At 50.5% G+C, this 60,948-nt stretch overlaps 3 protein-coding genes across 4 annotated transcripts; 1 reads left to right on the top strand and 2 right to left on the bottom strand.

The window, feature by feature from the left end:
• Nucleotides 1–270: 270 nt before the first annotated feature.
• FHL3 (four and a half LIM domains 3) lies at nt 271–24,900 on the bottom strand. 2 transcript variants are annotated; one of them, XM_072355625.1, is made up of 6 exons: nt 24,761–24,900; nt 3,251–3,435; nt 3,003–3,177; nt 2,239–2,408; nt 1,776–1,962; nt 271–1,639 (listed from the first exon to the last, which is right to left on the bottom strand). In XM_072355625.1, the coding sequence occupies exons 2-6, from the start codon at nt 3,404–3,406 to the stop codon at nt 1,488–1,490; spliced, it is 840 nt and encodes a 279-aa protein (XP_072211726.1). In that variant the 5' UTR covers nt 3,407–3,435; nt 24,761–24,900; the 3' UTR covers nt 271–1,487. The 2 variants fall into 2 exon arrangements, with proteins under 2 accessions (XP_072211726.1, XP_072211727.1); XM_072355626.1 differs by having other exon boundaries at nt 3,251–3,432; nt 24,761–24,860.
• A 334-nt stretch (nt 24,901–25,234) lies between these two features.
• Nucleotides 25,235–30,005, top strand: UTP11 (UTP11 small subunit processome component). The gene is made up of 8 exons (XM_072355627.1): nt 25,235–25,398; nt 25,503–25,564; nt 26,171–26,273; nt 26,520–26,633; nt 27,060–27,153; nt 27,467–27,597; nt 28,943–29,053; nt 29,630–30,005. The coding sequence occupies exons 1-8, from the start codon at nt 25,336–25,338 to the stop codon at nt 29,711–29,713; spliced, it is 762 nt and encodes a 253-aa protein (XP_072211728.1). The 5' UTR covers nt 25,235–25,335; the 3' UTR covers nt 29,714–30,005.
• Nucleotides 30,006–48,220: 18,215 nt separating this feature from the next.
• On the bottom strand, nt 48,221–49,821 carry POU3F1 (POU class 3 homeobox 1). Its single transcript, XM_072355598.1, has one exon. It carries the CDS (start codon nt 49,799–49,801, stop codon nt 48,677–48,679), a length of 1,125 nt encoding a protein of 374 aa, XP_072211699.1. The 5' UTR covers nt 49,802–49,821; the 3' UTR covers nt 48,221–48,676.
• Between the last annotated feature and the right edge of the window lie 11,127 nt (nt 49,822–60,948).

The raw sequence follows: 60,948 nt of genomic DNA, 5'->3' as shown, positions 1-60,948 counted from the left end.
GGTAGGGATGTGATCAGCCACAAAGCATCACTGCTCTGGAGCTGCAGACTGACAGTGGGCACAGACAGGCAGCTGCTGTAGAGAGAAGGAGCTGCCATTCCTCTGCCCTCAGCCAGAGGGTCTGATGCAGCTGGTGGGGTTGGGTAAGAGGATGTAGGAGTGTGGTGGGGGATCAGCTCCACCCCCATATGGGGATAGGAATAGGGACAGGGCTGAGCATGGAGCTGTAGTACTGCTCTGTGCCTTCTGCTTTAAGAAACACACGGGAACGAGTGTCACTAAAATGTTTTATTATATAAAGCCTTAGGAAACATACACGAGGCTGACATTCAGGACACTTCCTTCTAGAGACTGCCCCAAGCACCTCAGAATAGCAAACACACAAACTCTGATTTGCCTGCGCCAAAGCTTTCAAACGAGGGCTCAACCAGGATCTGAACACAGAGTTAATAACACTTCAACATGCATAACTTTTTCTGCTCCTACTGAATCCTGGGCAGGGGGGAGAGTCCCTTCATCCCACAGCTGGTTACAGAATAACAGATAATCATGACAAAAGAATACAAAAGGAGGGGAAAAAAAACAACCCCAAAAACGAATAAACATCACAAGAAGATGACTTCAAGAGAAGTAAGGGTTAAAGCAGGAAAGCAGGGCTGGGGGAAGTGCCCCATGCAGGGCAGAGCAATGGGGATGCAGACTAAGCAGACAGCACAAGGTCCCCCTGCAGAGGAGCTCGGGGGGGGGAGGGCAGGGCCAGCCAAGCCACTGGGCAAGGCTGGATCAAACCCACGTGTGAGCCTTGAGACACCTCGTTTTGAACAGTTAAGGATAGTCAGGGGTTTGGTGCTCCAGCTCTACGAGTGCCTGAGCTCTGCTGCAGAGCCACGCTGAGCAAAGGGTGCAGCACATAGGTGGCAGAGTGGCTACAGGAATCCCATAGTGGTGACATGTGCTCATACTCCAGCCGGGTGTCCCCAAGCCTCCCAAATAGGGCAGAGAGCCCCGCATGCGCAGGTTGTGCAAGTCTAGGCTGCAACACCATCCACTGTGCACACCGCCAAGACCGGAGTGGGAGTTGCTGCCCTGCAGCACACAGGGCAGGGGAAAAAGAAGAATGAGTGCCGTGCTTAGGGGAGCAAATGCATGCTGCCAGCGTGCAGATCCAGCAGCCCTACACTGAAGCTGCTGCTGCTGCCCTTTGCTCAGCTCATGCCCAGTCAGACAGGAAGCAAAAAGAAAGAGTAAATAATGGGGATCTTGAAGCTCCTTTTCAATTTGATTTAGCTTTGGCTCTGCACAGAGCCACAGTGTAGCATACTCTAGCCTTCAAGGAGGGGCACAGGAACCTCCTGAACACACCATGGTTCGGGGTCAGCCCTCATCTCCTATGCTTTGCGCCTTACCCCTGCATTGCTGTCAAGGGTAACTGGCACAAAGACTCTGAAGAATAGAGAAAGCCCCTGCCCCACGGTGTTCTCCAAGGCTCATAGGTCGTTGCTGCAGTCGCGGCACAGGATCTCATCATTGTCAGGGATAAAGCCTTTCCCGACCAGCGAGGTGTCACAGCGGGCACAGTTAAAGCAGTTATGGTGCCAGTGACGATCCTCAAAGGAGATATATTTACCACCACCGAAGCCTGTGGGAGGGACAGAGCACAGCATTAAGACCCTCAGGGAGCAATTTGGACAAGCTGTCTGCACAGCTGGAGGTCTTGGTTCATCTCCATGGCCAGCCAGGAGGAAGTGCACTGTCCCTAAGGCCATCCTGCTCACCTGTGATGGGCTTTGTGCAGGCAGTGCACTTCTTGGCATAGAGGTTCCCAAAGCACTTGATGCAGTAGGGGTTGTCATCCTGGGAGGTGAACTGCTGGCCAGCCAGGGGGGTCATGCAGCCTGTGCAGACAAAACACTCCTTGTGCCACGGCTCGTCCCTGTAGGTCACTCCTCCCTTGGTCAGGGTCTGTGGGAAGAAAGCACATGTGTGACTCAGGGGCACTACCACACCTGAGCAGCCATCAGCCAGGGTGCTGGCACCTGAACCATTCTCTGATAGGGTGTGGAGAGAGCTGGTACACAGTCTGCCCATCCCTGGCACTGCTAGCATGGAGCAGCCTCTGACTGTGGCAGGGCTGGGTTGTGCAAGGGCACCCTGTCCTCTCAACCAGCAGATCCCCCTGCTTTGGGATCACGACCCCCCAGAGCAGGACCGTGGCTCAGCCTGCCATGCCAGACATACCTTTTTGCAGCGAGTGCAGCGAGGAGCGAACTTGCTCTCATAACAGGGGACACAGTAATAATCCTTCTTGTCTGGGATGAAGGATCGTGACCCGATGGGCTGCTGGCAGCTGCTGCATATGAAGCAGTGCTCATGCCAGGTTTGTCCGTTGTATTCCAGCTTGCGGGATCCTGCAAGAAGAGCTGTGCTCAGAGAGGCACTGGGGGACACTTATGCTCACACAGGACACAGAGGCTTTGCAGGACAATGCAGGGTCCTGCCCACCACGACAGAGTGGTGTGGGTGAGTGGGGCCATGCAGGCAGATAGGGGAGAAGCCCAGGAGCAGCAGCAGCCCCAAGTGGGGGCTGTAGCAACATTGCCCTGGCACCAATATGGCCACAGCAGAGCAGCCTGTTGTAACCCATATCTGCAGAATGCCAGAATGGCCAAGCAAAGGCACACCTTTGCCTCAGGCTATCTCCAGAGTCACTCACACGCCTTCAACCATTCCTTCCCTTTTTGTCAGCACATACCAGAAAATGCCCAGGAAACCCTTTGTTATCTCCTCCTCAGCTCACTTCCCCACAAGAAAGGGAAACAGACACAGTCAGGGCTGTGCTGATCACAGCCTGTTGTCCCACCAGACCGTGCCCAGCCCACGTTGTGCAGTGAAGGAGCAGTGGGAGGGCAGAAATTCAGCTCTCCACTCACTCCCCTGGCATCGGACCCTGCAGCCCCATGCAATGGGACTGGGAGCAAACCACAGTGCCTGCCCATTCCTACCTGGCATGACTGTCTTCTCACAGGCGATGCACTTGGAGGAGAACTCATTGCAGTAGCAGTCATTGCACAGCAGCTCCTCATCCTGGCAGGTGAAGGGTTCATCAGCCAGCGAGCGGTCACAGCGGAAGCAGCGGAAGCAGTGCTCGTGGTAATGGCGATCCTCATAGTACAGCTCCTGGAGAGGACAGTAGGATGAGATGGGGATGGGCACCTACAGACTGCACTGCCTGGTTTGTTCCTGTACTCACCCTGCAGTCGTGACCGATCAGCTCCTTGCACTCATCACAGGTATTGGCGAAGTGGGCATCGTAGCAGGGGATGCAGTATGGGCCATTGTCCATCTGGATGTACTTGCGCCCATACAAGGACTCCTTGCAGTTGTCGCAGTCAAAGCACTCGGTCATGGTGCCGGTCTGAGGGCTGCCTTCACCTGCTAAGAGAGCAGCAGAGTGCTTGCTCAGAGTTGCTTTGCACTGCCTGGGATGCGCCTGAAGTGCCCCATGTCCCCGAGACACAAGAACAGGACAGAAAACTGAGCTCTTGCAGCTCAACGTTCTCCCCAAATCTGCTCGTGGACAGCTGGGATGGATCTAACTACATGAGCACACAGAGAGATCCAGATGCGTGCACACAGGGAGCTCTGCACTGTTTGGCTCCTTGTTAGGAAACAAAGGGTAAATAAGGATCAAAAAAGAAAGATTTTTTTTCCACATGGGACAAGCCACCATGAGCCTCCTTCAGAGACCCCCACTGAGCCCCCCAAAGGCAGGACCCCTGCGGATGGCCCCAGGCTGCCGCGTCCCGATTGAGCTGCAGCATTCAGATCTGGAACAACTCCAGGACTTTAAAGCAGCTGCTCAGCAGGGGAGCTGGAATTGGGCACCTCACACTGCACCCGGCTGCAGTCATATCCCACCAAACCTCTTTGCATGTGTTGCTCCATGCATATGTTGCTCCAGCTACAAATTCTTTTCAGGGAGCAAGCAGAGGGGAGGGCATGTACTTCACAAGCAAGAGAGGTGTTTGGGATTTGCATGCCGATCTGAATCTGACATTGTTCCTTGCCCCGTCTTCTTGCAGGGAGGCAGGGTGCAGAATTCAGGTGCTTTCTTTGGATCATTAATTCCAGAACAAGAGCATCTTCCTGCTGTTTGGTTGAACCTGGTTATTCCTAAATATGGAATTCTCCGCTTGCAAATTCACACCCTTCTGTAATACCAGCTTGCTGTCAAGTGCAGACAAGCCCATGGAATTACATCTGAGCAGTCATGGCACAGCCACACACTGCAGCTCCCTCCAGGATCCCACTTGCTCCAGGAGAAGCCTTGCAGCTCCATCCCCAGCCCAGTGCCCAGGGGCTGGGAGCCCCCCACTTCATGCGTGCTGCCCTGAAGTTCCCCCCTGGGGCAGCAGCAATCCATTGGCGCAAGGCAGGATCTGCTCCAGACAGCTCTGAGTCAGGCAATGAGTTCCCCAGAGCTATTCTTGGTCAAGCTTCATGGCTCCCAGCTGTTGTGAAGCCTGGTATGTGCTGATAGCACTACTGGGGAATAAATCCAGCGTTCCCACATGGCTACGTGACCAGCAGACAGGGAAAAAAAGTCCCCATTCAGATGCTCATTACCCAGCTGCTGCCTGCCCCAGGGGACAGCTTCATCCCCACTGGCAGCACAGGGCTACAGCTCTGCCTCACAGCTCCCAGCCCAGCACTGGGATGGGGCTTTGTTCAAAAGAGCCAGGTAGGTGCTTGTGCCAGTGCTCCCCTTGTTGCCACAGCTCTGTCCCCAAGCACCCTCTCCCTTTGTGACACCCACACCCTTCAGTGCTCCCCCCTGCCACCCTGCTTGCCTTTCACTGCCGCAGCTACCTGGGACCTTTCTCTCTGGTGAAGAAAGGGAATGAAATTACCACTCTTCTCCTCCCAGCCCTGCTGAAGAGAAGAACTTTCCAAGGTGTGTCTGTAATAAAAGGGCCTCTAATAAGCACTCCTGCCCTGGGAACCATGATACCGCCAGGGCTTGGAGCTACTGTGTTTGCTTAATAGGCTGTGCTATCTCTGAGGTCCTAAAATATGGGGTCAGAGAACATCAGGAAACACGAGGCAAGGGAAAAAAAGGCTTGATGGGAGAAGCCTTGGCTTCTGTTGGTGATACTGTGGGGTTCAGGGTTGGCAGAGCCAAGCATCACATGGCTGAGGCTGCTGCGAGAGCACACAGGACCAGGCCCTGTGCTGCCTTTTGTAGAGAATAAAACCCAGGCCCAGGAAGTTTACTCAGAGTTATTTGACTTAGATAAGCTGCAAGGAAATGATCTGTTTGCTCTCTTTGTTCTGGTCATGCATGCAGCGTTGTGCAGCAGTGACAAATCCTGCACAACACCACAGCAGACTCCACATCTTCACCCACGGATGTGGTCACCAAGGCACAGAGAAAGGTGAGATAAAAGAAACACAACAAAGGAATAGGTCGAAAGTCCCCAGTTTCTTACTGTGATTGTAATGAGGACCCGAGAAATTGCTTCAATTTGTAAAGACAAGAAGTGGAGTTTTAAAATGCATTAAAAATCTGTCCTGGCTTTGGGACCCTTTAAATTGATGCTGAGACTTTTGGGCTGTCATCGTGCGTGCTAATCAGCATGTGCTGATACTCTGCAGTCTGCACCACCCTGTAAACACCAGTTGTGAGATAGGCTGGTGTCAGCAACGCCTCCAGACACCAACCAAGGTGTTGCCCCAACCTGATAGGATTCCAAAGAGCGTTCACCAACTCACCCATCCCAGGACAAGGGCTGCCAGACCTGGGGCACTCCTGCAGCTGTCCGAGGGCAGAAATAACAGCAGCTCTCTGCCTGCCAGCTGCCCACCCCATCCTTCTGCCTGACAGAGTTGTGCTCATAGAGGAAAGGAAGCTCAGTTTCTCGCCTGTGCCCAAGAACAAACAGCTTTGGCAACAAGAGCTCCCCTCGCAAACAATATTTAAAGTGTTCCGGGATGCAAACCTGATCAGCCTGGAACAGAGCTCAGAATAGCTGCACGTATGGGAAAGGTCAGCAGTTCGCCAAGGACGCACAGCAGAGGCTGCTTTCTAATTAGAGAGTACCAGGCACGTAACACCACGCCGGTGTCATTGTGCACAGCAACACCTCAGAGGGCTTAGCAACGGCCCCAGGAGATCGTTACATTCATTTTAGTGTCTTGGACTATTATGCAAAGAATAGGTCCGGGGCCAGACTTTCTGCTGCATGCAATCACTTTAGAGTTTAAGCCCTTTTGGAGTGAATTCAGGCTACCATGAGGTCTCACACACAACGTGAACCTACAGTCCTGTGTAACTCCATATGCCTTTGTTGCTCGTTGGCAGGTCACAACCAGCTGCTCCACCAGGCGACCCCAGAGCAACCCAACAAGGCTGTTCCCAGGGAAGCACTTAATCTTCCCAGGACACAGGAATAGAGCGGCCTTTATGTGTCAGGTTCCTGCCTCTCTCCTCACCCTGCCTGCTGCCCTGGTGCTTGCACTTCACACCTACAGGCACGTGGTGGGCACAGTGCAGTGCTGCAGGACAGGCTCCCATGTAAGGATGAAACCTCCTGGCGAGGCAGCTTTGGAAGATGGTCCTCAGCGTGCTTCGAGGTCAACAGAGGAGAACGCTCTTTGTTCCCCTTGGCTTTCCAGAACCATTATGGGTGCTGGAATCCGCGTGACATTGTTTCTGCCTCTCGTCCAACCCTAAAAGGGAAACCAGCTGCTCACTCATGGGAGCAGCGCCGGCCCTTGCATGAAGCTGTGGATTGAAAGGCGTCCCCCTTCCCACCTCTGGGAGCCACATGGGGATGGCTTTAGCCCCTCTGCTCCCAAACCTGTGAGCTGTAGGCCTGGGCCAGCAGTCCAGCATCCATGCTGCTGCTGGATGCTGCCTCCAGGTGAGAGCTGGGGGAGGCAAGAAGCTGCCAGGCATTTCACCAGCTAGATCTTGCCTGCACAGAGCCCCGCCTGCTCCAAGCATCCCTGAGTCACATCCTGCTCACAGCTGCACCTCCCAGCTCCATGGGCAGCCTGGAAGAGGCAGTGGACATCAGGAGCAGCAGAGTGTGAGCAGAGCCAACCTGCACCACTGGGGTGCTGTGCCCTGGTTTGCAGGCATCCAAAAACCTGCAGTATTGTTGCTTCTCCAAGCACAAGGAGACTGAATGCTGGTCTGGAACTCTGCAATGCATCCATCGAGATGGCTGCCACAGCTGTGAGGAAACACCCTGCACTGTACATGAGATCTGTGCCAGCAGAACTGAATTTTGCTCAGCACGGCAGGCAGCTTCTTGAAGCTTTGAGAGAAAGAAGCAGCAGAAATTGTTAAAGCATCTGACAAGGAATAAGGGCAGCCGAGGCTGTGCACAATTTTAATGCACTCTTTGAATGGTAAATTGAGGGTTCAGAAAAGACCTCACTGTGCAAAACCAGAGCCCATTGGCTCTTCCCAGCAGCTCTTATATGACCAAGATAAGTGCTCAGCTGTCCCACATATGGTCTGATCTTACCCAGATAATCTCACATGCTGACAAAGAGAAAGCCCCACACTGGTGGGTGCAACAAGAGGCACCCCAACAAGCAGAAAGGAAGCATCCTCATCAGTTTATACATAGTGACACAGCACACTGTGTTTGCTGTTATGTATTTTCCACACCAGCATCACTCTATGGAGGAGGAGAACAGACACAGCTTGAGGGAGCTCAGCCCTATCTCCACAAGGCCAGGATTCTCCTTTTATGCCTTCTTGCATCAGAATCAGTGATGCTGATTCCGGAAGCAAAATGCATGACTTAAGTACCCAGTGAATTCTGCTAGACCAGGCACACTTCAGAAGATCTGGAAAACAAATTATTTCCTAGTTGAGATTAATCGTTTGAACTACTGTAAGTAGTGAGCCAGATTCCCCAGGAAAATCAACACACTTTGAGAGACTGCATGCAGAACCTGCAGTTTGCACATGGGAATAGTCTCACCCTTGATGTGCTTAAAGACTTTCCAGCAGACCTGGGCAGGCTGGCAGAAGTCCTCCCTGCTCCAGAAGCTGCTATGCCCACAGGGACACAGTGGAACTGTCAGGACGTGCAGGGTTCTGAGGCACTCCAAGACACTGTTCTGGTTTCAGAGCACTACTGAGTTCATAGACCTTCATTCCTTGGTAATAAATTCCTCATTCTTTCTCTGAAGATAAGGAAACATAAAACTTTACTAACATGAATGGAAAACCTGCTGCTACTAAGTCAGGCTCTCACAAAGCAGCATCCCCATACAAGGTAATGGCACAAAGTTCTGAGCCAGTGTTTGTACACACTGTGACATTTGTCCTTTACAAAAAGAACCTCTTTTTAATGAGGCCACTCTGCAAGGGAATCCAACTTTCCACACCGCTGTGGAAAAGCGGGTGGGATGGCCTGAGATTCAACAAATCCTGCCTTGGGTGGAAGGCAGAGCTGCAAAGACCCACTTGGAACAAGCACCCTGTGTCATTCTGCTGGCATGGAAATCCAACGTTTCTTCAAGAGACCAGCTGTTAATCTTATTTAAAATGTATACAAAGTAAGCAAATTCTGTGCATGCAACAGGAAGTCAGGAATTGGAACCACTTGGCTTGCTTGGACCCCCATGATTCAATCGACCACTTAACTCAAGGAGGAAGTCCAAAAGCAGAGCAGTTAGATACAAACACATCAGAAACTCCTCCTGAGCAAAATGAAGTTTCATTTACCAGATGGTCAAGAAACATGGGGCTTCAAAACGTGCCTGGGGAGATTTCTGCTGGTCTCTGAAGAGGTTTAGGAGAGAGTGTGGCTCAAGCTCATCACTGAAGGTACCTGACCCTGCGCCACACCAACTGAGCCAGGGGAGGCCCCACTGGCAGCAGCTTGCAACAAGCACTGCTGCTGGAGGTGGTACTGGCTCCATGGTAGCAGCTGCAGACATGGCCAGGTTGACCATAATAGGAAGAAAGACACTGGAGCCAAGTTTCAGGGAGCGTGACCGAGCACGGGAGCTTCGGCGCGATCAGAGGAGATTCACTGCTTAGGGCAGTGATGGCTGGATGCTTAAAAAAAGCCTGAAAAAGGAGTAAGAATCAAGTGGGCAACTGCTTTCTGAATGCCATTTGAAAGAAGGGTATTCTCCTACTCGATTATGGGAACAGGGATACCAAAAACATGCATGCTGAGAGCACACACGGTCTTTAGACTTGCCTCGCTGAAGGCACCGTGTGGCTCAGCCACAGCACTGCTCCTGGAGTTGGCTTCATCGTCTCCCACTGAACTCCCAGCATGAGAATGTTCACAGTCCCTTCCTGCTTAGGGAGTCTTGGCCTCAACAGCATCAGCTGAAGTGCTATTAGGATAGATGGGCCTGGCCATTCCCGTTTGGAGAGCCTGCCAATAGCAAATCCACGCATTTCTTTAGTTTCCCCTTGTTTTCCTTTTTCAACTAGAAAATTAGGCAAGAATAAGGAATATATTTATTACGTAGGGCTGAATAAACCTTTCAGATGCACTGAGCAGACCATATGCTTACCACTGTCCTACTTGCAACAAGCAGTAATGCAAGAACACAAACAAACCCTAAAGATAGTCATCAAAACAAATTAACGGGCAGCAGCTGGCCTCCAGGCCCCAGGTTTCATACCAGGTCCAGGCAGGAGCTAATCTGGAAAGTGCCTGTTGCTTAGAGGTGGATTAATCTATCAGTAAGCCTCCTTTGCCCTTGTCGTTACAAAGTGATGGACAAGAAAAGGTGGTGGGGGATAGTAACTGGATGAGGGTTTAACTAGAAAGTCATAAAGAGGGTATATATAAATGCAGATGAAACTGCAAACTGGTGTTTGTGGGCTTCGTGTTACCTCGCTGTTGTTGCATGTGCTTTTCTTTCTCTGTGTGCTGTAGCCCTATCCCAGCCTATCAGGATCACAACGGGGCACCTGCGTGGAGGCAGAGTTCTCCACCAAACAAATGTATATCAAATATATGTCCACAGTAAGACCAGCAAACCAACCAGCCCCATATTTGTGCCACAAACTCAGCAGAACTCTGCAGCAGAGTGCAGGATGTCCTACACCTCCTAAAGGCAAAAACCCAGTGAGATCCATACAGCGCCCTGGCTGTAACAGGAACAAAAAGGGAGTCCCAAGGACCAAGCACACTGGAGGATAATAATCTAGCAGAGAACATTTAGTTTTGGACTGAACTGATTGATGCCCATAAAACCCAGCTGACTTGGTCCATGGCCACATAGATGCCTAACTGCGTATCCAACTGCAGGATGAAGGCTCCAGAAACAATGTTTCAAAATCTCTTTGCCCCAAGAAATAAAGGTCAAAACAAGTACACTACAACTCAAACATGAAAGCATGACAGGAAATGACTAACTGCACACTGAGGCCAACTTACCTTCGTCTTAGATCTACCCATTACACAAGGATCTTGCAATACAAACAGACACCACAGCTTCCATGCAGAAAAAAGAATCAGGCTGCTCGAGGTGCTTGCTTTGGGGTCTGTGCATCTCAGTGCAGACATCACTGCAAAATGAAGGCATTCTGCTTTATTTCCCTAATGTTCCCCTAGCTGTTTTCTTACATTGAGGATGAAGCCACTTTTAGTTCAGAAGCAATGAATAATTTAAATTTCTTTTTACAAAGCGTTTTGTAGTCCCTGAATAAAAGGTTACACCTCTGTTTTGCACAGGAGCCTCAAGCTTGCCTCTAAGCATGCATGCACATCGGCCCATGGACAGGCTGCAAGGGACAGATGCAGCCATGTGCATGCTTTGTGCACCTATGCTGAAAAGCAGTCCTGCATGGTCTGAGCCCAACCCTCATTAATCACCTTCACCTGTGAGCCTGGCAGCTCTTTTGTTGATTAAGGATCCAGTCAACTTCAGTTTTCGTTATTGATGTTTTTTTAATACACAAAGTAACTTTGATCTACAGGAGCAGGAAAAGACATCTAGAACAGACATCTTATTTAACACGCGCCTATTGCTTCAAGGGCAAAAGGATTTTCTTTTTCCTCCAGACCAAATTTGGACAAAATATTCTCTTTTGGAGTCAATTCCCTGTCTCCCAAGCTGGAGCATTCATAGTTAGTCTCCTACACATAACAGTGATGCTGAGGAAGGTGGATGGCACTGCATCTGCATACAAAACCAGCAGAGCAAAGCAAAAGCCAAGGTGATAGGGGAGACACTGCGCTGCCACTCACATGCCATGCAGCTGCCTTCTTGCTGTCTGATCGCCAGCCAGGGGCCTCTTTGCTTCTGCCCTCACTTCTTGTGCAACAGCCTGCAGTCCACAGTTACAGCTGCTGTGTCCCTCGCAAGCAAAGGCAATTACAGCTTTGTAACCCGCAGCATGTGAGCACTTCTAATTCTAGGGAAGGACTGAATCCTGGCAAAGGCAAACTGTCTCAGGTTACCATCCCAAGAAACACTCGCCTGTGGTCCGAAACACAACTAAGATCTTCTGTTGCCTGGGAGACGCTGCATGTGCCAGATGCAGCCGTCCCTAAAAAGGCAGCACTCCCAAGGACAGCAAGCCAAGCTAAGAAGGACATGGCACAGGAAGAGGGAGGTCTCCAGGAGCCATTCACCTGCCAATGTAGACATTAAGTTTCAACCTTCTGAAGCTAATGATCTCTCTGCTGGGTGATCTGGTCATCAATTGTCTCCTTGGTAAAGCACTTCTCACTTAGACCCTTTAAATTTAATCTGAAGTACCGCACATTTTCAGCTGCAGAAGTTGTGATTATTGTGTATTCTACATAAAACCTCTAAGAAATAACCCACTGCAAGCACTAAAAATAAATGTGCAGAAACCCACATAGTTTCCAGTTCCTGCCATACTTTGAGATGCAGTCTTTGGTGGTACTTCTGAAAGGGAAGACTTGCCACATTCAAAAGATACAGTGGGAGCAGCTATTATAAATGGGCACAAGCACTCACAAAATGAACCGTAAATGTCTCTGCATCACTAACACACTAAACATGGAGTTTCCTGTGTGTGGAGGAGCCCACCCCACAGCTGTACCACAGCCCCAAGTCCTGTTGCTGGTAGGAGCCACCACAAAAGCACTTTTGCTGACTGCCCAGAAACTCAAGAACAGCTGAAAAGCGCTCCTTTGCAGAACAAACACACAGAGATAAGAAAGAGCAACACTAACCAGCCTTTGATCCAGGCCTGTGGTTCATTCACAGAACCTCATAATCTTGCTTAAATCTGAGATTTACAAGGAGACCCACGTGAAACAGACTGAACAAAAAGGGAAACATCCAAACTTGGACTCTTTGAAACTTTTACATGAAGACTTCCACACAAAGAAGAGTTGATGTCTCAGCCCATGAAGCAGAGGTTGCAAAAGTACGTCCCATTTCTTTGGTGCAGAGGAGATGCTCCACACTCCTTCCCTGAAGGAAGAAGCAATAGCAAGCTGCTCTCTGACAAGAGTTGCAGACTTTCCACACATCGGGCTTCACTGCAGCAAGAAAACACCAGCAACACCCAACAAACCTCCCTCTGCTCTCCTCGTGGGTCAGACCAAAAACCAATCTACTCACAGTCAATGTGACCCAAGCTGGCAGAGCTTGGAACCCAAACCTCCAGGCTGTTGTTACCTTGCATTGTGGCAGTGAAGGATCTGTGCAGAGTCTGAGGATGTGCTGGGGCAGCTCCCACTGACTCACAGTGCAGGCGCTCACAGCAGGTGCAGTGCAAGGGACTCTGTCCTGTAAGTCAGCACCTCACTTGCAGAACACTCGAGTGCTCGCCCAGGAACAAAAGCAGCCACATCATAAACCAGAGGGTGACATCAGCACTGGGATTGCATTTCCTGCACAGGTTCAGATTTCATTACTTGTGACATGAAATTGGACTCTTACAATTCGAGTTACTCTGTATTTTCATAAAGGGCGCAGGAATCTCTGATTCCAATTTGTTGGATATAAATTGCTTCTCAATCTCCCGAAGACAGCGGCGCTCACTGATTTCCACTGGAAAGGGTCAGTGCAATTTGTACAGCACCATCCACTTGGGGCCCAGCTGTTCAAAATCCCTGGACTGCTCTTTTCCCTTCTTATTCCAAGTTCTGCTCTGCATCTCCTTCTGAAATTCAAGCTCATAGTTATCAAGGATCTGACAGCACGTATTTCATCACTCCTGGGTTGAGTCATTGTTTCGGAGCACAAAGCACGATGCAGTGTGTGCTTACGGTCCAACACCTCTGCCAACATGAAGTGCATTTCTGATTTTCCACATACAGCTGCTCAGGCTCTCCAAAAGCAACACATCCAAGACTTCTATACAAGTCCAACAGGCCAGAATTAATCTTCCTGTGCATTACACGATGTTTGCACAGGGTTGAGAAATACTAGAAATAAAAGTTCTCTTGGCTGAGTTACATGCAACACTGTGTACTTTCTGCTATTAATGACTTCAATAAGTACCTCTGACACTTCACATATTCCAGAAACCTCTTGTTTAGGCATCACAGCAGTTTTCTCAGTAGGAAAGTGTTCACTGAGTTAAAGGTAGCCACTGAAATGTCTTAGATTTTAATTACTGTCTTTTCTATTTGAAGTTTTATTTTCTTGGAAGAGAGGTAGGTAGTAACTAACCCTCACCCAGGACACAAGCTGAAGATTAGTTTGCTTGGAAGGTGGTTTAGCTCCCTGGCATCCCGTCACAAACAACACAAATACATATGGTGACCCAGTGCAAGACCATAAACACCAGAGTGCTCAGTTTCCACAGATCTGACATCCCATTCCTCTCACAGGATTCTTGCTTGGTCAGTTCCCCAGCAGCTGTCACCAGCAGGAGCACTACTTACCCTTACAACACCTGCAGGGCACGGAGCTATTTTATCTCCCTCCTGGGATTTGCACCTCAAAGGTTTTTGGCACAAGGCAAACTTGGCAGAGCTAAAAAAGGAACCAGGATCTACACTGCTGGCCAGCAATGGAACCAGAAAGCTTCCTTCTCCTCCTGAGATGCAACAGCATGGAAAACATGACGTCCACTCATGCATGCTACAGACCTATATCCAAACAGAGCCCACAAACTGTTCTCTTTGTGAGAAGCAGGGGGGAAAGAAAGGTTGAGGTGAGCAGACCCAGCACTGTGCCTGAACCTGGGCTCCAGACCTTTCATCCGAGCAATGAGGAGTCTTTGTGTGCAGCTCCCAGCACTGGAACTTTGGGCTTTCAAAGCAAGAAGTTGGAAGACAGCACCACAGCAATGCAGCACACAGAGCTACGCCCCAGTTCAGACCGTGTTAAGACTTAAGAGCCATTAAAACCATTTCTTCCTTAACCGAGGGCAGTGGAATTCCAAGGTGAGGTCAAAAACCCAACAAAAGCAGCTCGGGGCAGTGCCTGGGAGATCCACTCTGACAATAGTGCTCAGAGACAGCTCCGGGTCTCCTCCCTGTTGTTTTTTCACCACCCTTGTATCCTAAGCGCTATGTAGGAATCCTGCCATCAGCTGTGGACCTCAAAGAGGAATTTCTGTCCTTTCAGACAGACATTTACATTGTTATTTCCTTTCTTTTGGTTCATTAGAAGAGCCTGAAAAAAAACCGACCCTGAAACAAGACTTTTCTCCCCTGTAACACTGAGCTACTGATAAACTGTTTTGGTAGGAAACAGCATGATCTGCAGCCACCATCCAAACTGCAAGAGAAATTACTGAACCTCAAACATACTCACACAAGGGAAATCCTGTGGGCTTGGATCATATGAGAAACAAGGTTGCTTTAAAACTACAGGAACAACACATGTCCCGAATGGGCTCTGCACTGCAAAGACACAGTTTGAAAAATCAACTGCCAGTTGTTTCTGCTATTTGCATTTTACATTAAGAAATCCCCCCAAAGACTTCAGGAGCCAGAGCTCAGCCTGGAAAGGATTTTTACGGTTGCATTGCAAACACACAGAAAGCAGGGATCTCAAATGGAAAGAGGCCATTACAGCAGACATCACTCCCTGGCTCTGCCTGGAGCAGCTGGGATGATCTCTCCAGGTAACCAAATTACTGCTACTAAAACCCATGTTGATATTGAAAGAAATCTGAAGAAGATGCCAAGTCATCACTCTTCTTCCCATGTAACAAGATAAGAGCCACGTTAATTTAAGAGTTTCTAAGTAAGCACTTGAAATTAGAGTAAACAGATTTTAAATATCGAGACCCTATTTACATTCCAGTGTAATAATTAAATATTTAATATCTTGTGGTTCCAGCATTCTAGGTTTTTCTAAGCACTGAAATATTTCGTCATGTAAAAAACATCTGTAGCAGCTGGAAGACATCAATTTGGCTTACAGAGATTTGTTAGTTTAAATGCACATAAATAAAACGCTCTAAAATGAGCGCCAAAAAGCTAACACTGCTTCGTTTAATTTTATTAGGGTGCTTAGTGAATAATGTTTAATACTGGCAGGGTACATCAGATCCTACAGTGGCACAAATGCACACAGCTATCTGTTAACTAAAACAAGCCTTGTGTTTAGTTAGAGCTTGTTTGCATTGACTCACCCGAATCATGCAGAGCAATAGGAAAACCAGCCTGCTAATAGTTGAATCCCACTTGTGTTCTTTCTCCTAGTTCCCCAGCACTGAAATCTATCTTACAAAAACAAGGCAAGATGAAACTACTCTTCTGAGCTGGGGTTCAGATACACATGGCACAGAACACCAGTGTCTGTGCGTGCCTTTTCTCCCCCAAGAAGCTCCTGCCTAATCTTAGTGCAGCGCTTTAAAAATAAATCAAGTAAACAAGGGGCACTGCTGAGATCATAAAAGGAAGTTGAATTTGGCTTCGTACGCACATGGATCACCTTTCTGGGCAACAGTTTGCAAAGGGTTATTTATTAGCCACTCATTTTACTTCTGCTGGAAGATGCTGAGGCTTTAAGTGAAGTTCCTGCAGAGCACGCAGCAGCATTCAGCATTCGCTCAGCTAAGAGTTAAATCACTGCAGCTCTCCCATGACTTGAAGATTATGGGTGTAGGAAAAGGGAATGCTCAGCAAGGGGAACTTTCAGCAGCCACCACCAAACTGTGGTTAAAACAGACACCAATGACTCCATTCAGCTCCCAAACCTCAGACAGTTTCCATTTTCTCAATAACAAAGCATTTTTGTGGGGTGAGGTAACAGGCCTCCATCTGCCAGGTCTAACTCTGCTATGATTCCTTCCGAATGTGGCTGAGTGAGGCCCTGGGGCCAGCAAGCACAAGGCTGGAGTCCCACACACCCAGGGACAAAGGGACAGACGTTGAGAAGAGCCTCCTGGGACTGTCCCACTGGTTCTGCTGGGAGATGGTTGCAATAAGAGCCTCAGATGGGCCCCAAGCAGAGCACAGCTGGAGGGCTCCAGAGACTGAGGAAGGAGAGAGACTTTTCAGTGAGCCTGGGCTGGAGCAGAAGGCAGACGGATGCTGGGGGTTCAGCAGTCAGCCATCCATCACACGCAGTCAGACACATGGAGCATGGGGGTTTGGAAGCGATGCGGGTCTCTGAGCACACATTATAAGACAAAGCACAAACAGGGATGTAGCCTCCCCACAATAAAATGCTTAAGGGACCACTGCACAGGCAGGGCTGTTCCTTCCACACCAAACTGCTGAGCCTCAAAACAGAGGGCAAGAAGGATTTTGGTTCCGCTCTTAATTTGTTTCTCCATTTGGCAGCTAATATACATCCCAGCATCTCAGTTCCAGGAGCACCGAGCACCTTTCGTTTCACTCCAGCTCAGCTCTTATAAGCAGACCCTTCATACAGTCCCATGCAGTCCCTCAAAGCCTCCCATTAGGACCTCTGTGCCCAGTTCTTTCCCAACTCTTGAAGTTTGGCCATCCACCCTGTGTAAGGATGGAGAACACACAGCTCCAGGCTCCCTTGTGCAAAGGTAAAACACTCAGAACAGCGTGGCAGTGAGTATGGCTGAGCTTGAGGGGACAGCTGGCTCCACAGCATGCAACATCAGGAAAGGAACTTTATGGAGTATGTCAATCTTCTGATCTTCTGTTATGTTCTTTTTTCTCCCCCTCTGTCCCTGCATATAGAAGTCTTTAAAAAGCAATGCAGGAAATTGTGCCAGACACAGCAGCAGCTGGTGCGAATGGATGAGCAGCAACTTGGGCAGTTCAGAACATCCCGAACCCAGCTCAGCTCCAACTTGTGTAAATAGCACCGCCAAGGGCTCTTATTTGCCCCACTCGGAGCCCTCATTCTGCCTATGTGACAGATGGCAGCTGAGCACAAGTTTTAAGAATGACAATTGAGAAGGATTAAGAAATATTTACAGAAAATCCATCCTGATTGCATTATTTTAGTCTGGTACGTCAGGTTTTATATTTACAAGGACAACAACAAAGATTCCCAAGCTGAAACTGCCTCAAAGCCATTTTGCGCAAATTTAATTGAAATACACAACCTTCAGATCTCTGCCATTACTGCAATACAAAGAATCAATGAGGACAGAAATAACCAACAAACCTGTAAAAACACATGGAGCAGCTCCAGCTTTCCTCTCAACTCACCCGCAACCCAAATTGAGCAACTTGCTAATTAGAGAAACTTCACTCCCAGAAACACCAATGTGCTTAACCTTAACCCTTATTTCTGCAGGTCAGACAACCTCCATTTCATGCATTGATGCAAGTCAAGGAGGAGCTTCCTAATGTCAGAAAATACTGAACATACTTCCAGCTCTGCAGTTGCTTTCCTGACTGGTTGTGCCACCTATATGTCCAAAGTCTTCCCACCATCTAAAGCAAAGGCAATTCTTCAGTTGGTTTAATGAGAGCCTTTGCATTGTTGCAGCTGTTTGTCTTGAAGCTTTGAAGACGTTAACAGTGATGTCATTGCTGCCTGGTTTAATAGAAGGTACCCAACTGGATACCTGGAGAACTCAGCCAGCAAGCAGCTCGCTGGTCTTTCCCAGCCATAGCAAGACATCTCCCAAGTCTTCCTCTGAAGAACGCTGCTGTCACATCTCAGAAATCCACACTGCTAATACTAGCCTGTGCACAAGGTCAGCCAAAGAGGACTTCCATCAAAGATGGGTTCTGCTGGAGAAAGCTCCCTGGAGACAGTAAGAATAGCACACTTGATCCCAGATGGCAACAACATGCAGTGCACATTTCCAGCAAATACAGGGATGGGGCAGAGGACTGTGCAAACTGACCAAAGGCCGCCCTGCTCTCTGCCATCTGCTCACTAGATGCAGGACCCTCAGATGAGGCCTTTGGGAAAGGTCAGCAGAGGCTTAAAGACTCTCAAGATGTTGCTTTTGTTCTCACTGTCAGCTTCTCAATTCCTTTGTTAAAAGATACGGATCTCTCTGTAAGGCAGCTATTTGGAGCCAAGAGTTTAGATATTATTGCAAAACATATGCTTAAAAGAGACTGGAAATGATGTTGGCAGTGATACAGAGGGGAGCGAAGCTCAGCTTTGGGTCAAAACAAAAAAAAATAAATCTAAGCTAGTAAGCAATTCCCATGTGATGGCTTAGAAGAGCCAGCAAAAGCTTCTTCTAGAAAGAAAACAATGCTGTGAGAATGAAGCTAACAAGAGCTGGCTCTTGGAAAAATAAAACGGCCAGTAATAAGCCAGAGTATTGCCAACAGCACATATCCAAGAGAATCATTCTGGGAAACCAGCTCAAGTCGTTGCACTGGAGAGCCCTGAGGGACTAGGGACCTTGAGGCTAAATGCTGGCAAATTGCTTCATCAGTTAAGGTTGGTTTCAGGGTTTTCTACTGCGTAAGAATAATTTGTTTTAGCCTACAGGTCTCTACAGAGCAACGGGTGAATTCAGGCTGCTTCCTCTGGGAAGGGAAACGAGGTGCTCAGCAAAGCCCTGCCCACATGGGACAGTTTTAGGTTTCCCACCACCACCAACATCGCTTCAGCTCACCCTGTCAGCTTGGCTCTGCATTACCCCTCATGCCCCTCTGGGCCACTTACCTGCTGGGAACCCCCCCCAGCTTGTGCCAGCTCTCCATCAGCAAGAGTTGTCACAAAAATAGGATTGCTGTGCCTCCATAAAAGCATATTCTGGAGACTCATTTACCCCAAATGGACGTAGTCAGAGCAATTATTCTGATGAAGCTTGTTTTCCAGAGGAACGAAGAGGAGACCTTGCTCTGTCTATCTCTGAGAGAGATTAGCTAATCCATCAGGAAAGAGACATACTGATGCAGAGAGATAACGGCAAGGCTTTTGTCTGAGGTCTTCTCTTTCATTTCCAGTCCACTTACTCAGACACAGGAATATGCAGAGTACAGAAGACAACAAACAGGATCTCTAAATGTTTGCTAGCAGAGAAAAATCCTACACTGGCAGGGGATGGCGAGGCACTACCTAACGATCTTCCTCCTCTTCCAACCCCTTCTCTGATTCATGTTGCCATCTTCCTTCCAATTGACCTAAATAACATGTTCAGGCAGCCCTGGAAGTATTTCCGCCCCATACTTCAATAGCAGCAAGATCTCCACATCTGGAAAGGGCATTGCTCAGGGAAGTCACACCACAGGTGGCTTCAGAGTGCATTTCCCAAGAAAGGACGAGAAATCACCCTGTCTTGTCTCATTGCACCAGTAAGGCTTCCTGGCTGCAGGGGAACAAAAGTTGCCCAGAAGCACAGAAAACAATTGCGCTGCTTGCGCCCAAGCCCCAGCTAATCTGAACAATGTGGGCAGAGTATTCAATTACCTCATTTCCAGGTGTGCTGTCAGCCTGAACCACAACTGGCTTGGGATGAAAGAGGAAAAGCTGCTCCTAGATCTGGACTTGTCTGCATCATTTATGGTAATTATTGCCCAGCAGCTTGTAATCTTTTCATGTCAAATCGCACTCTCAGCCCTTGGTCTCTCTACAAACTTTTGATGCCAGAAGAGGCTGAAGATCAGAGTGCAGGACCCACCAGGACAGCAGGCACTAAATCCTCAGCCACAGAAAGGAAAGCAAAGTAAGCTACACTACAAGGACCTGGGCAGTTCAGTCAGCTTCAGACACAAAGAGATTACATGTACTAGCAACATCCAAGTACTTGAAGCAGATGCGTGTCCAAACACTTATTCTACCTGCCCAGCTATTCACTTCAACTCCTGTAAAAGAACATAGCATTCCATGGGAATCACAGGAATACAGGGAGAATCCAACCCCTATCTCTACATGGTTGTTTCATGCTGCGTTTTTTTGACCCCCTCCAAACCTCTTTCTTTACCATGAGTTCAAGTATTTGTAATAACCCTGTAGATATCCCACCTCTTTGCAGCACCCCAGACTTCTGGTCAACATGTTATCTTGCAGCAATGGCCTTCACACACTGCACTGAGTAAAAGTAAAAAAATAAATCCATTGACAATGCATTTCTTGTCTACAAGGAAATGTATTGTTGGAGAATACAGGAAAGGCTTCCAGAGACGACACATGGATCCTGGGAGATCAATTTCTTCTTCAAAGTTCTCCTATACAGTAGAAAGGAAGTATACTTGATCTGTACCACCTCATTTTCAGGTAAACTGAGCTTCAAAAACTAAAGGAGTAAACAAGCAAGCAAAACCCACACATCTTTGTGCTGCAGCATGACTGTTTAGTCCATAACAGCTAGACTGTATCTTTTATCTCTACATTTTTTTATTAGCTCCTGTTTACTTTGGCTGCACATCCAAGCAGTCATTTAACCAGGGTGAGAGAGGAAAATCTTGGACTCTTAACAATGGCCAAGCAGTTTAATCTGCCACTGGGGACAATGACTTGCCTCCTATTGGTGTTTAGTACTGGCAGGGTCAAGTGTAACATGTGGTGAAGGAAGCACTAGGGAAGCAGATCTGCAGCCATTCCATCAACACCGAGCATTTCCTTGAGCTATTCAGAGGTCCCTTTCCTCCTTGTGAGCAGAGAATGGCTCCAGCTGTTTAGTCACCTGCACTGGCTTCTCTGCTCACAGGATTTATGAACTTAGGGGCTGCTAACAGCTCAGGTTGGATGCAGCACATTCCTCTGGCTTACAGCTTAGATGCTCAGAACCCAGCTAGGAAGCAGTTAAGATTATGTCCTTGGATGGTGCTGGAAGCTGATTTACGCTCCTGAACTTGAGTGGCACTGGGCAGGCTGGTCATAAACGTCACCTAGTTTTTGTCCAGCAATGACTCCAATCAGAAGGGGCTGATTTAAGGATTGTTTTTTAATGAGAAAATTTCAAAGTATAAAAATAAGTCTCAAACTTGCAAGCCTGTTACCATGTGCAGTGATACATTCAAAGCCAAATCAGAAAGCCAAAGGGATGCTGCACTAAGAGCAAGAACATGGATTTAGGATCGCTATTGCACTGCTGTTTAGATCCCCTGCTAAACTATTTCCACATAACTCTCAATTAAGAATTTTAAGACTATTAGCTTACTCCTAATGTCCTTGTCCTGCTTCATCCCAGAGTAACACTATCCCTTCAGCGTGTTCCTATTGACTAAGGGCAGAATCATTTGTTAAAGCTGTCCTCCGTTTAGCAAACACCAACAGACACCGAGTGACTCACGCAGCAGAGGCAATTCTGCAAGGATGAAGTACAGGAAGGTGGAAGCCATGTGGCATTCTTCAGTTTCCCTTCTTTTTGCAATCGGACCCTTGATATTTTCTTCGACAGGAAAACTGACACTCCCCCTTCCCTGTAAACTGCTGACAATTGTATTTTACACCTGGCAAAGCCAGAGCAAAACGGAAGGAAAAGAAGAAACAAAGAACAAGGACTTTTCTCAGCAACTACATCTCCCTAGAATGGAACATTTTTCTTTCTGACTGCTGCTGAACACACACGTTACTTATTAATGGATAAAGTTCAGTAACTACCCATTAGTCATTACAATAAATGCCACCTCTCCTCCACTGAGCACCTACAGCACAGAGCGCACTGCTGAGCCACCAAACCCAGCATCCCCACCAGAACCTGCAAAGCTGAGCAGCTGAACCCCTTCACTTGCAAACTCCCAGCCCTTGCCCCTGAACATCGTAGGCTTCAGAAGCAAGCCTAAGCTCTCAGCAGTAACTAGAAGATTAAATAATATTGATAACGTTTCCCTGCCCTCTGACCGTTGCTCTTTCCCTTTCCTTCTTATTTTCTCCTCCATTTACATTTGTTCTGATGGTACCAACAGACAAAATGTTGCTGTCTCTTGATTTTTTTCCAGCCAGGGTCACAAAATTGCAGCTGTATCAGCAGAAAGAGTCAAAGCCCTATAAGGAATGAGGAGCCACGGGTGGAAAGCTGAGCAGAAGTGGCAGTGCCAGAGCAAGCTAGTACTCTGCAGTGGGCACAGGCAGAGGGTGTCAACCAGGGATACCAAACAGCAGGGGAGAAATGACTTCCTTATATGAGCAATTACCAGAAATTATGAAGCTGTTTGTCCAGTAAAAAAGCTTGGCTTCCATTCAGACCAAGCAGCCAGTCAGTCCCCAGTTTTCTGTAAATATATATATTTGTCTATGGAAACTTTCTGACATGAAAGGTGAAGCAGAGGAAAAAAAGGTTTATACTCGTGTCTCTCCTGAGGCTACTGATGCAATTAGGGTTCTTCAAGCATGACCTCATGCAAGCTAAGCACAGCGAAAATCCCGCAGACACGAGCAAGAACCCCAGCAGGCCACTGTGAAAACCTTGTGTGTCACTGCTGTGATTACCATAAAAGTCCCTTTCCTGGGAGAGGGGGAGCAGGAATCATTTGAGCACTAAGAATAACCAATTTGTTCCATTTTCCTGCTAGTACTGCAGAAAACAGCGGGTCATGTAACAGCATCAGCCAGGCTACAACTGGGAACGCAGCAGAAAGCATCTTGCCTCATAGCACAAGCAATAGAGCGAATCCTGGCTGTGAACTATACCAAGCGCTTCCAAAAGTGGTGCACTGGGAATTCCAGTAACCTGCCCACAGAGGAGTTCTTCCCGAGTCTGATGTTTAAAGGTTCATTGCTGACTCGAAGCTGCCACATCCAAAACATGTACGATCACTGAGCTTCTACCCCTCAGAAACCTACTGCCCTGTGACCACTATCTACAGCCACAGGAGGCTTGTGCTCTATAGGAAAAAAAAACACGTGTGAGGAGGGCAATTGCCTTCCTTCCCCATGGGGACCCTTGGAGCTCCGAGCCCCCAGCTGGAGCCGTGTCCTCAATCAGTGTGGCTGCTTCAGAGCCTGTTCTCAAACCAACTGCAGCATAAACAGGAAGCTGAGCTGACAGCAGACGTGCTACAGATGGCTGCAAATCCTTCCTAGGGAACAGCAGTGACCTCCCACCCTCCTACAGACCCAGCAACCAGTCTGGCCTTCAGCACACAAGCTCTACATATGCTGTTCTGAAGACAGGGGAGATGCTCAGGTTTTTCCACCAAGAGACACCCAACATGGAGCAACAGTGGTGCCCCAGCAGCTGGGACTGTGGAACTGGGACTGAATCCTGCTGGGGAACTGGAGATATTTCCAAGCACCGCCCTGCCTTCAGTTGTGGCAGGGCTGTGTCACCAACCTTAAAAGTATACCAAATTACAGTCCTATAGCTGGTAAGAATGAAACCAGAGCTCTCCACTCTGAGCTATTATAACTTCTAAGGAAGAAGAGAGCAAGAGAAGGAAGAAACCATATGGTTTCCATCCCAGGAAAAGAATGGCACAGAAAATAAGATGGGAGGAACAGTCAGACTTCCCTTTCCCTGCCACCCTGCTGATGGCGCATCAGGAAGTAAAACCACATTTTGACAAAGCAAATTAGGGAAATAAATTAGGCAGTTTTAAACACCTTTGTTAAAACCAGGATAATATTATATTGTTTCGAAGGCAGGTTTTTAACAACTGGAGGCTCCTGAGGAAATATACAAGAAAAAGCTTCACAAAAGGGAACAGAAGAGGAATATTTGATAGTCACATACTCATAGCAGCTAAAAGAGCCATAGGTTTCTAAAGCCACCCTGGACAGGGTATTTACCTGTGCTCCTATTTTTGATTTGGAAACGTTCATGAATTTCAAAGCAGGGAAACAATGAATGTCTGAAACTCCAATTAAGCAGAGAAACCCCAGCAGCAAAACCTGCACTATGAAGATGAGAAACCAGCACCAGGTGCCATCTCCTTCAACTAACGTGCCTTCATCCAGGCTAACTGTAAGCTACATCCAATATTCCCATCAATTCTCACAACAGAGAGAAACTCATTAACGTAACCACAAGATACATAAAGCTGGAAACCAAACCGGAAAACCTTACCTGTAAGGAAACATAACGAGCTGAAACCAAATCATGTTCAGTCAAAAGGCGTTTAGCAACGACAAGGAGCCGCCTGACAAAGCAGCGACGTGCCAGCTGTGACTGCTGGAGGTTTTGTTTAACAGAAGAAAGCGGAGTTTTACCCCGGGACTCGCTGCACACAGAACATTCCTCTATAGCGAATCTGAGCGTTTCCTTTTGCTTTGCTTTAGAGTTTATCGGCCGGGTAAAGTTTCAGCTCTTTCCACAATGAAATGCAGCTTAAGCACCGCATCTTTACAGCCTAGCAAAGGGACGCGACGGAATGACTTCATTTAGGCTTTCAATAGAACAAAACCCACCGAGTTGATCCGAGGGGGCTCCCTATGGGGCGATGCAAACTCCATACAGATACAAGCCCTACACAGATGCTCACCCCTCATCCCCCCACACAGCCGTACTGGGGGCTGAGAGCCCCCCCAGACCTACCTGCTCACCGTCCCACTCTTCGTCCCGGCGCCGGGCTGCGCTGGGCACAGCTCTACTTTGCTCTGCTCCTCTGCACTAAGCACGGCCCCGCCCGGCCCGGGGCGGAGCGCAGCTGAGGGGCGGTGGGTTGGGCCGGGCCGGGGGCGGTGGGCACAGCAGCACGGAGCCGCCCCGTAGCGGTGTAGGGAGGGGGCTGGGAAGCAGGGCAGGCCCTGCAACGGGGGAGGCCTGGAGCTCCGATAGCCCACGGGCACGGCGCTGCGGGGCCTTCATAGCGCTGGGTGAGAACGGCTTCTGCCCGGTGATGAGCTGGGGGGTGTCAATGACCGAGCCCCGGGTCGGGGTCAGGCCCAGCCCCGCAGCAGAGGCACGGGGAGCGCAAACCGCACACGCCGAGGGCGGCAGCAGAGCGCGATATGAGCGCCGCTGTCGCCATGGAGACGGCGTGATGACGTAAAGCGGCGCGTGACGACGCTACGTCGACGTGATGACGTTACGCACAGGTACACGCCCCGCTTCGGTCCGGTGGTGATCGGTGTGATCCGCACGCGGCGGTGCCGGGACGGACCGTCACCATGTCGGCCGCCTTCAGGAAGGCCGCTAAGTCGAAGCAACGGCAGCACCGAGAACGGGCACAGGTGGGTGAGCGGCAGCGGGGGCCTCCCGGGAGGATCGAGGGGGACTTGGCTGCGAGTTCGGGCCTTCACCTCATCATCATCATCTTCCTTGCCTGTCCCCGCAGCCTGCATCTAGGAAGAAGCTGGGGCTGCTGGAGAAGAAGCAGGACTATCGGCTGAGGGCACAGTGAGTGTGAAGGCCAAAGGGTCTTATCGCTGATCATGAGCTGATGGAGAGGCCAGAGAACTGCTGTGAGGATGGTCAGGGGGCTGGAGCACCTCCCCTGCAAGGACAGGCTGAGGGAGATGGGCTTGTTCAGCCTGGAGAAGGCTGTATGGAGACCCCATTGCGGCCTTCCAGGGGGTTATGAAAAGGAAGGGAATCGACTTTTAGCTTGGGTAGATAAGGATAGGATAAGGGGGAGTGGTTTTAAGTTGGAGGAGGGAAGGTTTAAATTGGATGTCAAGGGGAAGTTGTTGACAGACAGAGTGGTGAGGTGCTGGAACAGGAAGACTTAAAGGGGATGTGGATGTCCCATCCCTGCAGGTGTTCAAGGCCAGGTTGGATGGAGCCCTAGGTGAGCTGTTCTAGTGCCACATCTGGAGGTTGGTGGTCCTGACTATGGCAGGGAGTTGGAACTTGGTGGTCCTTGGGGTCCTTTCCAGCCTAAGCCATTCTGTGATCACTCAGATCAAACTGAGAAGCCCAGTATATGGCAGCTCTGCATCGCTGTGCCTCCCATCAGGGAATGTGGGCTCAGGGGAACCCCATTCTGCTCTGCCTTCCTCCCAGGGACTATCACAAGAAGCAGAATGCCCTCCGAGCTCTTCAGAAGAAAGCTCTGGACAAGAACCCTGATGAGTTCTACTTCAAAATGATCCGTACGCAGCTCAAGGTGAGGAAGCAGACTGCCTTAAAGTAGGATGACACTGCTACACCAAGTCACGCTTATTTAAAGTTAGTTCATATTTCTTATTTAAGAGTTAGTTAATAAACCAACAGACTGGACTTGGTGCCCATTGCAGTCTTTGAAGAAAATGAGATATAACAGACAAAAAGGTTCTGCCTTTATTTAATTTAAATCAGGGCCTGCAGTACTCTGTACCAAGAACGGCATCTGCACACTGCACTCTGTTTGTAGGATGGAGTTCATGTAATAAAGCAGCCAAAAGATGAAGTGACCCCCGAACAGATGAAACTGATGAAGACACAGGATCTTAAGTATGTGGAAATGAAAAGAGTGGCAGAAGCCAAGGTAATGCATTTCATTTTCTTGTTACTGTTTCCCCGTTTGCCTAGAGTTGTTCTGTTTGTCTTCAATATTGCGTCTATATTTAGTGAAACCAGATTGAAGATGGAAACGTCAGCAGAATTCTTCATATGGGGCCTACAGAAAGCTGCTAAAGACAATGCTGTACATTGTCAGAAAGCACAGCAAACCTTTATGTGCATTTCAGATGTTAAACACATACGTGTTAACAATATTATTGGTACTGAAGTGAGTTACCTTGACTTGAAAAGGACTTGAAGATAGGACACAAACTAGATGCATTTTAGAATGTTAAAAAGGAAGAGTTCAGATACTCATAAGCTCAAGGAGTAAACAGGAATTCCCTTCAAAGAGGCATCACCACCTTGTTGGAGATGTTTGGCAGAACTACTTACCTGTTCTTTCCTGCAGAAAATCGAAAGGCTGAAGTCGGAGCTCCATCTGCTGGATGTTGAGGGGAAGCAGCCAAACAAGCACACGTTCTTTTTTGATACTAAGAAAGAAGGTAAGCTTTAGATAGAATTTGCCAGGCATATTTTTTCCCCCCAATTTGTTTCAGGCTGTGTGAAATCAATAAGGCAGTATTGTGCTTGCTTTATGCTGCTACTGTAAAAAGAAGGTTTTATTTCAGGAGCTCTGGAAACCTATTTTGATTACTAGAGAAGACCTCAGTTCTACAGGAGCTATTTAGCTGGGTCTCTCTCTCTGCTGCTGGCTGTGCATAAGCTACATGTTTGGAAGGTTTTCTGAATGTAAGTCCAAGAAGTCTGTGTGAATTCATGCCTAAAATCTTTTTAATTCTTTTTGTAAACTTATAGTTCGAGAGTTTGATATCGCAACTCATCTGAATACTGTTCCAGAGCTAGTAGACAGAGTCTACAACCGACCAACCATTGCAACGCTGCAGAAAGAGACACTGAAAGGAGCTACTGATCCTGTCCATTTAAAGGTAGCTTGTTCTTAATGTTTTACTTTTTAAATAGATATAGTTAGCAGTGAGGAGCGTCCATTGGGCCATTTTATGTATAGGAGAACAAAGTTATTCTTTTGTCTTGGAATTTTTCTTGATGACACAAGGCTGTAGAGGATGTCGTTTAATCATCACTTACCTGGAGACTGCAGTCAAATCTTCTGGACCAATGTGAAGAACTTGTTTGGTTGTGTCCCAGTCCACTGTGGATTATAAACCAAGAGCTATGAAGTTTGGGTCATAAAGAAGTGGTACATACCTAATGAGGGTGTTTCCTTGACTTCTGTAAAGAAACTCTGCATCCCTGAACCAAATGTTTCTATTAAAGTCATTCATAAAGTTTGTTTGTCCTGTATTTACCAACAGTAACAGCATTCTAGCAGAAGTAAGAATTCTTCAGGACAAATTACTTGCACAATAGACTTTGATGCTGATGTTTTAACATTACAGCACTGTGTCCTAGAAGTAGCTAAACTTGGCTTTAACACTGGAAACACCTCGTAATTAGTTTAGATATTGGGCAGTTCTATAAGCTAAAGCCAGTATGCGTAAGGTAAAAATAAACTTGTCTTAAACTGCCATGCGGTAAATTTGTAACCTGTTGTTTTCTGAACCAGATGTCAGATAACAAACACCCTCCGGTCTCTTCCTTCTTGCCAGCTTTCTTGGTTTGGCTTGTCAGTAAAGCAGTTGGACAAGTTTTCTCTCTCTAAATGTCTGAGTCACATTATAAGCATGTTTGGATCTGTTCTCCTTCATTTAATTACTTCTCTCACACCTGCACTAACACCTTTTTATCCTGGGAAAACCATCAGCTCCTGGTGGGTAAACATGACCAAACAAGTTGCATTTTGGGAGGCCTCTCTGCAGTTTTTGTTGCACTTCAGGAATTGGTCTATCCAAAGTGAGAAAAAAAAGGCATTTCTGAGTTTTCCTCACAAACTTCAATTTTCTTTTGCACTCAACATTCAGATTAAGAGGAGCTGTAAAACTAAAACTCTGACTGCTTACTAAATGAGGTTGCACAGCAGCTCGGCTAGAAAACACGTGGTGGTTTTTATTTGCTTCCTGTTCCTTTAGTTTTAATCTCCTAAATCTAAACAAATCTGAAGACTAAAGACCTAACTGGAAAGCTAGTCTGAAAAAAATCAAGATATTAAATGGTTCCCTGGAATCCAACCACAATACTGAAGCAGCATTCTTTAATATGATTGAAATGTCAGAAATGTTTGTGAGGTCCAAGTGGCTCAGAATAGGTCAGCTGTGAACTGTAGTGTCTTGTTCCTCGCTCTTGAAAAATGCTTCTTTTCTTTCCCCCTTCCAGAAATTAGACCAGCAAAGGAAGAATCAGTACGACCTCCTGAAGCAGCGCATTGAGCGAGAAAAGAGCATGTTTGTTATTGCACAGAAAATCCAGACACGTAAAGATCTTTTGGTGAGAGCTCTGACTCTTGTTTCTCTGGAGCTGTTTTGTTAAGGTCTGGTTGTCTGTGTATGAGTTTCTTCGCTCTTGTTTTAACCTGATTTTCAGGAGTTACCTGGGAACATAATCTTTAACGTGGAGAAAGCAAGGAGATGATTCTGTGAAGCATTCAGGCTGTGACGTGACCAAATTTATATCTGCTAATCCAACTCTTATCACGTCAACAACAACAAAGACTCAACTGTTGAGCACATGATCATATATAAAGTGTTGTCATCCCTCTCCAATACTAAAATGTAGCAGAGGGAAGGAAGAGGTTCTGTTGGTTCCAAGTTCTTAACCCAGTGACCAAAAAGAACTCTCTCAATGGATGTTTGCACTCACTGGTGCTTTTGAACACAGCAGATTCTGCCTGACAAACTAAAGACACAAAGAGGAGATGGAAATGTAATTCCAATCTAAACAGGGGAAAGTGGCCATTTTTCCACTCGTGCTTTGTCATCCCCAGAGAGGGGCTTCATAACGTATGTTTTTTAACCTTAAATGACAGCAGATCAAATTGTTTCTCTTTTTTCCCCCCTTCTTTAGGACAAAACTCATAAAGTGAAGGTGAAGAAGGAGACAACAAACAACCCAGCTATCTACAGATTCAAGTTTCAGAGGAAGCGTTGACTGTTCCATTGAATAACTACAGCTGCAGCCTTTGTTTAGAAAGAGGATTTTCCTTATGGCAAAGGATCCATTTGCTTTTCATCACAGCCCAACACTTGGTTAAAACAAATTACCACGAGCCTGCAGGAGCCATAAATATATTTTTATCTAATTAATTGATTAATAAATCAAAGAGTTTGTTCTCTTGGTATTTACAGTGGGAAGCCACAAGAGGTGCCTGTCTGTCCTAGTAATACACACCATAAACCATCCTTGTGAAGTCAAGGTCAGAATAAAGAGACTTGGAGATGCACACAGAGTAACAAATGCTGGAACAGTTTCTGTCTTAAGATCTTGGACCACCGCAGTGCCCAAACCATCAAACTTCAGTTCTTTTTAAGCTAAGTTTTCAAGCAGGTTAAAGTCGAATTATGATCTTTCTGATCCCTATTTTTGCCCTCCTTCCTTATTTTCCTCTTCTGCTTTATCCACCTGCACAAAGTATTTCGCTTTGAAATTTGGAAGGTGAAAGACATCAGCTAACGATGGCACCTGAACTCTGCAATGCAGCCTTAGCAAAGACTCTTCTGGAATGACACTGGAAGCAGAGGAATGTTTCACTCTACAGAACAGAGGAAACACTTTCTATAGCTGAGAAGAGCACACGTAGGTGTAGCTGGGCTTATTTTACCCTATGCCTTACAACACAGCAGTGCCCACGTAACCAAATTGCCAGTGTGACTATCAGGTGTCAACAGAGAGGCAATAACTGAGATTCACATACAAGAACAAGCGATCCAAAAGCCAGATGTAGGACAAAAGTTGGTGCTGTTTATGTTTTGCTGGTTGCAATGTTGGTAGCTGGGAGGGGGTTTCAACTGAGAACAATGAAGACACATCGCTGAGTGTCCTGGAGCAGTTCAGGCAAGTAGAAGAGCCTGGGCGTAAACATTCCTTTTCTTATCTCTTTGCTTGGAATAAATCTGCCAATAGTAAGCATATGCTTATGCCAAGAGGGTTAAAAAAAATAATAGGGAAAAAAAAAGAAGATGCTTTTCCTAAGCGCGTCCCACTCAGTTTTCCCATATAGATCCAAACACGACTTGTTTTTTAAGGTGCTGAAGTGCAGCTTTGGCTGTTATTTCTGCCATTGCAAAAGCTCCAAACCTAGCAAGAACTCAGCAGTATTTCTTCTCTCCTCTGGGAAACATGAAGGGAAGGGCTGTGCAGGGCTGTGCTTCGCCCTTAAAAGCAGCTAAGACTTTTCCACGTGAAACAAGAAGTTTCGCTGATTCACTATTAACAGAGTAACGGAAATCTCCCATCGAAAGACCGGGTGGGAGAAAAAAAGCCCTCAAATCTCCTCTCTTTCCATATAGGAAACACGCGTTCCCACCGCTTGGGGGGGGCTCAGGGCCGGCAGAGGGCAGCAGCAGCGCACGGCCGGGCTGCGGGGGGAGCAGCAGAACAGCCCTTCTCTCTTACTGCAAGGTTTCTCGTCTTCAAGGCTGCAGGAAGGGCAGGCTCAGCTTATTTGACAGAGATCTTTTACTAAACCTGAGGGTTTGAGCGGTGTAATTTCTGGACTTTGAAAGCTTAGCAGTACTCAGAGATATGTAAAAATGGGGCTGAAAAGCACGCTAGAAAAAAGAAAGCAAGCTGTAAATGACACCCATGTTTCTGGGAGCTTTTAATTGCGTTGGAGAAGCACATCGAGGTCCCAGCACACTGTCTGGACTGAGATTTGTAGGAATAAGTATTTTTCCTACGCTGAGAGCTGCTGAAGAGGATGGGGAAGGCAGGAAGGAGGTGCTGTTTGGCAGGAGCTGAGGGCAACAACCTTAACAAGAGCCCATGAGTTGGTGCTGAGTGCTTCCCAGCCCTTTGCTAGATCGAATGCAGCAATGGATGCAAATGACCGATCCCGTTGTGCTCTGGTTAAGGGGTGAGATATTATGGGATGCAGTGGGTCGCTGCGAGGCTTTGAACTGTCAGTGCTGCTCACTGTGGAAGATCGTAGGGTGGGTGCAGTGGATGCAGCTCTCCTGGTGCTGCCCTCAGCCTGCACACAAGTGTTAGGAGCTTTTGAAGGAGACAACAGCTCCGTGCTCTCTGTGTAGGGCTCACAGAGTAAAAGTAGTACCTCTTCTCAGCTACTTTCTGCTGGGAGACCAGGGAAGAAAGAGAAACAGGTCATCCAGACTTAAGTAAGATGAATTCCCACTGGGATGGATGAAAGAACTGCTCAGATGCTGAAAGGCAGCAGGAGCCTTACAGACAGAACTGAGGCCCTGCTCCTTCAGCCGAGCGAGATAAAGGCAGCACAAGTGCCTTGGGAAGCAAGCAGCATGTATGTGCTGATGGCAGAGAGAAGAGCTGTCACTAATAAAAGTGCACAGGAGCTGCCCAGGAACAAATCTGGGCTAGAAATCAAGTTTTCTAGGAGGTTCTGGAAAAGCCTCTTGATAAAAGAGATTGAAGCAAAACCATCCTTTGTGATGAGGGTTGCAGGACAGCTATGCATGCCAGTAGGCAGCCCCATCCCTGCAAGGAACCAAACCCCTCCCTGCAGCTCATCCCCCAGACCTCGCCCTTGTTGATGCCTCCAGCCCTCACCCCAAGCAATGAAATCCTTCTGCAAGAGCCTGGGGGGAGACAACCCCAGACTTGAACCCACTGCCCACCCAACCACAGTGGGAGATCTGAAGGGCTCCACTGGTGGGATCCCCACAGGACCAGGATTGCCTGCAGCACTTTTCTGCCTGCAATAATTACAGTATCAAAGGCTGAACCAACAGGTTCTTTAGCAAGGAGATTCCCTGCAGCTTGCAAGATACAGATATCAAAATACCCCACAGATTCAGCTCAGGTTTCAGGTGACTCAGAGCAATATTGTGCCATTTAATAATTTCATGTAATTCCTTGTTCAAGCTGAAGAACTCAATTGGTAATGGCTGTCTATAAAAGTTAATAGCAGGCTACATTAAAACACTTGTAGGATTATCTCTAGGCAACTGTAACGGTTTGTTAGCAGCAGGAGGGCCACCATCAACCAGCCCTTCAGCTTTGAAGTACTGCATCCTGCAGGCCTTGTATTTGGGTTCCAAACTGGCCTGGAGAGCAGCACAGCAGGACACCTCGCCCCACTCAGAACCAGAAGCCAGCATGCCTGGATCTGACTGGATCAGATCCTGGTATCCCCACACTGTGTGTGCCATCAGCAAGGAGATCCCACCCCAGCACTCACCAGTCAGCGCAGCATCACTGGGGCCCTGTTCCACGTGCTGATGCCCTAGTGCTCCCAATGGCAGTGATGTGGGGACATGGCCATCCTCCAGAGCGCATTGTCTTCACATGAGGTTCAGCCAAGGTGAGCAGCCCAAGGGCACTGAAGAAAGAAGGGTGGCAGAGCTCCTCACTGCTCAGCACAGCAGGGAGTTGAAAGAGCAGGATGTAAATCAGGAGGCACTAATTGCTGCTCTGCACAGCTGGCCTCCAGCTTCTTCTCCACAGGCTCCCAGCCCACCAGGACACAACTGCTCCTCCCCCCAAGCATGAGCATTACCCCCAACACCTGCATACATTTCCTCCCCCACCAAATCCAGTTACAGAAGGGTTTGGCCAAACACATACCTGCTGCTGCCTCTGCTGGGAGATGAGCATCATGAGAATAAGCCAAGTAAAAAACAGCAAATATTTGCTGGACTTCTATCCCAGCAGCTTTTGGTGCCTTGAGAGCAGGAAGGTGAGCTCTGAGGAAGGAGCCCATTATTTGGTGAAAGCATATTCCCAGACATCCCTAGCTTGGAATACCAAAGAGTGAAACAGTAAGTTAGTGCATATAGATCATCATTTACAGAAGCACAAGCCCTGGTGCACCTTTCTAGGGAAGCTCTAATTTATTATGCATTGTCATTAGCTGCAGCAGGGCCTTCATTAGAGCTAGAGTTAAGGTCTGTTTTGGCTGCCTCATCAGCATCAGTGAACTGCGTCCCTGCGAGGTTTGATACAATTTAATTAACCTAATTAAAAGCTCTGATTGCAGAGATGATTGGGGTAGAGCCAGCAGCAACTGCATATTTATAACGAGCTGGAAGGTGTGGGACTGGAGCCAAATGATATGCATCTCTAATGAGCTGGTGCTATTGAAGTGTGGATTTGGAACACTAACATTTATTTTTGGCAACAATGGCCAGTTTATCTTCATGATAGAAGTGATCACAGCTTGATCTCATGTAGCAGGGAGCTCAACACTGCTCTCCCTGGGCCTCTGCAGCTGAGAAGGGAAGAGACTCCCACCCACACCCCCAGCCCTCTGCCCTCAGTGCACTGCAAACTGCCCCTCGGTGCACACACAGTCCTAACCATGGTCTGGCATCCCTGGTAAGCCAGGTGGGAGATCCCTAGCCCCAAACAGCAAGGTGTCTGTTGTAGCACCCATGGCAGGGGCTCACAGGTTTCTGCAGCCCTGGCTGATTGGGCTGGCAAATACCAACACCTGGCCTCATTCCATCTAATGCTACAGGGAAGGATGTGAACGTCTTTTCTTCTCCCATTTAAAGACAGAGATGGGAATTCCTGCAGCTCTGAGTTGCCCTGGTGCACCTCTGTGTGTCCTGGTGGGGGTCACCCTGTGGATGGCACCCACTGTGATTGTGGGTGTTGCTGCTGAGCCAGCCAGTAGCTTGCCCTGCAAGGAGGGGGCTGGCCTTGTACCCCTGCCCCTGCCTGTCCTTGCCATGGGGTCAGGGTGTGCAGAAGGTGGGTGACAGCTTCAGGACATTCCTCCGCTTGGAAAACTTGATCTGCACTAATTGTGCTGAAAGGAGCCCTTCTGATAACGAGTACGGAATGAAAGCGTAGATAATACAGATCTCCGAGTGCCATTAATCTTTAAAACTGGAACAATAAGTGAAAACACTGCAGGGCATATGAAGCAAGGTGTGATTCACATCTGCTCCTCCGCGGCCGCCGCCTGATTTATTGGTGCGGGGTGACTTTTCTTGTGTGGTTTCAACAGAGTCGTGTTACATAACACTGCACACTGTTTGCTCACCTCCATCAATCACAGCTTCTCCTCTGACCCCCCCCTCTCCCCACCTACTGCAGGAGCACCCAGGAGTCCCCAAGCCCAGCACGGAGCTCAGCCATCCCCAGTGCATCTCACGCCACCAAAGCCTTCCCGCAGTGATAGGATGAGGCTCTTGCTCTCCCCACATCCCCTGCCCCCAGCCATGCCACATCCATCTTCCCGTTTGATGCCTTTCATTCTCAAGCAGCTCTCTTCGGGATCCGTTTCCTTTTATTGAAGTGGTGGGTTTGCTGCAGTGACCTTTCTGCTGGCTCCGAGGGGAGGTGGGCAGCAGCAGTCCCAGGAAGGCACTGACCTGTGGCTTTGAACGAGTTCAAAGCATTGCTTCCCTCTGTCTTTTGGCCATACCCCTCAACAGAGCCCTCAGACAGATTTTCTCCCCCCATGCCTGAGGAAGACATCACCAGAGACGTTTCCCCTTGCAGCCTCTTTAATATTTACGCCGACTTTGTGAGTGGATAATATATTCCGCTTTCTTTAGCCCTCTGAAAGCTGGCATTCCTCCTTGCAATGCAGTTGGAGTTAGTGTCGTATACAGGGCTAAACCCATCCAGGGGATGCAGCTGGTCCTGGACCACAGCTGCTGCCTGCATCCCATCTCATGAAACTGTCCTGGGATAGTCCTGATACGGTCCTGCCCAGTCCTCATCCCCTCTGCAGAGATGGTCCCTGAGGCTCTGAGCTTCATCACTCTGAGCTGCAGTGATGGCAGAGAAGCACAGAGGGAATGATGTCACCAGGAAAATCATGACACGGAAAGACCTCTCCAGTCCTTACCATTTTCACTTGGGCATAAGCATTCTCCTTGGCCTGGTGAACATCTAATCTCCAGCCAGGAGCATCAGCTGCAGGGTTCCATGAGTGTCCTGTGCCTGGCTCCACGTGGCATGGAAAGCCTGCAGGCAAAGTGCAACATCCTGCCCCTACAAATGCCAACAGGCCAAGTGCTCACTGGGACAAAGGAGAGGACAGAACAGAGCCCCAGAGCACCAGCTGTGGTTACTTCACAGGCATAGGGCAGAGCTCTTTGCTTCCTTATGGGAGAGGACAGATCCAGGCCAGGTGTTCCCACTGGGGACACGGATCTGGTCTGAGGTGTCCTTTAGGTGCCCAGTGTGAGACCGGCACGGTGAGGCACACAGCTGCGTGGGGTCACATTTTTTCAGCCCCGTGTTGCCCCAGCAAACAAATGTCCCAGGATGCAGACAATAATGTTTTTATGAGCCTCTAAATTCTAGTCTCAAACGCTCTTTGTAGTGGACTAATAGCCAACACGTGGCCCTTCGTCTCATGCTGAACTTTCGTGGTCCTGCAAGGGAAGAAAAGGCCCTGGTGAGCATTTACACTGAGCACTTTGTTCTCACAGCTTTGTAGAGCAGAGAGAATAATGTATTGAGACTCTCAGCCCGTGCCAGTTTGGCTTCATTTGTCCTTCTGAACTTGCCCTGAGAGATAATGTTTCCTTCTAATCTGCTGCCGTCCACCTACAGCAGGGACCCAGTGAATAATTCTCCCAAACAAGCCTTTATTCTTAAGGCTCTATCTGGCCCTAACCCTTTCTCCCCCTTACAGAGTAATTGTTGTGTTCATTACATGATAATGGCCCGAGCTGTATTCCAGCCCACACTTGCCATGGCCATACAAACAAGGTTCAGGCTGCTCTGCTCTCAGGATAATGCTGCTCATTTGGCATTATCTGAAGGAATGTGCCAGGCATCCAGCAGCAGGCAGCCTGCCTTGTCCTGCGTCAGCACCACCGTCAGATGCAACGCATTGTGCTCCCGCGAGAAACCAACACATCCTCCAAGAGCTGGGGGCTTGATTTTCCTGCACGTGATAATAAATGGCTGCTGCACTCCTATGGGGAAGAGGCACGAGGAAGAGGAAACAGGACTCAGAAAGTCTCTGGTTAATAGAACTAATCTTTTCTGCTCAGGTACTTACGTCACCCTTTCACGATGATAAGCCTCATAAATTGCCCTTTCCATCTGTAGGAGATGGGGAGCTCTTAGGGATGAGTGATGCACACTGCTGCCCAGGAAGGCACTCTGTCACTGGTGCCCCTCTGAGCACATGTGCCCAGAGCAACCTCTGAGCAACCAGTGCCCAGAAAGGCACTGGTAGAAGCTGGATGTCCTCAGTCTATCCTGCAGCCCCTGCAAACCTCCTCCCCAAACACAGCCACTGACCCATCCCAAGGGTGAGATCCTGCCACAGGCAGAGCCACCGCCCCGCGTGGGACAGCCTGTTCCCAGGGTGCTCCAAAAACCTGAGCGGGATCAGCAGTGTCCTTTGTGCATCTTGGGGCTGGGCTGCTGCCAAAATTCCTCTGCACCCACTGCTCCATTCCATGCGTCAATCATTTCTTGGCGAGAAGAGAAGAGTCAGAAGGCGACTTCAGACAGTTCGGTTGCTTTCATTTAAAGGTAAAAGACACACAGTGCACAAGCAGGGGCTGCTCTGCCTGCACAGCAAGCAAGGCTGCTGAACCTTCCTGTTACAAAGGGGAAAGCAGCAGCAAGAGGCAGAGCTGAGTGTTATGGAAGCCCGCAGCATCCCGGTGCTGGCTGGCAGTGCTGGCAGTGGAGCCCTTGGGAACAGAACAGGAAAGTCTGGGTGACTCAGAGCTCCCTGGCATGGGCACAGTGGTTCCAGGTGAGCACAGCCAGGGAGGTGCTCCCAGGCAGGGACCTGGAGCAGTGTGTTAAGGCTGGGAGTGCCTATGGGGATGTAAGGGGCTGTGGGGCACAGCCACCAGCAACAGGTGCACAGGGGGTGAGAGCAAAAGCTGCATGTATTGCTGCTGCAAAAAGGCAAGAGGAACGGACATGAGAACAGAGGAACTTTAATGGCCCAGCTGTTCCTGCAGCCCTGCATGGCCAGTGCACTGCAGGTGGGCTCAGCAAGTGAACAGCCCTGGGACATTGTGCTCTGCCCTGGGGTCAGGAGCACCAGTTGAGGTCAGCAAAGTGCCCCACGGGTTTCCCAGGGCTGAATGCTCCCCATGGCTGAATGCTCCCCATGGCTGAATGCTCCCCACGGCTCTCTGCCTTATTTCTTCTCTTCGCCTCTCCCTCTTGCACAATGACTTTGATCTGCACTGCGGGGGCTCGCTGTGAAAAATTCACGTTCCATGAACGCTGAGCAGCGGCACTCCTGCAACCCCCAGGGACCCTCCTGTGTGAGACAGAAGCACAGCTCCTCACACGTCGGTTCCGGATGGGTTGGGAGTGGTGCCTGCGTGGTGCAGCTGATGGAGAAGCTGTGACAGTGTCCTACCCATCCCAGAGCACCAGGCAGGCGCAGAGTGGGAACTGTCCCCTCTCTGTGCCGCCGGGCATTGGGAGGGAAGGGAAGGGATGCAGCCTGGGGCGGGCACAGCAGGAAGTCAGGCTTGCAGAGCTGGGTGTGGAGCATGTGGGGATGCTTGTCTGGGCTCCCGGAGCATTTTCCAAACACTTTAATTACAGTGATTTATAAGGCAAAAGTGTGGGGGCGAGAGCTTGGGAAAGGCATTAGCAGGTTTGTTCCGAGGCTCTAATCAGGTGAAGGTGATGTGGGGCGGTGGGGGGGAGGCTGCAGAACCTCTCTGCCATGCCAAGGTTGTTCTCACAGCATCCCTGAGACCTCAGTGCAGGATATGCTCTGGTGGGGACCAGCAGCAGGAGTGCCACCAGCAGCCATCCCCTGCACTGCAGAACCTTTTTCGAGCCTCCATCACATTACACACATCCACATGCACGCACTAACACCCCATTCCTGCAGCTTTCTGACCTCAGAACCAAAAGCTCCCAGAGCCACACAGAGTGCTGTGGGGCAGCAGCTCTTGCTTTGAAATCTCCATCCCCCCCCCAGTCTGGTTTGCTCCAAGGAGTCTGTCACTCCTCCAGCACCCCGATTACACCAGAGGAAACAAGAGAAACATCAGGCTGCTGTCCTGGCTGGTGGCACAGCACGCAGCCCAGCCCCAGGCGAGCCATGGGGACGCAGAGTGCTGGGCTGGCAGCTCTGACCCCGAGCTGCCACCGGACATGGCCCCAGCGGGGTGGCCAGAGCCCACATCACCCCTGCTGCATTCCTGTTCCTTGGCCTGCTTTGTGATAAATAACCTTTTCCTGTCCTTTTTGACACTGATGTTTATTGATGGCTGAGATCCCTTGCAGCACCGCGCATCCCGCGGCCGTGGAGCCGGCTCTGCTCAGGCAGGCTGCCCGCAGCCCCTCTAACACGTTGAGCCCAGATGTGTCGGGGTGGCCGTTGGCAGCATCTCCCACTGAAACACACCACAAGGGACAGGGTAAAAAAGAGAGTGCTTTAAATAAACCCACCTCTGCCTCCCAAAGCAGAGCCATCTCTGCAGGCAGTACTGAGCATCCCCAGCTGGGCAGAGCACTGCTGCTGCTGGGCGACAGCCCAACGGCAAAGAGTCCATCCTCAGTCCCAAAGCAGGGTTGCAAATGTCCTCAGGATGCCCCACAGTCACAGCAGCTGCAGGCCAAGGCTCTCCCAACTGGAGCACATCTGCACCAAACCCACACTGTGTTGGGTGCACACCACCCTGCCCCACCCGGGCAGGATTTGCTGATTAAGGGATAAGTAATCACTCTCCAACCCAAAGCTCATGTTATCACTTAATTGAATGCAATTGATTGAGAAGCTAAAAGCAACCCTGGCTTAGAGCGTTGCAGATGGTGCCTGGGAGTAGGGCAGCACACTGAACCCTTAAAAGCATTGGCATCAAGGGCAGACGCAGACTTGCTCTCCTAAACTGTCTCACACATCATTATTTTGAACGGGAACCAGCAGCAGCAGGGCAGCTCCAGGGGAACATTACTTATCGTGCCTGAAGCCTGCACAAACAACCTCTTATTCTTGCCCCCTCTGCCCCCGGTGGGCGGGATGTGCTCCCACGGAGAGTTCAAGGGAAGGAAGTGTGCATCTGCGGGGCGATGTGGGGGCAGCTGGCTCTGAAGGGCTCTGAGCACGAGCCCAGAGTGTGGGCATGGAGCCCAAGAGCCCTGCTGCCCCAGTACCAGGGAGATGTGGGATCAGCCCCATCAGAACCAGCCCCTGCTGGGCCCCTCAAAGCATGGGGAGCTGAGATGCAGGAGTGGGGCATTTCTGCATTGTAAGCAGTGTCTCTGCTTGTGCAAATGAGCGTGCATGCACTGAGCCTGGTGGCAGAACACCACAGGACACCTCACCTGATGTTGCTTTCACCACTGCTGCCTGGGTGTGCTCAACGTTTCGCTCACCTTGTGCTCGTCTTTCCCCTTCGGTTGTGTTTCTCATGCAGTCGGTGCTAGCAGCTCTGCAGAAGGAGGCGCATACTTTATTAACTCAGCTACTTTCTTCCCCGCTAATTAAAATCAAACTTCAGCTGCATATTTTGCAGCTATAAAGCAACCTGCTTTCCTGCTCTTCTCTGTGAAACCTCCATTAGAAGCAATTTTATCTACCTGCTGAGCTAAGCACGGTGCAGTCCTATGGGAATGGAGGTGTCCAAGGACCCATCTGACCGGAGCCCCCTGAACCCAAGGCTCCAACCTTAGGTCTGTGCCAGGTTGGGGTCAGGTTCTGCAGGCTCAGAGGAAGAGCATCAGCACACCATCCACACAGCTCATTGTGCTGCTGGCTTGGAACAGCATGAGCCTCTCTATACAGGGGCTGGGGTGTAGGGGGTGCCAATGGCAACCTTCACTCCACATCCCCGAATGAAGCCATTGCATGGGGGTTTTCTTCCATAGGAAGGGATGGAGTTTCTGCAAAAAGCTGTGACTTCCCCCATGACCCTCGTGCTGGTGCTGGCAGGCGCCATGTTGGAAGCAGTACATCATCAATGGAAGGTACCTAATGATATATTGCCCTAATACATCACCATAGCAACAGGGCTCTAATAATGTATTATTCTAATGCGTTACCCAAGCACACGTTCCTCCTGATGATGTATGGCCGGGATCACCGCGCTCCGCCAAGTCCAGATGCAGTGCAGCTCCCCTGGGTGCCATATGCTGTCCCATAGCAGTGCCACCACCACATGGATACACCGAGCTGGGGGTTCAGGGAGGGACACCTCAGTGGGATGGGAGCTGCTGGGTGCTGGTGTCACCTTGCATGGTGAGGCACAGCAGAGGTTTCTCTCCCACCCTTGTAGGCACCGCTGGATGGAGGTGGTGATGGGCTGAGCTCACCTGGACTGCCACTGATGTGTCCCCAGAGTGACAGCACAGCTGCCATGCGTTCCATCCTGGCACTTGGGGAGTTCAGCGTGGAGATGCCAGCAGTCGTTTGCTCCTCCAGCCCCATCCAAGGTAGCACGGCCTTGGGCTCGCTCCTTCAACAAGGAAAATGCCAGCTGGAATTCTCCTGCCACCCTTCACAGTGACAGCATTGTTCCCAATTCACACTATCTTTTTTGACCATTCAAATGCCATTCATTCAGCCACCCCGATGCGTAGGACAGTTATCTGAAATGTTTTCCCAAACAGCGTAGTGACTATAGAGCAACAATTCATGGAATTGCTCGGGGACATCTGCACAGAGCAGGGCTGAATGCACTCTGTGTGGAGCCTGGATTCCACTGCCATGGCTGAATGAAGGACAGGAGGAACTGCTTCAGCAGAGCCGTTCCACGCTGAGCTCCCAGCAGAGCCATCTGATCAACACAAGGAAGGCTGCATCGTGCTCCCTCTGCTCTGCTCGCTGTGCTGGGACTGCAGGCGAAGCCCTTGCAGAAGCCCCTGGAGAGTGAAAGCTAATTAGCGGCTTAACGCTAATTACAGCTATGGCTTATTCATCCTCGGTCATAAAAGGAGCAGCAGCACTGCCTGCAGCAAGCGGAGTAAGGATGCTCTGGGGATACAGAGAGCCCCACATAGGGCTGTGTGTCCCCCTACCAGCCCCACAGATGAGAAGCAGAAGGGAAAACGTGGCCTGAGAGCAGCAAGGGGACAACATGCTCCAAGCTGCTGTTCCATATGGTGTGAGGCAGATGTGGGGTCAGCTAAAGCCAGACTGGGACATGGGAACAGCACAGAAATGGGCACTTTGGACACCCAGACCTGGGGTGCCCTGAGCATCCCACCCAGGAGCCATCTCACCCAGCATAGGCCATGGGGTGGCTCATGGCCATTCCCTGCTGAGGGTGCAGGAGCTCTCCCTGTGCCATGGAGCGCCTGCACAGCCTCCAGCATTTCAGGGGGACAGCAGTGACAAATTGCAGCATCTGCAGCACAGAAAAAAGGGAAACAGAGGGACCAAAGGGGAAATGATTGCATTATCGATAGAGCTTCCAGTAGCTGATGGATGAGAACACCCAAATGACAGCTTAAGGTTTCGGGAGAAGCCTTTCAAACAGCACAGTGAGGGCAAAGCTGGGATTAATCAGAGCTCCTGAGGGAGTCCTGCAGGGATGTGCACTCACTGTGCCACGCTGCACTTCTTTTCCTTGTCCTCATGGGGTCAGAAAGAACCCCTGGAGATGCACACAGTGACACACGGCCAAATTCCTGACACTTGCACCACTTGAATCTGTTCTCAATGGTTTCCAGAGTCACCAGAATTAAAAGTAGAGAACATCACCTTCTAATCTGGAGAGCTGGGTTTACAGAGCACCAGCCAGCCCTGTTCTAAGGAAATGGGAATATCCCCTAAGCACGGCAGTAGGGGCAGCCATAGCCCTACGGTGCCATATGTTGGGCACAGCCCTGAAAGTCAGCAGGCAGCTCTGTGCTGGGATCTGGCACAGCTCCAGTCTGGGGTTCCAAGGGAGAATTTGTAGATTGAATGTTAATGAATATTAGTGCTGTTATCTGGAAAGGCTGTGCTGACTTTACTCTGCTGCCAATTGCAAACTGTGATGTTTTTTTTTTCCCCTCCCTCCTGTAACTGATAGCAATTCCAGCACAACTGATGATTCCAGAAAGGCAACCAAAGGTGGATGGGAACAAGTGACCCCCATCACACCCAGCCCTAACACTTCCAATAACATTCGCTCTGAGATCTTCATTGCCTGGATCCCATCTGCCTTTCCTTTTGCAAACTCATTGTGCCCCATAACCACCCCCAGCCCTGCTACCATGGAGGGTCAGGAGCATCAATAGGATATCTAACTGCATTAATCACGCCATAGCTCTGAGAGGAAAGAGGCAGGCAGGGACTGCTATGAATGCAGAAGCGCCATAAAGCCATCCCCAGTGCATGGGATGAGGCTCTGCTGGTGGAGCAGAAGGGTGCTGCAGCCACCCCAAGGGGACCCCCATCCTCCCCCACCACAGCATCCCACTGTGATTTATGTGGCACTTGTGCAATTGATGTGCTTTGTGCCTGGGGACAGCTAAATGGTAGCTCTGTCATTAGTTTAAGCAGAGGTTAAAGGTGATCAATAACAAGGGTTTCATGCCCAATTGATCACCCCTTGCTATTTATTTCTGGCTTTTTGCTTTCCATCCCGTTCTGCTTTTAGAAATAGTAATTAAAGACATAAGAAGCGTTCAGCTAAGCGGAATATCAAACACTCCTGGTATCGATCCCATTCTCTCCCTCTCAGTGCTGTTGCCCCGCACCCATCCCTGGCAGCAGCTGGAGGTTGTGGGCACTGAGATGGGCTGCATTCCATGGAGCTGGTCCAGTCACCAGGTCCCTGCAGCACCCAGATGCAGCCCCATGCTGCACCCCAGCACCCAAATACAGCATTCAGAGGCGACCTCCGGAGGAGAGATGAGCACATGGGATCTGCTATCTGCACTGGAAAGAAACAGCTGAGATTGTAACGCAGCACTGGATCAGCAAAAGCAACTCGGTGATGTTGGGAAGGGTTTTGGGTCGTGTGCTTCTGGGTTGCAGCCGACAGACCTGGTGAGGAGATGCTGGGTTGTGGGACAGGGCTGCTGCTGAGCCCTGCAGCCAGAGCAGCCCCATAACCTGAAGGAGCAAAGGAGTGAGAGCCAACAATGGGATGCTTCCAGAGCTGGGAAGCACATTTCTTCAGCTCACCAAGTTATGAGCCAAGTTCTCATTGGAAAAGTAAATTGCGCGCTGCTGCTGAGTCAATGAAGTCATGTTAGGAAAACAAAATGCTAAGAGTCTATCAGGAGCAAAGCCCCTTTGTGCTGCAATGCCCATGAATGAGAACACAGCACTCCCACCTACCTCTGCTCCACACAGGGCAGAAGGGACTGAGGGGACCCAGCACTGCGACCGCCTGAAGTGGATGCAGGAGATGCTCCCTGGGAGGGCAGCAGGATTCCTCGGTGCAGCACTGTGCAGTGATTCCAGCTCTGCAATTATGTTTCAAGAAAGACAAAGCAGAAATCCCCCACTCTACAGGAATGGAAGCCCCAGCAGTTCCCCTGGCTCTGCAGCAACTAGGGCCCTTTGCGCTCCGGAGAGCTCACCTTTGTGACTTAACATTTATGACACCACGGAGATTAATAGCACCAGAAGAAAGCATTTCTTGTCCACAGGGAAGCAAGCAGGAGAACCACGAGTAAAGTCCCACAGCTCCAGCGTGGTCTGGAGGAAAGTGTGCTGCTGCCACCACCGTACCGCTGCCCTCACTATGGCAGTTCCCAGTCTGAAAAGCCATCCCATCCCTACCTCGGTTTGTCTTAAAATTAACCGTAAAAACCTTCTCCATTTGCAAACCAGACGTATATGCAATTAAAGACAGCTGATGCAGCGATCAGACTCTACGAAACCAACATGTTTGCTGCAAATACGGGAAGGAAAACTCCGCTCTGATCTCCCAGAGTTGCAGCCAGCTGCAGATTTAAAGCTCAGCATCACCTGAAAGCTGAGCGGTACAATATGCAGGGCTGGAAGTGAGAGAAAAACCACCAGATGAATTTCCATATGAAGAAATACACAAAGAAATGAAAAAGGGAATGGAAGAAATGAAGAAGGGTCACAAGGCTTCAGCCCCCAGCAGCCCTCCTAAGCACGGGGACAGAGCAACCAGACTGGAAACACCGCAGAAAGATGCTGCACCGTGTGAGCACTGACTACGGTCCTTTTGGGCCTTATAAGGAATAAAAAGCAAAGAGAGCTGGAGGTCAGAAGTGAGAAGGTGATCAGGAATGGGCTGACCTGCTCCAAAAAGAGCAACAACGAGAAGAATTAATAAAAATAGTTTGAAAGTTTGGCCCGGACAGCACTCCCCTCTACATCAGCTGCTAGCAGGTGCAAAGCCAAGGCTTAACAGCCCTTCCCTGCACAGCTGTAAGCAAGCAGTCCCTGCTTAGCCCAGCCAACAGCAGCAGCATGGCACTGAGTGGTGGGAGATACCCACGAGCTCTGTGCCATTGCATCACCACCCTCCTTCACAGCCCCCATCTCCCACTGCCAGGAGACACCGGGGCTCATTAGCCCTAATTAAAAGGAAGGGAAACTTTCATGGGTGAGTTCACTTGGACCCCAAAAGCAGATGCCCGCTGTGGGTGTGCTGCGTGCATCACTGCAGCGGGTGAGAGCTGCATGCAGCAGCAATGGGAGCGATGCCGAGTGCCCCGTGCAGCAGCTCTGCAGCGCTCTGTGGGGTTTGCATGAAGGATTTAACGAGCTCTGCATTTCGCCACTTAAACACACATATAAAACAAGTGATGCTGAGCAGCTCCAGCCAAACAACAGCAGCACTGGCACTCAATTAAAACACATGCAAACAACGGCGGTGTTAGCATAGGATTAACATATCTGCTCAACCGGATGGTGCTGAATCTCCTTGTAGGAGAGCAGGGTTGGGAGGGCTGGGAATGGGCAAGGTGCTAACAGCAATGCTCCCAACTTGCATGCAAATCAACGACAGTTTCTGCCACTGCAATGAAGGGCTGCGGGCACAGCAGGTGCTGAGCAGGATGAGCACAAGACCTGGCTCTGCTGGAAGGATGAAGGGACACAGCATCAGTAGTTCCATGTAACCCAGCCTGGAGAGGCACACTGCTGCAGGACAAGCACACCCCGGTGCTCTCCCAGTGGTAGCGGTCACGTTCTAAGGTAGGAAATCATAGAAGTGAGTTGGATATGGGCACCACACAGCCTCCTCCCAAGCACAGAGAAAGCTGAGCAGCACCCCTCTGCCTTTGCCTATTAAAAAATAAAGATTATTTGGAAAAAAAAACAAATGATGGCTTGCTGAATATTGCTCACCTTACAGAAATAAGCAATTCCCTCCTATTGCCAACAGCCAACATAAAACGGAGCCATGCATGGACAGCATGGTCACGCTGCCCAGCCCTGTTCTGTGCACCAAGAGCTCCGTGCCATGCAGTGCCTGTGCTCAGAGCAGCCCCAGCTCTGGGGTGCACAGAACTGCCCCCTTCCCATATCTGCACTCCATACACTGAATGTTTTGCTGAGTTCATTGGCGCATTGCTCAGCGCTTCTGCTTCTCCTTCACGTACCAACACCATCCCGTGCTCCTGTACCCAACTCTGATACAACCACATCAGCACACGCTCCCACTTGAGGAAAACAAACAAATGGAAGAAAGTCAAACAAAACAACGCAGTAACCATCCCTGCAGTAATCGCCATTTAATCCCTGACCAAGAAGACAACAAAACCTCAGCCAGGCGACCCTCGGGGGGGGGATGCACTGCTTTGCAACACAGCTGAGCGCCGCAGAAATCAGATGCACGGAGCAGGGTTTCTCTTTGCACAGGAGGGCTCACACAGCAGCGCTGCCGGCGCCTGATCCAAGCTGACACCACACAACCCAGGGCCACGCACCCTGCCAGTGCATCTCATCCATTACAGCAATGCAATGTGAGCGCTGCTGCCCCTTTCTTCCCCAGCAAAGGGGCTGCTTGCCAGCCGCGCTGCCTCAGAGGGCAGAAGATGCTGCAGTGGCTCCTGGTATGGGAAAGCGGCACAGTTAAGCGCTCGGTGCAAACAAGAGTTGCTGTTTGAAGAAGTAAAAAACCTCTCCTTTCGCCGGTTCGTTTCCCCTTTGTTTCCTCCTCCCTGGAGAGCCCTGAGGAAGGCAGCAGAGCTGCAGCGGAGCACAATGCTACGTGTGTGCGAGACGCACAAAAGAACAGAGAGGAGAGAGCGCAGAGTTGATCATCAGTTTAAACTCTTCTATGACACATTGACTCAAACTCCTGTTCCCAAGAATTCACCACCACACTCCTCTACATTTTTAAAGCAGAACACACGATCTCAACCACCACATTTCCTCCTTTCTAAACTGCAGCACGCATTCAGCTAATACAGAGCAATTCGATAAGCACAGCAAAACTGCTGGAACCCAGGACCTTATTGCCCAACCAATCTGTGCTTTGAAATCAAGTCGTGCCTGTAAGAGAAGGCACCTCAACCCACATCACACCTGAAAACACACAGCCCCACACCTGAGCCCGGATGCTTTCCATCCAGGGGAAGCCAGCACTGCCCCACGCTGCAGCACTCCCAGCCCAGCAACACATTGAGAGCCGCTCCAATGTGCAGCAAAACCACCTTTCCAAGTGACTTTATTTTAAAGTCTCAGAAAACCACTTGCTGGAATTTGGGATGAGCAACGCCGTGATATTCTTGTATCTGCAAACACAGAGATGTTGGGAACGGGGTAATTTATAATGTGAATATTGCCAACGTGTCGTTGCTTTGGGAAGCACTGCACGCATACGCGGCCCAAAGGCACAACAATAACATCAAGCTGCAATAAATGCAAGAGTTCTCATGCACGAGTCTCTGAGCATAAGTTACATTTAATATACAAAAATACATGTACCAAATTTACCTGCCTACCCCCAGAATATCCCCTTTTTATCCCTAGAAAATCTGAAGCTGATGGCTGATGGAATTGGTGCCCAGACTCCAGCAGGGCCAGCAGTGCCACGCCAAGAGCTGAGACCACGGGAAGTCCTCAGCCAAATTAAAAGGAAATCAGACTCTTTACCCCCAGCTCTCAACCGTGCATCCGAGCAGCGGATCCGAGCAGCGCAGGCACACGTGGCACAGTTCACTCCACACAAAACACCGCAGGACCCGAAGGACACGCGGCGGCAGCTGCAGTCCCCGCGGTGCTGGAAGAGAAGAGCGTTAGGAGATAGGGTCGGTCCTTCTATAAAGAACGGCAGAACTCAGTTTGCAGCCTTCCCTGTGGCAACGGCGACCCACCGGGGGCACGAAGCCGTGAGAATCGGGGACCAGCAGAACAACCTCGGAGCAATAACTAAGAACCAAACAACGCGGCGTCTTGAGCTCTGCCGACGGACGTCCTCTTTTCTACTCATGCTGCAAAGCAGAAGTTCGGCGCAACGTTAACGAACTCGGGGCACAGCGGGACGCTCCTCCGGCGCTCCCGGGGTGAGACCGAACGGCCGAGGGGGAGCGCAGCGGGGTGGGATGCACGATGGACCCCGGCCCGGGACCGCCCCGCTCCCGAAAGACGACACGAGACCGGTTCCTGGGTAAATGATTTATGTAAGTAATAAAATATTTACTATAACATAAATAGAAACGTACCCTCGCAGTCTACATTGGTTTTGCAATAAAGATACAAACGAAAACAAAAAAAAAAACCAAAACAAAAACCGAAACCAAAGGGGAAAGGTGGGGGGGTGAGGGGGGCGAACCGAACCGAACCTACCAACGGGAGGGAGAGAGCTCCGCGCACGGTTAGAAAATAAATAGAAAGGGGCCGGGACGGGCAGCGCCGCATCCTACGGCCGGGCCGGAGCCGGGGGCCCCGCGGGAGGGAATAAATTAGAGATCGCAAACCTTTGGCTACTTCTGCTGCGGCCGCGAGCGGCTCCGGCGCCCGAATAAATAGGGCTGGGGAGGGCGGCCGGGCCGGGCCAGTCCGAGGAAGAAAGGAAGGAAGGAACCGGGGCGCGTCCCGCCGCCCGCGCCCGCTCCGCCGCCGCCGTCGGGGCCCAGCGGCGGGGCCGGCGGTCACGGCACGGCGCCGGGCAGCGCGTGGTGCAGCGGCGAAGTGTCCGCCTGTGCGTAAACGTCCTCCATGGGCGGGTGCGGGAGCCCGGCCGGCGTCATGCGCTTCTCCTTCTGCCGTCGGTTGCAGAACCAGACCCGCACAACCTCCTTCTCCAGCTGCAGGGAGTCCGCCAGGGAGGTGATCTCGTGCGCCGAGGGCTTGGGGCACTTGAGGAAGTGGTTCTCCAGGGCGCCCTTGACGCCCACCTCGATGGAGGTGCGCTTCTTGCGCTTCCTGCCCTGCGCCGCGATCTTGTCCAGGTTGGTGGGGCTGCCCGTGCTGGAGTCCGTCTCCTCCAGCCACTTGTTGAGCAGAGGCTTCAGCTTGCACATGTTCTTGAAGCTCAGCTGCAGCGCCTCGAAGCGGCAGATCGTGGTCTGCGAGAAGACGTTCCCGTAGAGGGTACCGAGCGCCAGCCCCACGTCGGCCTGCGTGAAGCCCAGCTTGATCCGCCGCTGCTTGAACTGCTTGGCGAACTGCTCCAGGTCGTCGGAGCTCGGCGCGTCCTCGTCCGACGGTTCGGGCGGCCCCAGCGGCGGCGGCGGGGAGGCCGCCAGCTCGTGGCCCGCCGCCTCCTCGGCGCCCAGCGGGTCGCGCAGCCCGTGCCCGTGGTGCAGCGCGGGGCCGGGCGGGCCCAGCATCCCGTTGAGGCCGCCGTACGGCTGCCCGTAAAGCAGCGGCTGCCCCGACGGCGGCGACATGGGGGGCAGGTGGGGGGGCGGCCCCGCTCCCTGCGCCCAGCCGCCGGCCTGCGGCACCAGGTGCGGCCGCGGGTGGAAGGCTGCGGCGGGGGGCAGCTCCTCGCGGGGTCCTCCCGGGCCGCCCTTCCCGTGCTCGGCCGCCGGCGGGAGGTGCGCACCGCCTCCTCCTCCGCCGCCGCTCCCCCAGTCCGTGCCGGCGCTGGGCAGCCACTGGTGGTGCGCCAACCCGACGGCGTGCCCGGCGGCGGCAGGGGCCAGGCCCTGCAGGTACTCGTGGTGCATCATCTTCTGCACCTCGCGGTACGTGGTGCCCTGATGCAGCCGGTCGCCGTCGGGGTGCAGCAGCGCGGCGGAGCGCGGCAGGTACTGCGCGGCGGCGGCCATGGCCGTCTGCGGGACGCGGCGCCGCGCCGCGCTTTAGAGCCCCGCGCCCGGCTGCCGCGCCGCCGCGCTCCCGACACGCCCCCGCCCCCCATTGGCTCGCCCGCCGCCACCGCCGGCCCGCGCCGCTTCGCCATTGGACGCCGCCGGCTCGGGGCGCCGCCCAGCGCTCGCTTTTGCCATTGGCTGCGGGTGGGCCAATGCCGCCGCGGGATTGGACGGGGATGCGCTCGGCGGGGCGGCCCGCGTGCGGCCGGCGGCGAGGAGGGCGCCGATTGGAGGAGGGAGCTTCATTCATGCCGGGCGGCGGGCGGCCACGTGGGCCGGGCGCGGGCGAGGGGCGCGGTGGCGGGAGAGGAGCACGTGGGCGGGACGGTGCGGCGGGACGGTGCGGCGGTGTGTGGCACAGTGCGGTCCAGTGTGGCCCTATATGGTACGGTATGGTGCTATATGGCACAGTATGGTGCTATATGGTACGGTATGGTGCTATACGGCACGGTATGGCGCTATATGGCACGGTATGGTGCTATATGGTACGGTATGGTGCTATATGGTATGGTATGGTGCTATATGGCACAGTATGGTGCTATATGGCACAGTATGGTGCTATATGGTACGGTATGGTGCTATATGGCACGGTATGGTGCTATATGGTATGGTATAGAGCGGTGCGGAATGGCGTGGTGTGGTTTTGGCACCCTACAGCCCAATAAAGCACAGCACGGTTCTTTAGAGCACAGTGTGTGTGGCACAGTATGGCTCTGTATGGCTTCAGGGGCACCAAGAGCTGCAGTCACTGCTTTCAGCACGGCCAGACATTAGCAGCGCACATCTGTCTGTTGTCTACTTTACATCCCACTTCCCCAACCCCTTTTTTGCAGCTGCCAGGGTTGGAAGGGTCTCCTTTTACTGGAGATACGCTTGGCTGCTCTCGCTCTTGTCAGAAAGCATTTTTGTTCCGATGCTGCACTCAAACAAAGTGCAGTTTGGCTCTATAACAGTTACTTGGTGCTGGGAGAAACTTCCCCTGCAGCTGCTTTGTCTGATTGTTGTTTAACGATGCTCTGCCCATGGTGAAGCGGAGGAGAAGGGCAGCAGCTGCCCTGAACGGTGGGGAGGTGGGAGCTCTGTCTGAGACATTGGACAAAGCAAAGAGAGGATGTGAGTTTTTGGGTATCATGGGATATGTGAGGCCTGGAAGGAGAGGGAGCAGCCCTGGGGGAGTCCCTGAGCCGGTTTGAGGGCTGGCACGGGATGAAGGGTGGAAGAGTTTGTGGGAAAAGGCAACACGACAGTGAGCAACGGCCATGTCTGGCAGGGCTGGGAGAGGGGCAGGGGACACCTTAATTAACCCAGCTCCAGACTTCGCTGGGGCTCGAGGCCCAGCGTGAATGAGGATGGGCACCGGGAACATTAATCACTTCTGAAAATTAATCTCTTCGCCTCCGTGCTCCCATTTGTAACACGGGAACAGAGACGGTGACCTTTGCCAAGGGCTCGGGTGGCCGCCGAAGCAGCAGATCAATACAGGGACGAGTGCAACATGTCAATGGCCGTATGCTTGTGCCCTCCTGCTCTCCTGGTGGATGAGGACACCAGGAGCCGCCTCCCAGAGGCTTTTCCTTCCAAGGTGTGCAGCCCTTTGCTCTCTGTTGGCTGCATCCAAACCCGACGTGCGCTGCCCCATACAGACCCCTCTTCCCATCCATTCCCTCTATGCCAGCAATGAACCATCCCACGGTGCAGGTGTTCCAGCCTTACAAAGAGCTCAGGCTTTGGGCTTCACAGGAGAAATGGGTTCCATAGATCACAGAGCACGTTTCAGTAGGAAAATAATGCTCTTTTATTTTCTTTATTTCTTTTTCTTCCCAAGGAATCCTTTGGAACCGCTGCATACGTTTGTAATGAATGTAACCCTTTCCGATGGTTCGGTGACATGCTGTAAAGTATCACTCTTGGATAAGCATTTTCTGTGTATTTTTTTCCTCACCCGACTCATATTCATGTCAGCTCCCCCATGATACAGTGCCATAATATTCAAATCTTTGGTAGCCAATTGCTCTTGATATTTATATCCATTTTTTAAGGGAATCATAATGAATAAATGTGCCCAGCTCTAACTTTATGCAAAATAAGCCATGTGTACATCAGTGAATCATTAGTAGAAATTTATCATTTCCAAAGGCTGAGGATGAGATCTCCTTTCAAACTCCTATTTATGTGTTTGAGAATTCACCAAAGGAGAAAACGCATTATGTGAGAACTCGATCCCCATCACAGCTGAATTAGAAAGTAATATTGGTTTACACTTGAGGAAACGATCTTCTTAAAGCAAGGTATCGTGCACGGATTGTGCTCTGGGCTTGCTTAGCTTGGTAGAGGTTGAATTTAAAGCCTGCAAATAACAACGAATGGAGGAAGATGAGAAATTCCCATTTAATGCCTTCCTTGGTAGCTCCACCTGCAGAACTGAGTGGCAAAATCACTCCTGTAAAACAGCTGAAGGGAGCAGTGACCCAAAGGAGAGCTTTGCTCATCCACACTTTCAGAACCCTTAACCTAGGGAGAGATAACCAACAAACTAGCAGCTGAGACAACAGATTTAATCACTAATGTAGCAAGGAAGGGAAATGGAGGATGGTCGATATGGACATGCAAGGTACGGTGCCTGCAATGGGCAGTAGGTGTAGGTGCTCATGTAATTATCTGAAAACTGCCCCAAAGATGTTCTCCCGAGGCCAAGATGAATGTAAAAAGTGCTGCTCTCATCTTTTATTGAGCCAATGAAACTTAGACTAAGCAGCCACTAAATTCCTATTTACACAACAGACCTTAATCGCTGCGAAGGAAGCACTCGAAAGTATTCAACAAATAATCCCTGTTTATGAAAGCACCATAATGTGCATTTACATAATCCCCACTTTAAAAAGCTCTATCAGCTCTCAAGTCCTTCAGCTGGAGATGCATGCGGGGGCTGAGAGGCACTGAACACAGCAGAGGCAATGCATGGCTCCCAGTGGGGCACTGGGGTGACCACTGCAAAGGGCTCAGCATGCATTGGGCACTGCTAATGCATCCAGTCCCTCTCTGCTCTCTCTCAGCCTGTTCCCCAGACATCACACTGCTTCACCACGTGTGCCTGCTACCAAAAGGAAACAACTCATCTGCAGTGGTTCCTATTGGTGTTCAATCCTGGGAAAGCAGAATGGAGTTCAGTCAGGCTAAGGGAGGGAAAATACACACGGTCCAATTCATTTCCAGCCTCTGATTGATGCCTGCATCCATAATCACGTGTATGTGTCTTCTGCTGTCAACTCTGCCATGAGCACTTATAATACAAATGAGAACAGGGACCCACAAAAACATTGGGATTTGCTTGGCCAGCATTCCAGTGGTGGGGAGTTTTAGTTGTAAAATCTCATCCCTTACCACAGCTCCATGTTAGCCAGCCCTAAGCCTGGAGCTTCAGCCCAGGTCAGCCTCACTGCTGCTCCATCCTCCTCCAGAATCCAAAGGACCCAGTGCTGGACTACTGGGGCAGGGCAGGTCCCACTTTGATCTGCAGGGGCTTCTCCTGGAAGCTTCCTGCACACAGTGCCCATTGCAGTACCTCATCCCAGGGCTGAGCATGCTCCTGAATGGGGGGGACAGGTGGGTTCAGCCCCAGGCTGCCAGCACTGAGCATTCCTTCCCTAAGTAACACCAAAGCTCAGGGATTTTGCTCAACGCGTTTCAAGTGTCGTTCCACCTTAATAATGAAGCTCATGAGGGAAGGTTTCCATTTAATGAGGCTCTTTGCAGTTTACATAAAACAACCACATGAATAAATACCCAGTTTAGAAAAGATAAGACCTGGGGATGAGTTTGGAGTGGGTTCAGCACTGAGGATTATGCACACAGCAGATGAAGGTGCCTACAGCTGTGCTGTCGCCCTGTCTTGTCAATCTGAAGTCACCTCTGATGCAGCAGCAGCTGCACCTGAACAGCACAACAGCATCGGGGCATCTGCAGCTGGACTTGCAGCTCTGTGCATGCAGCACCCTGCATCCTGGCTGCTGCAAAAGAAGGGTTGCACGGGAACAGTTTTCTCCTCTCCAGACAGATCCAGCATTGAACACTGTGTCCTTTTTCTGTCCCCACCCCACAGTGACAGCTCCAGACAGCGTTGTTCCACCCAACAAGCCATGCTTTCCAGGCTGGCTGCCCCAATGGGATGTTTAGGACAGGTGTAGGAGAACGGGGAGGCAGCTGTTTTCCTTGCGGCGAGGTTGAGGTGTGAGGGTTGGGAGCTGAAGTGATGAAATCCTGCAGTTTTGTTGTTGCTACAAATTACGACTTGTTTGAGCCCTCCTCCTCGGGTTTTGATCTGTTGCGTTGGTGCTAATCCATATGTTTATGCTATGCCAGTCTGGGTTCAAAGCGGTGTAGTTCTGCTCATTGCCAGGACCACACGTCCTGCCCTGCTCTGCTGCTGCCATCATGTTGGTGCTGCGTGGGACCCCTCATTGGCCATTGGGCACGGACAAGGGGCTGAGAAGGAAAGCATCCATTTTATGCAAAACTATTAGCATGCACCTGGGGCAGAGGATTGCGTGTTGCTGAGCATGGGCTGCTTTGTGACACTGCCACCAAATCTCATTGCTCCACGCTTCTTTTTGAGCCAGGCACAGTGGTGAAAATGCCCAATGTGGTCGTGCTCTGGTCAAACCTTTGAATAACTCCCCCAATCTGTCTGTTCCTGTCCTCCCTTTGGCCTTTTCCTTACTCTTGTAAATCATCCTGTTAACCTTTTTCTGTCCTGTAGAGAGCCCCAATGAGATTACCAAGGGTTGTGCACTGCCGACCAACATGATACAGCCAGATATGCAAGGTCCTACCCACAGACTGTGAGGTAAGGAGTTTCTTACGCAAGCCAAGAGTGTGGAGCTGAGTGGGAAGAGCAGGTGCTATATGGGACAAGCCCTCCTAGCCACGATGCTGGACACCTTCACACTGCTGCTGTGCTGGGAGAGGAGGAGCTGAGGATGAGGAGACTGCCCTGTGCTCTGGCAGGATGCTCCATCTCTGAGTCACGGCTCTCCTGGAGCCACACCAGCCCCTTGGCCAGACAAGCTTTGCCTTCATTAACTCTTTCCTGCAGGAGAAGCACAAGCTGATTAATTACAACTTAGACTATTTTTTTTCCTCCATTAAACTCCTCTGAGCTCCAGGGGAAGAGCCTTAAGACTCGACTCTGATCCTGCTGCCACTGACGCCAGTAAAAAGCTCCACACAGACGTGGATGGGAGGAGGAGGTGATTCCAAGCCTCAGTTCAGCTTGGAGCATGGCCACACTGGGTGCTGGTGTCCCTCTCTCCCAACACTGTCCTTTAAGTAGTTCCTTCTGGTCCCAGCCCACCATCCATCCCATCACCACCAGCCCTTGCTTCTGGATCTCACTGTTCTTCTTCTCCTCATAAAGACTCAGCACCTCTCACCTTCCAAGCCTAATGGGCTTCATTAATTGGACTTTGAAAAAGTGATGATCAGATCTGCAATGATATGCTGATCTCATTCCCAGTGCTCCCAGTTGTATTCCTAGAAGAGAAATATTCACAGACAAGGACCAAAACACAGCTCCTGCAAGTGGGCAAACCTTAGGATAGCACTGCTCAGCTGTGCTTCTTTAGTTGATGGAGAGATAGCTCAAGTTCTCAGTGCAGAATAGGCACAACAATGAAAGCAGTGCATTATTTACCCTGCATGCAACCAATGCAACCATTCTGGATATAGGGCAGCATAGTTCAAAGTCGAGTTTTGCTTTGTTTCTTGTGCTGCAAGTCGCTGGCTGGCAGAGGCCCAGCACTGCTTGGGCTGCTGACAGAACTGTCTACCAGGGCTGTGAGCTGTGCTGCAGCTTGTCACTCCTGTAATTGAGCCACGCTGTGGGCAGCAAACACCCACTGCACTCACCAGGCCCTCAGGGCTCTGACTTTCTCCTTAGTCACAGCACGGTGATGTGTCACCTCCTCTTCCCATCCCGCTTACTGGGGGCAGCACCTCCCAGCACCCACCAACCTGGTGCTGAGGCTGCAGGAGGAGCTGTGCAGCTGCAGGTCGGCCCACTGACATGCACTGTTGTTTGTCTGTCTGTCTGTCTGTCCTTCCAGGGTTGGGAAGGGGGCTCATTGGTGGCCAGTGCTCCGGGTACCTGGGGATACAAAAGTGGAAGAGCTCCCATTAACAGGGAGGTTAAAGAAGCCAGGATAGGAAGGGGTGGAAGTGAGGAAAAAAAAGGGTTCGGCAGACATCACATTTCATCTTTATTCCTTTTCCTGTCAATCCATTCCTTATTGCCTGGTAAATTCTCTTTCAGGGGACTGCGATTCGGCAATTCAGAACTGCTTCAATCCCCCAGCTGAGCGCGACCTCGCAGGCAGGTTGTTTAATATTCAGGGTCAGATTTCCAACGGCCTCAGTGCCTCAGCTCAGCTTCAGTTGCTTGTGCAAAGCTATAAAAGTTCACAGGAAAAAGAAAAAGCCCCATATAACCACCCCTACCTACACTCAGTTTGCAGCTTTACCATCGGTCGGGGCTCATAGAAGGGCTGATCAGTTTTGCACAAGTGCTTGAGAGCAGATTTCCACACGAACAAAGAGGAACCGCGCTTTGCAAATGCGTCTCAGCAGAGCAGATTCCTACAGAACGGAGTTGATACCTGCACTAACCCAAGTGGCTCCTGCGCTGCATCTCCATCTCTTTATTGAGGTCTCCCAACCCATTCGTCTAGAACCACACGAATACAAGCAGCGTTTTTCCATTTCAGCTGCCACAAACAGATGCTCCATGCTTCGGAACAAAGGATGTGGGCGATGGTCGAGTGCTTCTTCTCCATGGGCATGGCCCCTTCTAACTGTATGCAGCAGGGAGAAAACACAACAACTTATTTAGAGTGGGCAAATCATGTGGTTAAGATTCACTGCCTGCTGCAGTCAGCAGGGAGAAGCACTGGGAAAGTGGAGACCAGAAGCACTGATGACTTTAACAAGAATACTTTCTCTCCTTGCCATAAATGATCTTTTACCAGGACAGATTCTTCTCACTGCTGATACTTCTCCTATCCCTGTAGTGCTCACAAACAGGGCAGAAGAGCTCTAGAAGTGGTGCCGGCTCAAAGTCATGCCCCCCCAGTCCCCAACTGCACTGTTCCCTATCTGCAACCTCTCCCCCCACGCTAGGTATACTTTCATTAGATACCCAACCTCTGGTTCTGATTAAATAACTTGTATAATTAGATAGAGACATCTGCTCATCCCTGGGGGAAGAAATCCTTTTCAGCACTGGACCAAGTCTGATTTGGTTAATTACCTTTGCAGTTCTGTATTAATGCAGTTTCTTGATGGCAAGATGCTGTGGTATCAGGCTTATTCCTCCTGGCTTTCACAGCACTACAGTGAGACAGTTCAGGGATTAGGAACCAGGCACCGAGCCCAGGATTTCCCTCCTCTCTTCACTCATCTCAATACTCTTCTCTGTTTTTTGCTGATTAAAATATTTGGCTTTACTCGCCTGTTGAATACAGTTTCCAGGCTCTCTGATGTGCAAGGATAACACACTCCCTGTGACTGCCACGGAGCAATGCGTCCCGGGATGCTTTGGAGTGATCACATTTCTCAGGGCTCTCTGGTGATGCAAATATTTATCAGTGAGCAAATCATAGGATGGCTTGGGTTGGAAGGGTCCCTAAAGACCATCTGCTTCCAAATGCATCGCTGTTGGCACTGCTGGCTCCTCAGTTCAGCCCTCAGAGGTGCAGCATCCACACGCAGACCTGCAAAGCGCAACAGGCACGAAGGGGAGGAACACGGCGACCTGCTCAGCTCTGCTCACACTGCTCCTTTCCTTTGGTGACTGCAGGTGGCAGCTCTTACAGCCAGCTGTGTGCTGAACTCCAGCTGTGTGCTACATTCCAGCTGTGCAGTGAGCTCCAGCTGCAGTGCAGACAGAGGCTGGCTGTCAGACGAGCATCACCAAAGCTGCATAAAGCTGCGTGGACAGATAAAGCAGTGGAGATTTGTATGAAGGCTTGGAAAAATGCACTGGGAGAAGTGGGTGGCAGCATCCCGGTGGGTGCCAGCCTTGTGGGTTCTGTATAGCTGTGGGCAGACACTGCTCTAAGTGCAGTTGGATGCTGCCCACAGCTCCAGCAGCCCAGTACCCCCAGCTCTGGGCATTTCAGCAGGCTGCTCTGGCCCCAGTGCTGCTGAGAATGGTGAAGACCCAATCAGAAGCAAAACAAATGTTATGCAATCGGGCATTTTTCTATCAACAGATGGAAACACCTAATAAGATGTAATCAGCTGTTTGATAATCAGGCTTTAACATAAGGGTAGACTAAGGCTTCCCAGGGAAACTTCCACTCTCAGAGGCACTTACTTACAGTATATGTGACATGCCAGCCTGTCTCAGGGCTGTCTGAGGAGCTCTCCTGGGCAGCCAGAAGGCACCTTCACATAGAATCGTCCCAGCTCTTCTCAAAGCGAAAATATATTCAGTGCAGGATTTAATTGTAACACAGATCTGTGAGTTTTATTCTAAAAAGTGCTAGGGAATGGAAGGATGGGGAGGAGAGGCAGAGGGCAGAAGAGCAGACAGATGCCCACAGGAGCTGTGTCCGGCACTGGGCTGTCAGCAGCACCGAGCTCCCAGCAACGCCGCCTTGCAGCTCTGCGCTGCTCTGACAGGTTGCAGAGATTTCCCGTGGCAGAAGTGATGTTTGTTATTCAATAGCTGTTAGGGTGTTTTGTTTGTTTTATTTTCTTCCCCCAGCTTCGTCCAGTTTGTCTGTTTGAAATTCATGGAAGCCTTCGACAGCCGCGGCGTTGCGCGGCAGATAAGCAAACCGTTGTGCAAAGGGGGCCGCCTCCTGGTGTTTGGTGTTTGGAGAAGCAGAGATAATCAGTGCATCACCTCTGGGTGGCTTCTTCATCCTGATCACAATTGCAGAGACTGCTGTCCTTTCATCCCACACCTCTCTGAGGACTCAGTCTTTGGAGCTGTCCCTTGCGTGGATGAGTTGCTATAGCCTGGGCCAACTTCATTTCCCAGGTCTATAGATGCGTTGATGGCAATACAAGATGACCTTCAATGGTCCCTTCCAACTCAAACGATTCTATGATTCTATGAATTTCACTTGATTTCCATCAGCTGTGGTTTGTGCAACCAAGAGCACACAAACACCCAAAGCTGGGAAATGCTCTGAGCAGAGACCGCTATAGAATCAGATAATCACAAAGTCACTGAGGTCAAATAGGGGAGATCAGCATTGCTTCGTGTCACATCATACCGGCGCCTCACAAAGCTGGGCACCAGCCTGGCTGCAGACTGAGAGAGGATGAATTTTGCCATAAAACAGAGACTTATTGGGTGCTAGGGGAAATCTCATCACTCCACTGAACTGCTGGTGCACCAGGAGCCCACAGTGTGTGCTTACCAGAGACTTAATCTTCAATGGTGGATCCAAAGTGCATCTCAGGAGGCAATGCTTCCTGCTGCATGTGGCAGCAGATGGGTGCAGCAGCTCCCAGGCTTCAGCCCAGCCCTGAAACCAAAGTCCAGGTGCCAGAAGGATAAGGCAACAAGAAGGTGTGATGCACCCCTGGCAGAAGGCGTCCCAGTAGCCACACAAAGCTGGCAGCTCACCAGGAGCAGTCGGTGGCTTTTCTTCAGCGAGCCTCTGTAAAGAGAAATGCTGGATCATGAGGAGCCAGTGGGAGGGATGGGAGAAGACAAAGTGTCGTGTCTCTCTGGCATCCCTCCTGTGCGAGTTGCAGATGCCCAATCCCCAGATCTCCTGCAGGGCTCCTCCATCACAGCCCACCTGCAAAGAGAGGCCCAAGCAAAGCCGGATCCAATTGCACAAAGCTGGATCATGGATCATAAAGACAGCTTTGCTTAGTTAATCCTCTGATTGATTTTAAGGCCTCGCAGAGACTCAAAGACTATTAAGAGATTTGTGTTGGAAATGCTTCCAACACAGGCACTGTTTCTGCTGTGGTTCACCCAATGCTTAATCAGTTTTGGCCTCAGCCTTTCCTGAGGAAAGAGCAACCCTGGAAACCTTCATTTACATTATAAACCTCTCTCTAACCATTTGGTGAAACACCCTCTGGAGGAGCAGTGCCCATGCATGAGCAAAGCCCCAGTGGGCTGCAGACCCTGAAGCTGTTGCTGCCGTGCTCCTGGGACTCCCAGGACCTGGTCTGGGGTTCTCTTTGCTTTGTAGCATGATGCCATGGTGCAACATGCTGCCCTGCCACACGTCCTCCAGTCTCACTGAACTCACTGCCCACGCACTCGCCTTGCTGTGCTCTCCATTTGGCAGCGGCCTTGCGACGCATCCCCAGTTGCTCCCTGTCTCACTTCCCAACTCCAGCTCTGCTGGGACGGGATGCAATGTGCTGAGTGTGCAGACCTGAAGCGCTTGCTCTTGCTTTGACTGCAGCTGCTCATGTGCCTGCCTGTTTGCTGCAGCACCTGTCTCCTCATGTCCAGATTCAAACTGCAGATAATATAACCCCGCTAGCCTCCTGGGCAGGGTTGTGTGTGCTGGGAGAAACGCTGCCCTTGAACATTGGGTGTGAGTCTGTGGGATTCTTCAGATAGTTTCTGCTTCTGGCTTGTCTGGAAGAGGCTGAAGCCTGACCCTCAGCCCCAGCTTGCTGCTCTTTGCCAGGAACCATGCCCAGGTGACAGCCAGCAGGTGTGGCTGCTTTTCCCGTCACCAGTATCCTGGATTATTTGTGTCAAACCAAAAGATGAGCAGTTATGTTTCCTCCTGTCAGTTGGACGCTTTGCTACAGCATATAGGAGCTTTCCACCCAAATGTTTGTTCGGCTTTTCAGAGCACTGGCAGCCTCCTGAGTGGAGCCCTCTGGACACCTCTGGGCAGGAAGGAGCTGCTCAGCACAGACTGTTGTTGGCACAGAGCAGTGCAGCCCCAGATGCTACCAATGAGGGTCAGGATGTGCTCAGCCTCCACCCCACGCTGGCAGCCAGGCTGCGAGTGGTGCTGTTGCTCAGTGAGATGCAACCTCCTGGATTTCCTCCCTGGGTTGTGCCACAATGGCAGAGGTGGAAGCGTTGGACTGTGCCCAGTGCACACTGTGAG

This window comes from Excalfactoria chinensis, chromosome 22, assembly GCF_039878825.1.
Source record: "Excalfactoria chinensis isolate bCotChi1 chromosome 22, bCotChi1.hap2, whole genome shotgun sequence".
Taxonomy (NCBI): domain Eukaryota; kingdom Metazoa; phylum Chordata; class Aves; order Galliformes; family Phasianidae; genus Excalfactoria; species Excalfactoria chinensis.
Note: the sequence above shows the minus strand (reverse complement) of the source record. Positions and strands in the feature narration are given on the sequence as shown.

Bases quoted from the DNA above. Each gene is read 5' to 3' on its own strand.
- POU3F1 (XM_072355598.1), bottom strand. From the start codon at position 49,801: ATGGCCGCCGCCGCGCAGTACCTGCCGCGCTCCGCCGCGCTGCTGCAC.
- FHL3 (XM_072355625.1), bottom strand. From the start codon at position 3,406: ATGACCGAGTGCTTTGACTGCGACAACTGCAAGGAGTCCTTGTATGGG. The intron at 3,178-3,250 runs GTGAGTACAGGA...TGTCCTCTCCAG, and splicing joins TGATCGGTCACGACTGCAGG to GAGCTGTACTATGAGGATCG. The intron at 2,409-3,002 runs GTAGGAATGGGC...CTCTTCTTGCAG, and splicing joins TGAGAAGACAGTCATGCCAG to GATCCCGCAAGCTGGAATAC.
- UTP11 (XM_072355627.1), top strand. From the start codon at position 25,336: ATGTCGGCCGCCTTCAGGAAGGCCGCTAAGTCGAAGCAACGGCAGCAC. The intron at 25,565-26,170 runs GTGAGTGTGAAG...CCTTCCTCCCAG, and splicing joins GACTATCGGCTGAGGGCACA to GGACTATCACAAGAAGCAGA. The intron at 29,054-29,629 runs GTGAGAGCTCTG...CCCCTTCTTTAG, and splicing joins AGACACGTAAAGATCTTTTG to GACAAAACTCATAAAGTGAA.